This window comes from Vigna unguiculata, chromosome 2, assembly GCF_037176805.1.
Source record: "Vigna unguiculata cultivar grain cowpea cultivar isolate G323 ecotype 2 chromosome 2, ASM3717680v1, whole genome shotgun sequence".
In the NCBI taxonomy this organism is placed as follows: domain Eukaryota; kingdom Viridiplantae; phylum Streptophyta; class Magnoliopsida; order Fabales; family Fabaceae; genus Vigna; species Vigna unguiculata.
The window spans coordinates 27745495-27817583 of NC_140793.1; the positions used below are offsets into that span (position 1 = coordinate 27745495).

Sequence of the window (72089 nt, forward strand, 5' to 3'; positions counted from 1 at the left end):
ACAACTCCAAATTTTTTTCTACACCTCCAAAAAAAGTTTAAATCATAAAAATATCACTTTGACTATTTAAGTGAAGCATCGCACATCACATTCCCAAAATTATTTTTAGATGTTGAAATTATAATGAATTTTAAATTATAACAGAATACAAAAATACATTTTAAAAATCAGATTGAATACACCTTTGTCCAATTTTGATTTTCCTTCATCTTGTCAAGCTAAGATTCATGTAGTAGAGTCCAATCTTGATGAATCTTGATGAACTTCAAATAGATATTCAAAAACTGCTCCAAGAAAATATTTATCACTCTTTCCTCTTTCTTTTGGATGAAAAAATTGTCTTTTCTAAGAGAAGTAGTGATCTGTTTATATGAATCAACTGCTGTTTAGAAGTACTAGTTGACTAGGTTATTGGACTAGTTAATTAGATTATGAAAGAATTTAAGTTCATGTTTCAAAAATAATCTAGTTGACTAGATTAGTATTCTAGTCGACTATCGAGACAATAAAACAACACTTTTAACTATCACACACATACCAGACATAACCTAATGATCTAATCAATTAAGTGTGAGACATTTAACACATACATCATGTTCACACACATATATGTCTTGTTTGAATTCCAACTTTTATATTATCATTCTTCCTGTGGATATCATAAAAAAAACACATAAGTTCACTTCGAAAAATAGGAACAACAAAAATTATCAAATCAATTTTTTATGTTTATATTAGTTTTCTTGTACTACTTCCTTGTATGACAGATTTTGATGAATACTAAAAAAGCAACATGATTATCTTTAAAATAATTCAATCTATCAAATTTTTTTAATAAAATTATTATTAACAGGTTGGTTTATTCATAAATAAATAGTACTCTTTTCAATATTTTATATTTTCTCTTGAAATTACTAAATCTAATTACAATATATAGATTAAGTTCTTAATTAAGAAAAGTCAATTTGAATAGTCAACTAAATAATCTTTGGGTATAAAGTAAATAAAGTTCACTTTGATCCATTCTTCTGGAGACCAAGAATGCATTAAGAGGTTTAATTCATGATGTTTTGTTAGAACAAAACATCTTCAATTATAGTAGGAAAATTAGTTTTTCGTCAGCAATAAGGAAGTTATTACGATAGTAATAACCTAATTTAGAGTTGGCATATGAATGAAGAGCCGATTTCACTGCTCCATCGTCTATTTCTTCTAACACGATACTTCTATGTGATATGTGAATGTTATCATACGTTGTGATTCTATTTATAGTACTATTGACATAATCTTTAAATATATTAGAGGAGGAATACCTGAAGAAGTAACAACTGTAGGAAAAAAGTTAGTAAAGATTAATGAAAATTTTTTTTAGACATGGTAAGAGTAGGAACTATGACCCCATTTTCATATTATTTTAGATAATTGTTAGCTTTAATTATCATTAACCTTTGATAAGTTTAATAATTACATATTTAATTTTTACATGTCTTCATGGTGATTCATGATAATATGGTTTTTAATTTGAGGTAAATTGAATTATTTTATTGGGTGTGTTATGCATATTAATTACAGATTATTTATTTAAAATATATTTGAGCAAATTTGTATGAGATGAAAAAAGATATACAGTAGAGAAATTATTAGTTTGTATAATGTTAAATTGGTAAATGCTTCAAAAAATATTAGTGAATTTCCACCATACAAAGTAATAGAAGTTTATAAGAATATTTCACTTTTCAAATAAATAATTAATTAAAAAAGATATTGCAATTTATATATAAATATTATATAGTTTATAAAGAATAACTATTTATACAAACAATTTATTTTTTTCAATTTTAAGAAATTAAAATCTCATTAAACACACTAAAATAATGTTTTATTAATAAATCCCACAATAATGGTAATTAATTTGTCTTTTTTTTACAATAATAATTCTTTTTCTTTTACTTGTCCATAAACTAATTTTTCTTGTGGTGATAGAATTGTCACGGGCACGAGGGATTCTGAAAAAAATAGACATTATACACAATTTTTCGGCTACATGAATACTCATAATAATTAATAACTCTTAATTCTTAATTTATGTTTTAGAATAAAATGTTAAAAAACAGATCTGTCTAATATTCTTAATGTCTAATACTCTTAACCACAAAGAGATCTGAATTGATTAATAAGTTTTTCACTTATTTAATGTGAATCTTGAAGGAGTCTTTAAGGTTTAAAACTCAATTAATCAATTTCGCAGTTCTGGGTTAATGGACTGTTTAAATCAATCAAGAAAGATTAAGAGAGAAAAGAAAGAATGAAGACACACAATTTATACTGGTTCGATTCAAGGCGAATCTACATCCAGTCTTCTCCTAAGTAACACACTTAGGAGGATTCCACTAAAGAGAAAGGATCCAAGAATTACAAGCACACCTATATAATTCTAGAACCTAAAACCCAAGAACTTGATCTACCAATCAAGAACTCCCCCTAGGAGCAATGCATCCACGCAATTGCACCTAGGCCTACACTTCACACAATGAAGCAACTGTAATCAGGAATACAATAAACAGAATCAAGAAACGAATACACCTATGTTGTGCAGATTTGACAATATGCTCCTTGATTCAAGCAAGACCCATCATGGTAGAATCAACTATCAATCTTCTTGGATCTGCACTTGAATGATCTTCCAGAATGATCAATCTCTCTATGACTATCAGAAGGCTCTCTCTCAAAAGGAAAAAATGCGTGATTTTTCAATGCTCTCTTGGCCCAAAACAGATTCTAAAACCAGCTTTTATACAGAGTTTTTTGCTGTCATTAATTGATTAGCAATTTACCTAATCGATTATCGTGAGTATATTTTCACTTCCTTTGTGCCATACTCACAGCTAATCCATTAGTTAAAAAGCTAGTCATGCAAGATTACACCAGCACAAGTGTAATGTCCAAAGCAGCACACAACAAACCTAAAATACATCTGACAAAGAAAAACTATTAGCCTAATGCATACATAACCTAACTGGACCAAATCTATGTTCTATTCTAAACCAGTAGACATCATCAAAATCAGTCTTCATTCATAGGTGAAGTAGCTCTCCCTACCGACATAAAACTAACAATTAATTATCATAAAGGAAACCAATAGAGGATTAACTTTGTTGCCATTGATTATGTCAACATTTTGCAAATGAATATCTCCACCAAAGAGTTGTAAAATATAGATTTGAGAGATAAAGGAAACATAGTAGTAATAATTAATAATATCAAGCTTTTGAGTTCTCCCACCTTTGACATTTTCGTCAAAGGATAAAGGGAAAAATGATATATTAGCTTTCAGCCTACCATTTTTCCACAAGTCTCCCATGTGCATTGACGATGTCCCTCGTATTGCAACAAAAAGTTTTATTATCATTAATGAGAAGGAGTTTTCAATGCTCTTTTTCTACTACTGTTAAGAAAACAATTCAAAGTACAACTTTTCACCCTAAACTTCTGGATCTACAAATTGGGGACCATCAAATTTTAAAATGTTTAAATCATTTTCAAATTCGCCCAAATACAAGTTATTTCATCCCAAAGTCTCCATTTTTATTTCTCATTTCTTTATCAATCCCTTAGAGCTTCCATTTTAATGAGGTTGATGGATCCCTAGGACGCAATTCTTTAATATATCTATTGAAGAAAGTGCAAGCAATCTCACTCACCAGATATTATCACACTTAATAATAAATATATCTCATATATGATACTGATATTTATAATATATATAGTTGCTGGAGGTTGTATATGAATTTCCACTGTTTTCAACAGATTCCTAAAGCATGTTTATATTACAAAAATTATACCCTAATTACCACTTGACAATTAATATATAATAGATAAATTTTTAATGATAAAAATGCATCACAATGAGTTGTGAACAGATACATTATTTTTTTTTTTCAAACTATAAAGGTAATTTTAGACTTGAATGTATCAAATCGTATCGTCTAACTACATCATTAAATAAGTTTGACTAACAAGCTCAAACTTTGAACTAGAAAATATTATTCAATAATTCCCTACAATTTTAGAGCTGGCATGTAAACTCATTCAATAATAACCAGGGATTAGAAAATACATATCATTTGATAATTTTAACGCCTAAAACCAAAATTAAAAACATATCAGGATTAAGTATCTTGCTATGACGAGCTTCATCGCTGGTTCTTCGAACATGCAGATTATATCGTGTTTGCCACATCAATGACAAAGCGATATTTAACATCATTCTTTTCTAGTCTCTCCAATGCAGTGTTCACGTACTCCATTGAAATAACTTCCACATCTGCTGTAATATTGTGCTTTGCTGCAAAATTAATCATCTCTTGAATCTCTTCTCTCCCACCTCCTGCACTACCAGCAATCATCTTTCTCCCTATAATTCAACACATTTTCATAGTGTTACTCGTTTTCATGATATATATCAAACAATTGTGGAAGTGTTACAAATAATTAACTAGACTCACCCAAAAGCAAAGGCATAGCTAAAACCTCAAGAGGATTGGCTGGTCCACCCAACAAAATCAACTTTCCTCTCGTTTTCAATAAACCAATCAGTGGTTGGATCGAGTGATTTGCTGAAACTGTGTCAAAAATGGCATCCATGGTTCCCACTGCATCCTAATCACCCTCCACAGAAATTCATTATTCAGATTTCGATCATGTCATGTCATGCATGCATGCATGCATACATGCATTATATCAGTAGATTGAAGCGAGAAAAATGGTGTGTGTGAGTTACCTGCAACTGTTGTTGGTCTCGACTAACCAAGAATGCATCTGCACCAAACGTCTCCAATGCTTCCTTCTTCTTGCTGGGAGATGTACTTATCACAGTGACACGCAGGCCAAAAGCCTTAGCAAACTTCACCGCCACGTGACCCAGGCCTCCCAGGCCCACCACACCCAAGTGCAACCCGGGCTTAGTAAGCCCGTGATACTTCAACGGGCTGTAAACTGTGATTCCAGCACACAACAAGGGGGCTGTACTAGCCAGCGGCATGGACTTTGGGATTAGCACCGCAAAGTTCTGATCAACCACTAGATTATCAGAGTACCCACCTTGGGTTACTGTTCCATCGTGGTAGCGTGCACTGTAGGTTAAAATCATCTTTGGACAATACACGTAAAAGCCCTCGCCGCACTCCGAACACGAGCCGCACGAACCCACAGAGCCACCCACACCAGCTATGTCTCCAACACTGAATTTCGTGACTTTGCTACCAACTTTTGTCACTTTACCCACAATCTCATGCCTAAAACAACGTATTTTATGAGGAACTAAGCAAAAAGTCACGGTTTTTAACGATTAAAAGGAGATCTTTCAAGTGAAAATAATATACCCAGGAACCATTGGATAGATCGACATCCCAAGGTCGTTCCTTACAAAGTGGAGGTCCGTGTGGCAAATCCCACAGTAGAGTATTTCAAGTGTGATATCATCATCACCGTTTTCCCTGTTAATTTTGTTCAAGAAAACAAAAAATCATTGCTTGCATAATGGGTTTTTCTTTGAAGAGCATGCAATTTCAATTAAGAGATATCATATCATACCTTCTGGTAAAGTGGAATGGGGAGAGAATTCCCGAATCGTCTCTAGCTGCCCACCCATATGCAGCAACTTTTTCGTTTTCACTTCCTGCTAACACGTTCGACATGTTCAAATTTTGTAAGAGAAAAGGGACATATAGAATTGATGAAACGGCAACTTGAGATGAAGAACTAAATGAGGAGCTGAAGATATATATAGTAACGTTTTTAATGCGTGATTATACATAAATCTACGCATATATTATTTACCTTGGATATTTTATTCAGCCGAAATGTGTAGCTATAGCTGACCCACGCAGTGAAGTCACCGAGAAGACTATAACTTAGGACGAACTTGAAAGTTATTTATTTATTTCAATTCCCTGAGCAACAAGTTTTGAAAATTGTCACTAAAATTAATATCTTAGAGAATGAGAATTCAATGGTGGAAAGTGATAGAAATGATTTATTGATGAATGAGATTGTGAAGTTGGTGTTTTGTTATTGGACGAAACGGTCTCATGGAAGGGTAGACGAGGATGACGTAGCTCATTCATTGAGAAAATTCATCTTTCTTGCTAAGTCAGGTAAGGGTCACTCACCACCAACCGGCTGCTGCTACAGTTCATGGAAAAACTAAGAGAAGTGAGATCACACTTTATAATTCTTCAATAAACATTATTGACATTCTTAATATTTTTTTTTTCTGCATTGAACTTTGTCTTTGATCATAATACCTATCATATCATGGTGGGACATGGCGGGGTTTTACATGGTAATTTTCCAACCCTAATGGTGTAATGATTTAGACTTGCCCATTCTTATGCATTGTAATTGTAATTAAAATCTTATTATCTTATGAAAAGTAGATCTTCTAGAATCACTTTTTTAAACTAACTTAAAAGTAGGGTACCTACCTCGGGTTTTTATTTCCCTGTGAGAAAGGAAGTTTAAAAAATAATTTTACATTAAAAATACCAATAAAATAAGGGTGGTAATTAGGGCCTACAAGTCTGCACAAAATACGTGAAACGAGTCTAGAAGTTGAATCCACAAGTCCGTCACAACTCACTCCGCAAGTCTGTATAAAAAAAAACTTGCACTTGTGTATATATTAGTTACTTTTTTTATGAAATCTTGCATTAACGTTCTAAATCTTTGTATAACTGGACAAGACAAGTATTATGTATTTTTAATGTGCTAAAATTTAAAGAATACATTATGTATGTCATAGTATGAATATGATGAAAATGTTAAATTATGAATTTATCATTTAACTCTCCAAAGTCTTTACTTAATTTTGTGAACTTTTTAAAGTTTTCCAATTTTTAAACATTGAAACTTTTATCATAAGAATTAAGAACAAAATAAAGTGGGCAAGACCGCGGGCCTGCAGAACAAATGATGTGCAGGGCGGGTCAGTGATTGCAGCCCGAATAAATTATGCAGGGCGGGGCAGACCAGCCCATAATGTGTGGGCCTTATGCAGGCCAGGCCTAAACAGTCCGGGCCGGACAGACCCACATTGTCATCCCTACATTAAAATCAACACAAAATTTAAATACAATAAATAATAAATAATTTACAAATATTTTCTCTCAACAAAAAAAGTTATGAAATTACACCTTTAATGTTCTGTTCGCTTGAGTGATTCTTGTTGTTCAAACTCATTAGTAATTTTTATCACACATATGTATGTATTTAAAGATATATTTAATAATAGTAATTGTTATAGGGTCTTGCTAACTATTGTACTAAAGATACTAATTAAGGATAATTAATATACATTGAATTCTACAAAAGTACATAGATAAGTGTGATATTAAATAAAGAATAATGCTAATCAGTGCTCTAAGGACACTGGTTAAGAAGAAATTATGTGCTTTGGTACCATCATTTTTACATAAAAAACTGAAAAAAAATTAAGTATAGTAATTAAAATAATATAAATGCACATAATCAATTTTATAAAGACAAAAATACCCTTTTAAATTCTTAGACAATAACTTCCTGGCACAAAACAATGGCTTTGAATTTTTTAAGGTCTCTACTAAAAAGAAAAAAAATTTAATGGAGTCTCAAATTGACACTTTAATTGTTTTTTTTTTGTAACATTTTTAGATCTTTAACACAACTTTTTTTTTTGTTAGTTTTTCTGTTAATTTAAACTTTCTTATGTTGTTTTTATTAAATATTTAGATGTTTAACACTATTTTCTTTTGTTGGTTTTTCTGTTAATTTAAACTTTCTTATATTTAATTTTTAGCAACATTAAAATATAGTTATTTTATTATTTAATTGGTTTTTAACTTTTATTTGTGAACATTAAATAAAATATTAAATACACATGTACAATATTTATGAGTATTTTTGTCCTTCAAATCAAATTAAGTTGCACTAATGCCCTAAGAGCACCGGTTAAGAATAATTAATATACATTAGATCCTATAAAAGTACATAGATAAGTGTGATATTAAATAAAATTTCACCTAATAAATATTAATACAACTTTATTTTCTTTAAAGGACAAAAATGCCTATAAATATTGTACAGGTGTATTTAATATTTTATTTAATGTTCACGAATAAAAATTAAAAACCAATTCAATAATAAAATAATTATATTTTAATGTTGTTAAAAATTAAATATAAGAAAATTTAAATTAACAGAAAAAAATAGTATTAAATATCTATAAAAAAAACATAAGAAAGTTTAATTAGTAGAGACCTTAAAAATTTCAAAGTCCTTGTTTTGTACTAAAAAATTATTGTCTAAAAATTTAAAAATGAATTTTTGTCTTTATAAAATTTATTATGTGTATTTACACTATTTTAATTTCTATACTTAATTTTTCCAGCTTTTTAATATAAAAATGATGACACCAAAATTATTACTTAACTATTATCCTTAGGACAGTGGAGTCCACTGTTATATATTCATTAATTTATTATGCAATTAATACTTTCTTAAGTAGTATAAAATCAATAAATAATTAATATTACACACACATCCATTTTGGTAATATTTTTCTTTTCATGTATGTAAAAGTAGTACTTGTTTTTAATCCTTAAAAAACGTGAGTTTTGGTGTTTAATTCTTATGAAACATTGATATTTAATTATCATCTGTTTAAAATTTTAAATAACAGTCTATAATATTAATTTTAAGATAAATAAACAATATTTATTTTACATAGTTTAAAAACTCTTTAATATCACGTGCTGATATTATTATATAATAAAACTTGTGTATGTTGTTTTGAAAGATTGCTTAGAATTATTGTTTAGAAAACAAAAGTAGCAAGGAAGTATTTATTTGACTAATTTATAAGTTAATTTGACCTTTGCAGGTGCCTTTGACAAGAATACGAAAGTGTTTTATTTTATTTTTAACTTTTAATTTCTACTTTATATTTTTTCATTACTATACTCATATTTTAATACGTGCTTTTGTTATCTTTAATTTTTTTACATATTATTATCTATTTTAATTTTATAAAGATAATTAATTATCATATTATTTTAATTTTTTAAAAACTCTTATACAATTCAGATTAAAAAAACTTAACATTTAAAATTGAAATTAAAAACATCTTATTATATAATATGCTAAAATTACATATTTATTTTAATAAAAAATAAATTGAACAATAACTTTGATTAAAGAATTAAAGAAAATTAAATTTCTAAAAGAAAATAAACTTAATTAATACTTATTTGATAAATTCATTTAAATAAAAAAACATATCTGACAAAAAAAAAATAGACACACACATTTAAATAGAATAACATATCTAAACTAATATTTTATGAATTTTATAACTTTCACTTTTAAAATATTAAATTAATGATATCATAACATTAATTTACATTAAAATCCAGATATTAAAATCATATTTAATCCTTAATAAAACAAAGTGTTCAATTAAAACACTATGATGTTTGGCATAGACACTCTTTGTATTGGTGAATCATGCAAAGAAATGCAAGTAAATCGTGGTTTTGACAAGAACAGCAAAAGAAATCTATGTTGCAGTTCTTATATTGGACAACCTGCTATGTATCAAAGTATCAAAATAGGTTGAAAATCATTTGGAACATTAAAGCAATGCGTCTTCTTCCATTTGTGTCCCAAAACCATATGACATCATCATGGGTCTTAAAAGATAAATATAACGGAGCTTCTTCCTGCACCTCCAAGTTTTCTTTCTGCACGTCCCAAACTTTTCTAAATTCCGATAGTGGTCTCCCTTTGACTTTGACTAGGTAAGTAAAAATATAATTACCCTCCCTCTCTTTAATTTTCTCTGACAAACTCTCACCTTAGCTCTCTCTTATTTATATTAGTTAGAGCTGTCAAAACGGATAATCCGGTCTAACTTGTCTCAACCCATCATAAATTTATCACATAGTGAAATAATTCAATTAGGCTCAGGTCAAAAAAAATTAGAACTTGACCTGATCTACCAAGGGTTGGTTGGTGAACTAAATAGGTTAGCTCACAAACTCACTTAATTAAAATAATATTATTTTTTATATTTTATTTTAGCCAAAACTAAATTATAATTTTAATTAAAATTTAAATAAATTTTTATACAATCAAAATACAAACTAAAATCACAAAAATACAAATAATCCATGTGTTGGCTAAAAAAATAAATTAACCACCTAATCCAAATACAAAGTCCAACTTAACAAAAAAATACTTGTGTAACCTTTTATTTACTGATTAACTCACTAATCTAACTCATCACGGATTCAACTTAAGTGAACTAGATCAGAAATCATTCTATATTAAAAATTTTAAAAAAAATTCAACCTAACCTAAAATCCGTTATGAGTCGGATTATTCAACCCATTTTAACCGCTGTAATCTTACTTGCATCTTTCTCTCCTTATTCCTTCCCTCAAAGGCATCATCCCCTCTCCCCTTACCTTCCTCCACGCACATAAAGCACCGTATTTGAAGAACTAAAACTGGATTTTAAAACCTCGGTTAATAAAGTATCCGATTTCGAAATCTGACCCAATTTTAAAATCCGATTCAAGAAAAAAACAATCGGATTTCGAAATCCGAAAAATTACTTAACCAAATTTAAAAAATTTAAAAAATACTTAATAAAATTTCCAAATCAAATAATGTCAAAATTCGGTAGTATTTCAAAATAATTATATTATTTCATTAAAATAAAATTCATTTTTATGTTAATTCAAATTAATATTTTAAAAATATACTATTAAAATATTTATTAAATTTTAATTTAAAACAAAATTTTAACAAAATTATGTTAATCGAATTTTGAAATCCGATCTCATGTATTAAATTATATTAAAATTTTAAATTAAAGTAATTAAAATATTTACTAAATTTTAATTAATTTTTATTATATTAAAATTAAACAAAATAATAAAATTTTATTTTTATGTCAATTCAAATCAATATTTTATAAAAAAAATTATTGAAATATTTATAAATGTTAATTTAAAACAAAATTTTAATAAAAATTGTTAACCAAATTTTGATATTCAGCTAATTTATATTAAAATTTTAAATTGAACTAATTACAATATTTATTAAACTCTAATTAAATTTTTATTAAATTGAAATTGAACTAAAATAAACTTTAGTTTTATATTAATGCCAATTATTATTTAAAAGAAATTATACGAATTGGAATATTTATTAAATTTTAATTTAAAATAAAGTTTTAACTATTATCCCGATTCGATTAACATATTTTAAATTATATTAAAATTTTAAATTAAACTAACTAAAATATTTATTAAGTTTAATTTAAATTTTTTAAATTAAAATTGAAGTAAATCAAATAAATTTTTTTATTTTAATTCATATTAATATAAAAATATATACTAATTAAAATATTTATTAAATTTTGATTTTAAAAAAAAATCTGATATTTTTAAAAATCTGTTGAATTACAAAATCGCATCTAAAAATTCAGTTGTTTTTAGAATCGAATTTTGAAATCTGATGTTTTCCTAAAGTCGCCTTTGAAAATAAGTTGGAATACGGAAGACTAAATAGGCTTAGTAAACAAAATAGGGTTAGTAAGCAGTAATTACTGCTTATTTAATTAATTTAAAATTTAAAATATAAATTTGGCGGGACAAAAGTGAAATCACAATGAATTTTGGAGGTGTTGAAAAAAAAAAAAAACTTAGGGGTACATGAATAAGCACCCGTATAATGGGATCCAAAATGTTCGGTTTTTTTTCCAAATTGGTGCAATTTTTTTTCCAATTTCTTAAAATGGTGCAGTTTTTTTTTTTTAAATTCCCGACAGAGGTAAGTCGTGAAAAAATGGCACGACTTCATCCTAAAGAAGTCGTGCCAAATTAAGGCGAATTTGATTAAAATAAGCTGAAGTCGTGTCAACATGGAGAGACTTCTGTGTTATGAAGAATTCGTGCCATATTCAAATGACTTTAATTAACATTTAAAGCAAAGTCGTGCCAATATGAAAAGACTTCAATATTAAATTGTTAATAAAGAAGTCGTCCCATATTGGAGAGACTTCAGTGTTGTATTGATGAAGAAGAAGTCGTACCATATTGAAACGACTTTAGTTCGAATAAAAATTAAATATTTTTAGTCATGTTAATTAGTTAAATAATAATGCATATAAGTAATTAAAAATTTTATGATGATTTTGGTTTCTTATAATAGGGCATGAAAGTTATCTATGAGAGTTTGTGCCACAAGGAGGTCTTCTTCGATGTCGTCTAGGTCTTAATTGAGGGCTTTGAACTGGATCGTCATCATCATTATCTTCACCTAGACGACACCGAAGAAGACCTCCTTGTGACACAGGCTCTCATAGATAACTTTCATGTCCTATTATAAGAAACCAAAATCATCATGAAATTTTTAATTACTTATATGCATTATTATTTAACTAATTAATATGACTAAAAAATATTTAATTTTTATTCGAACTAAAGTCGTTCCAATATGGTACGACTTCTTCATTATCAATACAACACTGAAGTCTCTTCAATATGGAAAGACTTCATATGGCACGACTTTGCTTAAAATGTTAATTAAAGTCGTTTGAATATGGCACGACTTCTTCATAACACAGAAGTCTCTCCATGTTGACACGACTTCAGCTTATTTTAATTAAAATCGTCTTATTTTGGCACGACTTCTTCAAGATGAAGTCGTGCCATTTTCTCACGACTTATCTCTGTCGGGAATTAAAAAAAAAAACTGCACCATTTTAGGAAATTGGAAAAAAAATTGCACCAGTTTGGAAAAAAAACCAAAATGTTCACCGAGCATAAGTAATAACAGTAAATGTTAAGTTTTATATTTAACATACTTAAGAAAACAAATCTGTCCAATAATTGTAGATTTTGAAATGGCCACGACATGTAATAATGACAAAAAAGTAGTGTCACTTTCTAAATAGATATTGATACTTTAACTCATTTTTTTTATTCACTAGTTTTATCACCCTTAAATCATTACATCACGTTATTACAAAAAATTAAAATAGATGATCTAAGGGTGATGAAAGTGATGGATTAAAAGTGGGTCAAAAAAAGTAGGTTAAAATATCATTTTCCATTCCAAATTCAGGATTGAAGTAGAAAGGTAGTTAAAGTGGGACAATGATAAGTTGATAATTAAATTTTAACAATATTTTTTATAAGCTGATGTATTATTTTTTTAATTGATTTAGAAATATAAAAAATGAGAAAATAAAAAGTAAAAAATAAAAAATATTTAAAAGATAATACATCAAGTTTTACAAATTATCAAAATTTAATTATTAAAAAATTATTTTCCATAAAAGATCTATTGAAAAATGAGAAGCACTGTCCAACAGTAAGAAAACATATTAAAGGAGGGATCACGTGTTTAGGTTTTTGAGTGACACATTTTCTTTTAGGATTTAAAATTTTAATTAAAATAATAAAAGTAATTTATCATTTTGCATTAACCATACTATATTTTACATTAACCATACTGTTTTATATTAACTACAAATATTTTTTAACATGTTGAGACACTAAACCAAATAACGGATCTGGATAAGAGACTTATCATCAGTTAACGTAAAAATTAGATGATAACAAAATTAAAAAAATATAAAAATTTTAAGTATTAATGAAGTAATTTTTTTTATTAAAAACTAAACTAAATATACGAAAACTTACAAGGAAACTGAAACTTGATTAAATTTTAAGTGATAATATTTAATTTTAAAATAGTAAAACGCAAGAGAAAAGGAAAAGTTTGTCCGAAACGTAAATCAAAATCTTTACTTGTATAAAAATTAAAAGCTTATCTAAAGCAGGATGAGAGCAAGGTGGGAACGAGTTTTGTTATTTCATATTTATTTTTGTATAAAAAATTTATTTTATTCTCATATCCAAATTTAATGGGTATAATCTCATACTCATACTTGTACCCGTTTTATTACTACTTTAATATTAATTTTAATTATTTTAATTACTTTTTATAAATAATAAAAAAATACGATAAATGAAATATAATGTTATCAAATATTCAATATTAGGAGGATGACTGTTATTTGGATATCAAATACATTAAAATTAATTATAATTGTTTACATTTTATATTAGAATAACAAATAAAATTTCATAATAACCAAAATATTTATTAAATTTGTAAACATTAATGAAACCTAGTTGATAAAATTTAAAAATATTTTTAAAAAAATATAAAACGAAAAAATATTCAAATTAAAATATATTTTAAATGTTTGTTTACCTCAATTTTTTAAATTCTAATGAATATCTTTTTTATACACTAATAAAAGTTAAAATACATCACTTGGTCGAAATGACGCAAAGAACAAATAATAAACATAATAATAAAATTTTGACATAGATCTTCTATCTTTTGAATTTCAATATATGTTGGATGGTGATAAAAAAAATATTCATGGCGATTACATTAAATTTTTATATTGTAGTAAATAAAAAATATTTATACAATTATATGAAAAAATTACAGTATGATTGATAATAAGTTAGAAAATAAAAAATAATTAAATAAAATATATCAAAATAGTATTCTACATGATAAAAATAAACAACAAATAAAAATATTAAAAAATTTACAAATATGTGTCTTTCAAATAATTTGAAAGACTATTGAAAGAAATTGCACAAAAAAAAATATATAATTAAGGATATGATAAGATGAAAAATATCTTAGAAATAAGAAATTTTTTCAAATATCAATGTATATACTTAATGGTCGAGAAATAACCAAACTTAACAAAACAAAACAGTTCTTCAAATTAAAAAAATTAATAATAATAAGTATTTTTTTTGTATTACTTAGTAAATGAAATGTTTATGCTATTGAACACTTAAATTGAGAGTATAAAACATTTTCATGTGAAAGAAAAATATACAATAAATAAAAATATTAAAAAATAATAAAAATATTCAAATGTGAGACATAAAAAAATTTTAATTGGCATACATCATTTTAATATAATTTCATAAGAGTTATGATAAGATGAAAAATATATTGGAGATGCGAATAAATTTCATGACAAACCAAATAATTAGAAGAAATAAAAAAATGAAATATATATATATATATATATATATATATATATATATATATATATATAAGATTACTCAATTAATTGTAATAATTTAAACGAGAACGGCAATATGGCGGGAACAAGTATTATGACAGGCATATGTACATCCTCATACCCATTTCTCATACCCAATCGAAAAAGTCGGAGATTCCTCATACCCATATCCATATTCAGTCAATGCAGGGATTTTTCGTCAAAACTGGGACGGACTCGGACAATACCCACATGGACGAGTTTATTTGTCATCTCTAATATAGAGTGTAATATTAATTTAGGTATTTTTAATATTAAATTTATGTTTAAAAATGAAAAAAAAAACGAGAACAGATATTTGGTCATTAAACACATCAAAACAAATATTAATTGTACATTAATTGCATATTAACTGTATATTAATTATTAGACTTATTTCTTAGTTGACAAAGTCCAATATGAGTTACAAAGAATATCCACATGTTGGGGATCGGCATCAGTCGTTAAATATGGGTTCTCATTTTTTGTCTGAGAGGCACTCTTTGAACTAAGCATTAAGAAGTGCAACGTTTTGACTCTCTTATTACTCTCTCTGTTCTGCAATTGAAATGGGTTCAGAAGCAGAGACAGAGCATCCCAACAAGGCATTTGGATGGGCAGCAAGGGACACTTCTGCCATTCTCTCCCCTTTCAATTTCTCCAGAAGGTATGCACCGTTTTTTCATCTTCTCAATTTACTTTTATTCATTCATTTTTCTTTTCTTTTCAAGGACAATTGATCAATAGAATAAACAATAAATTTTTGACTTCATATATGTTTTCTTTGTCTCTAAAGTCTTGATCTCAACATTTTTTTTATAACTTTTAATTTGACTGTTGTTATTTTTTTCCTATGATTTTTTGTACGGTTCTAATTCTCATTACATTTTATTTTATTGATATTGAATTAGTTTATTTTTAATATTTAATAAGGACTAAAATGCAAATGATTTATATATATATATATATATATATATATACTAGAAAATATATTTTTCAGAAATTAGTGGCCCAAAATATGTTTAGGAATCGATATAAAAATTAATTCTTTTTTGTAACAAAAATTAGAAATGATAAGGGGTTGAGGTCAAGTATAAATAGTGCCTACCAACCTAACCCATAACAGAACAATCAATCAACGGGTACCCGTTCTAAAAAAATTCCCGCACATACCTGTTAATATTTAAAAAAAACATATTTTATAAGTCTTTAAAATAAAATTATAAAAAAATATAAAATAAAATATAAATTAATTTAATTTTAATTATATTTAATGTAATATATATATATATATATATATATATTAAATTTTAATTTTAAATAAATTTAGCTTAATAAAAGATAAATTAAATTTTAATTTTAATTAAATTTAACTTATAAAAAATAAATTAAATATTAATTTTGATTTGTTGTAAGTAAAAGATACTTACAAGTAATGATAGTATGATACACTTGTTTATGAACAAATATTAAAATACACACTACCCACTACTAGTGGGTAGAGTATTCTTGTCATCTTTAGTGAAAATCTTGGTAATGTAAACATATTTTATAAGTTTTTAAAATAATGTTACAAAAAAATATAAAATAAAATATAAATTAAATTTTAATTCTAATTTGTTTGTGAGTAAATGATATACTCACAGATAGTATATTATTCGCACCTGACTCGTTTATTAACGAGTATTAAAATTTCTGTTATCAGCTACTCCTGGGTGAGAGTATTGTTGTCGTTTATAATGAAAACCTTGGTAAGTAAAATTAGTGTTAGTAACCAATTCATATATCAATTCATAATTGAAACAATTTACCACTCTACCGATTTAAAGACCAATTATAATTTTTGAAAGTATTTATCAATTTAAAAAAATCAATTGTCATCTTTAAAAACTAGTTTAGTTACCCATAATATATATATATATATATATATATATATATATATATATATATATATATATATATATATATATATCATTGACCAACTCCTTTTCAATTTTTATTCATTTCGATATGAATATGAATTCAACGGATTTTATTGCCTAACATAATAAGTCTACAACAAAATCAAGTATTTGCAAAAAGATTTTATACTTTATACATAAATATTCTTTTTCCTTAACATATAATTCAACAAAAAAGAAATGTAATAAATTCTAACAAAATGTAATTTATATTATTTTATTAGTTCGAAAACTTTCTTATTGGCGAGCCACAAAAATTGCACCTATTAAAGCAACTAAAAGAATTATTGAAATTAGTTCAAATGGAAGAAAAAAATCTGTTGATAAATGAATTCGAATTTGTTGACTAGTACTTATCAAATCTTGCTCTAAAATCTGATTGGGTCTTGTCGTCCAAATAATTCCGTGCCATGATGTCTCTAGAATAGTAGTTATTTGTGAAAGAAAGATACTGGTACAAACCATCAAAGTAATTCCATCCCCAACGGTCCAAACACGAAAATTTTGGTAATAGTCCGAACCATTCATAAACATCACAGCAAATATTATTAAAACATTTATAGCGCCCACGTAAATAAGTAGCTGTGAGGCAGCTACGAAATGGGAGTTTGATAAAATATAGAATAAAGATACACAAACAAGAACTAGTCCCAATGAAAAAGCAGAAAAAATCGGATTCGTAAAGAATACTACTCCTAGACTTCCTAATATGAGACCTGATCCAAGAAAGATTAAAATAAAATCATGTAGCGATTCGGACAAATCCATTATATGTAAAATAAAAGATAAATAGAAATTTCATGACCTTATTGATATGACCAGGAAAAAACTTGTTAAATACGAAAATTATCTGTGCATAGAAATTCACCAAATCCTAAGATAAGATATGTGAATTGTTATTAGGTACAGTTGTTATAGAATCAATGGAATTTCATTCTTTTCTTTATGCCAAAGAGTCATTTCAAAAAAATAGAATATCTTTTTTTTTATTCTATATATAGAGAAATTCAATTATTTTTGTGAAGAATTTTGAAATCATTTTATTTGAATTGTTCGAATTGTATAATCATCAATTACTGATACTGGTAAACGACCCAAAGCAATTAGATTATAATTCAATTCGTGGCGATCATAAGTTGAAAGTTCATATTCTTCGGTCATTGATAAACAATTTGTTGGACAATACTCAATACAGTTACCACAAAATATACAGATTCCAAAATCAATACTGTAATTAAGCAACCGTTTTTTTCGAATATCAGTTTCTAGTTTCCAATCAACAATGGGTAGATCTATAGGACAGACACAAACACATACTTCACAAGCAATGCATTTATCAAATTCAAAATGTATTCGACCGCGAAAACGTTCTGATGAGATTATTTTTTCATAAGGATATTGAATAGTTACGGGTAACCTATTTGCATGAGATAAGGTAATCATGAGACCTTGACCAATATATCTAGCAGCTCGTATTATTTGTTCACTATAATTTATGAATTCAGTTACCATAAGGAACATATCGTGAATAGCTCTGAATATTTTTTTTCTTTCTCTTGTTTAAAACAAGTTCTGAATTTTGAATATAGAAGGTCCACATTTTTTTTACAGTGAAAACAGTTGAGACGACGTTGTTAATAATAGATTACCAAGAGAAATGGGTAAAAGAAACTTCCACCCAAGATTTAATAATTGATCTATTCGTAGCCTAGGCAAAGTCCATCTTGTTGTGATAGAAACGAATATGAATAAATAAGTTTTAACTAGTGTAATAAAGATACCAATTATCGTTACAAAAACTCCGTATGTTTTATTTATTTGAAAAAAATTAGAAACGAAGATGTACGGAATAGAGAAATTTGAACCACCAAAATAAAGAACTGTTACAAATAAGGAAGAAACGAATAGGTTTAAATAGGAAGCAACATAAAATAAACCAAATTTGATACCGGAATATTCGGTTTGATAACCCGCTATTAGTTCTTCTTCCGCTTCTGGTAAATCAAAAGGTAATCTTTCACATTCTGCTAGGGAAGAGATTAGAAAAACGAGGAAACCCATAGGTTGCCGCCACAAATTCCATCCCCAAAAACCATATTTGGATTGTGCATCAACTATATCAACTGTACTTAAACTGTTAGATAATCCTAGTCGGTGATGACATTACTGTTACCATCTCTATTACAGAACCGTACATGAGATTTTCATCTCATACGGCTCCTTTAAAGCCTTAAAAAAATATAAGAACCCGGCCGATTATTTCTCCCTTGATATATCCCTAAGATAGATAAGATTCTATTTTCTCGGACGGTTCTGAATTAGACCCATGGAATTCTGTCTGTTCTAAAAAAAATTTTTAAATGAATACACACTTATTTAAAAAATAAAAACATTTGCACATTTATTGAATTTCTTTAGATAAATAAAAAATACAAAAGGTACTTCTGAATTGATCTCATCCTTTAAAAAATTCAAAATTAAATTTGTTGAGTAATAACTTAATTTCATTTTTGCATAAAATACTCTTTTAAAATTATCAAGAACTCCCACATCATTTTCGATTCCGAAAAATAATTAGATGTTCTTTTTTTAAATTATGATTATCTCCATAAATATGGAGTATATAAGACAAAAAAGAAAAAGGAGATCACTTTTACCTCTTATCTTATTCCTTTTTGTGCAAGCAAAAGGGGACTTCAAAAAATTAAAGGATTATTTCGTTCCTGATAGTTATTTATTCAATCAATGGATGGAAGTATACTCTAGATCGGAATTGGGGGGAGTACTGCCTTATTTTTTCTACCAACTTCAAGTCCCCATTAGTATTCTTTTTATATTATACATAAATTGGATAATTTTAAAAAGAAATATACGTTACTAATCTTTTGTGTATTTTGGTGTTTCTAGCCATCCATTAATTTTTTTTATTATATTAATGCCTTTTTTTAATTTTGTTAATATATGTATGCTAATTCATACAAATGATATTGAAAATTTGAAAAAGGTTGGTCTTTTGCGTCCGCTTCAAGACAGGATTACTAATCAACAAATCTTGGGAAAAACAACCATTTCTATACATAGAATATAATATATAGAATCTAATTCTAGAATTTCATTGATTTTTTCACCTTATTCTTATACATAGAAAATTAGACTCAATATTTTTACTGCAATTTGAAATCATCATACTTTCTCTATAAGTAATAGAGTATTCTATAAATTATATTCAAAAAAAGCTGTTTTATTGCACTCATATAACTATCTGATTCAATTATTCAATCCAAATGCGAAAAGAATATATATATTCTTTATAGATTCTTTTTGTACTTTAAATATAAGGAGAGGCTTATAAGAAATAGTATCAAAAAATTTATGTCTCAACGAAGCACACATAGAGATATCGATAACACACATAGAGTTAATGGTATTTCATAACTAATTGATTGAGCAGCTGCTCGTAGACCACCCAAAAAGGAATATTTATTATTTGACCCATATCCTGACATAAGAAGTCCAATGGGGGCAATACTCGAAATAGCAATCCATAAAAAAACATCAATATTCAGATCAGATAAAACAAAGTTATAGCCAAAAGGAATTACTGAATAGCTTATTATAATGGATATGACTGAGATAGATGGGCCGAAACTAAATAAACGAATATCTCCTCTAGATGGAATAAGATTCTCTTTAAAAAGTAATTTTGTTCCGTCTGCTAGAGCTTGAAGAACTCCAAAAGGACCGGTGTATTCAGGTCCAATACGCTGTTGTATCCTTGCAGATATTTCTCTTTCTAACCATACAATTGCTAGTACACTTATAGTAATTCCTAATATCAAAATAAAAATAGGCACAAATACCCAAAGAATTCCATATATCTCTTTCAAAAATTGCAATCTGAAAAAAAAAATGTATATCTTGTATTTCTGTTAAATCAATTATCATTTCAACGATCAACTTCTCCCATAATAATATCTATGCTACCTAGTATTGTCATAATATCGGCCAATTTCATTCTTTTAACTAATTGAGGAAGAATTTGCAAATTTATAAAACCGGGCGGATGAATTTTCCATCTCCAAGGAAAACCATTTTGGTCCCCTATTAGAAAAATCCCTAATTCTCCCTTGGGGGCTTCAACTCTTACATAAAGTTCTTGTTTTGGCAATTCAAAACTCGGAGACGATTTTTTACTAATAAATCGATACTCAAACTCATTCCATTCTGGCTCTTTTTCTCTATCAAAGCAGCGGATTTCTAAATTTTCATATGGACCGCCGGGAAGTCCTTCCAAAGCCTGTTGAATAATTTTTATGGATTCTATCATTTCACCAATTCGAACTAAATAACGAGCTAATGAATCTCCTTCTTTTTGCCATTGAACTTCCCAATGAAATTCTTCGTAACATTCATAATTATCCACTTTACGTAGATCCCATTGTATTCCGGAAGCCCGAAGCATCGGTCCTGATAAACCCCAATTAATAACTTCTTTTACATCAACAACACCGACGCCCTCAACCCGTTCTAAAAAAATAAGATTTCGCGTAATAAGTTTTTGATATTCAGCAATACTTGTTAAAAAATAATCGCAGAAATCATAACATTTATCTATCCAACCATAAGGTAGATCAGTCACTACCCCTCCGATACGAAAAAAATTATGCATCATTCTCATACCTGTGGCAGCTTCAAATAGATCATATATTAATTCTCTTTCTCTGAAAATATAGAAAAAAGGTGTTTGTGCACCAATATCTGCCATAAAAGGTCCTAGCCATAGTAGGTGAGAAGCTATACGGCTTAACTCCAACATTATTACTCGGATATAACTGACTCTTTTAGGTACTTGAATATTTCCCAATTTAAATAAGACACTGTATGTCTTCTTTTTTTTTTTTCTTACTAAAATTAGTCGGTATTCATGAATTTTATTATAGTGAATTAACCTTTAGTAATATCAAATAAAAATACTAGAGAATCATATCAAGAAGTGTTATAAAGTTTTCAAAACTAAAAAATAAAGAAAATAAACTAAAACAGAATAATGTTATAAAACTAATTTATCTACCCACATATTTCTAAATTTCTATTCCAAGATCCTGGTAAAAAAAAGAAGAACAAATATACCATAAACCCGGTGTCCAATTTTTAGACTAATCGGCAAACGAAATTGGAATCATGATTTTATTTAGATTGCACCTTGAATATCGTAAATGAATTTTTCTACTCTCTTCATGAATATAACAAATATATCATTAGGGATATGATTTTGATAAGTTTAGACTTTTTGGAAGTCCAACCCAATATATAATATAAGTTAAATTGACAAGGGAAAAATATTTAATAATTTTTTATTTCTTGAGTGCCAAAATAAATAATTATGTTGAGTGATAATTTAATTTTTAATCGAGTTTTGAAGAAATGTTGACGTGTATAATTTTGGCAGGGCTACAGGGGAGAAAGATGTTGCAATTAAAGTAATGTACTGTGGAATATGTCACTCAGACTTACATATGTTAAAGAATGAGTGGAGCTGTTCAATCTATCCTATTGTTCCTGGGTACGTATATGTCAACCATATAATGTGCTTTTCTTTTCCTTTTCCACATTCTGATGACTTTTATTATTCCTAGATATTTGTAGGGATTGATTTTAGATAATTTGTGAAAATGATGTGTATTGGGTTAGAGTGATTCGTCATGACTTGTAAGATTGTTTTTTAGTGTATAAAGTCTGAATCCAGAAGAAAATAATGAACTTTTAGGAATTGTTTGTTAAAATATTAATTTATTACTAATATTTACCCTTTAAAATAACTCTATTTATCTGACCTTTCTTAATTTTTTTTATTATTATTGGAAATTTATAAATAATATTTTTAAATGATTAATACTTTTAAGAAATAATTTTTTTTTTTCAATTTTTCAAGTAACTTTTGTAACAAAAAAAAAGTTTTAATACACCTAAAAGCAATATCTTAGATATTACATTAAAAGGATAACCTATCATCCATGATTCAACTAAATCAATTACATATATTAATAATTTCACAACTAAATTATAACAATTTTTGATAATCTGAGATAACATTTTCAAGTGGTTATATAAAAAAAATGAAAAAATAAAAAAATAAGAAATTATTTTAAAAAATATCATATTTCTTTAATAATTGAGTCTTATAACACTACACAATATCTTTTTAAAGCATTTTCCGCTGTTCTAAATGTAAACGAGGGTGAGTTCATCATATACCATGTTAAATTTGATTGTAATTTGTGTAGGCATGAGATTGCTGGTGTGGTGACAGAGGTGGGAAGCAAGGTGCAGAAGTTCAAAGTTGGAGACAGAGTTGGTGTGGGGTGCATGGTTGGATCCTGTTACTCCTGTCAGAACTGTAGTGAAGATCTTGAGAATTACTGCTCCAAAATGATTCTCACATACAGTGCCAAGTATGTTGATGGCACCATAACTTACGGAGGCTACTCTGACTCAATGGTTGCAGATGAACGCTTTGTGGTTCGCATTCCAGATAGCATACCTCTTGATGCTGCTGCACCTCTTCTGTGCGCTGGAATCACAGTGTATAGCCCTTTGAAATATTATGGACTTGACAAGCCTGGACTTCATATCGGTGTGGTTGGTCTTGGTGGACTTGGTCACATGGCTGTCAAGTTTGCCAAAGCTCTTGGACTTAAGGTCACAGTAATTAGTACCTCTCCCAACAAAAAGAAGGAAGCCATTGAACACATGGGAGCTGATTCATTTGTTGTTAGCCGTGAACAAGATGAGATGATGGTAATTATTACTCACAAAATTTATAGTAACAAAAATTAGGGTTTTTTTTTTTCCTTCAAAATACTAGGGTTAGAAAAGTTTTGGGTGACATTTTTAAGAAAATGTTCGTCACTAGTTAGATGTTGTGTGTGTTATAAAGTTGCTTCTTTGTTGCGAAGTAAAAGCATTCACCAACTTCTAATGTTCATGACAAAATGTCTGTGTAGGCTGTAATGGGAACCTTTGATGGAATCATTGACACAGTTTCTGCTGATAATTCTCTCGTGCCTTTGATTGGCCTGTTGAAGGCTCATGGTAAATTAGTCATGGTTGGTGCACCAGAGAAGCCTCTGGAGGTTCCAGCATTTTCCTTACTTACGGGTAAGCATGCATAGAAAATAATATCATCAATTACACACTTCCGGGTTTTGAATCGTGATGTGATTACTATTCTCACCATAACTCTGCACAATTGACAGGGAGGAAGATGGTTGGTGGCAGTGCAATTGGAGGGATGAAAGAGACGCAAGAAATGATCGATTTTGCTGCGAAGCATGATGTGAAACCTGATATCGAAGTTATTGAAATGGATTATGTGAACACCGCAATGGAACGCCTCCTCAAAGCAGATGTGAAGTATCGATTTGTTATTGATATTGGAAACACGTTGAAGCCAAGTTCCTGAATAAAGAATATGCATGGGTGTTTTAGACTTCAGAGACTGAACGTAGGGTATGAGACAAAGATTGAGCATGGGTCTTTTTGTTTTTGTTCTTAGCATTATGTGTGTTTGTCGTGGTGAGTCCTTAGTTTGAGGATTTATCTGTGTGTGTTTGCATTGCACTATACTTTAAAGGTGTGTTTTTATAATGTTCTTACTTTTCAAAGGTGTGTTTTTATACTAAGGAAAATTTTACATGGATATATACCTCTTCTTTTTCCTACCTAGTTTTTAACACCTAATAAAAAAAATAACATTTGTAATTTTCTAATTAATTCATCCTTTTTTTTTTACTTTTTAAAATAAAAGAGGCATTTTATTGATATTGGATAGGTGTTGAGTCAAAAATTAAGTGTTTGTTTATTCTCTGTTGACGGCATTTTTTTTATGGAAGCTAATATTCAGATTATTCAAAAAATCAACTAAGCAAGAAATCAATTAGAAATAATTAAAATGAAAAAAAGAAGAAAGGTAATGTCAAAAAAAGCCAAATATCTAAAAGATATTTTTTTTTATTAAACTTTGAAGTATAACACTACAAGAATGTTCCATTTTAGCGTCTCAAAATGAGCGTCAGATTGCATTACGACGCAAGGAGCGTCGGCTTAAGGGACACAAATCCGACTCAAAAAGGGAAAAAAATTATTTAAAAAAGAAAACATTATCATGGGCTTGAATAATACGATTTTATTTTGTAATTTAAATATAGCATCGGTTTATCCGACGCATACAACAAATAAATTGATTAAAAAAATTTATTAGTACTTTCAACGGGTGGCCAACAAATCGATAGGGTGCTCAAGAGGTGATTGATTTTTTCTTTAAAAAAACAAATTCTTATGAAGTTATCAGGTCAGAAAATTCACAGATTTCACAATTCCCTTTTTCCCCTTTGTGGGAGGTGAGTGTGAGCGAGTCCACGAAGAGAGTGTGGGAGCAACTACGTGCCTTCACGAGTATCAAGAGTGAGCGACTTCTAGATTTTCCTATGATTTCCTTCACCCTTAAGCTCTACGACGATCCTGTCTTCGACTACAAAGAAAATCCCTTTCTCTGCGAACACCTGAGAATGCTGGTGAGTAGCCTTTCTCTACGAACAAAGAAGTCGTTCCGTTCGCGTCAAAGAGGTGATCGAGAGGCACATTTGGGAGGCGATTCAGTGGCAACATCTAGACATTGCGAGGCGAAGGGGGTTTCCGTTCGCAGCTAGTGGATTTGTGAAGCGTCTAGGTAAGTGATTGAAGTCCATTTACTGCATTTTTGATTAAAAGTGATAAACCCTAATAGCTAAAAGTGATAAACCCTAATGGCTAAGTAAATTTTTTGGTACTGATTTCCCAATTAGGTCTAAGCGTTTTTGGTGAGATGAAATCATGAACTGTATATTTTGACAGTCTAATTGTAAATTCAAACACCATATATAGCACGGTTGAGTTTAATTGTAGTATGGCTGATGTATTGTATCATGTTTTGACAGTAATTCCCACAAAGTAATCTGCCTAATTATGCTTTGCATCGTGTTCTGTCAACGGGGTCTGCAACTATGTTTTAGTTCTTGCAGGTGTCTGTGTATGCATTGGTCTATCAACATTTCTCCTTAGATAATGTCCACCAGAGCCATTTACCTAATGTTGTATTATGGCTCTTTATGGAGTTTGAATTTTTTTATAGTTTTTCTATGTTGTTTCTCTATTGTGTCTTCAAAATACATTGATAATCATTAATTTTAAAATTTTAAAATATATTAAAATTATCTTTAAAACATTAAAACAATGTGTTTTTAATGCTCAACAGATAACAATACAAAAAATTCAATAAAAAAACCGGACTCCTCTTTATGTGTATGTTAGTCCTCTCATGAGTGTGTGATGAGGATACTTGACATAGTATAATGTATTATTAGGCCAGAAACTAATTAAGGAAAAGAGGCATATCAATTATCAAAATTCTTGTATCAATGTTATAGCATCTGCAAAGTAATGAGCGATTTCAAATTTTGTTCAATCCTCGTAATATTTACCTAAACAATTAATATTATTTATTATATTATTAAATTTAATATTTAATATAAGAATAAAATTAATAAAAATATTTAATATAATCTTATAACTATAATACTTTTACAAAATTAAAAAAGTTTATTTTTAAAATTTTCATACAAATTCATGTATTTTAAAAATAATTTGTTAAATAAAATGTATTTATTACAAAATCATACACTTTATTCGCGTATATTTTAAATGAAATTTAATTAAATACTAATGAATTTATATTGAATAAAAATATTTGTTAATACTGTAACAATTCATAAAAATAGAAAATTTCTATCTGCAGAACACTATAATATTAAGCATATCTGACTTTATAGATATAAGAGAAATTCATAAACAAATTCATAATGTGTAGTTACATCCGATATTAGTGATATGTTTAGATGAAAAATTTAAAGAAATTGTTTATTTATTTGAAAATTTTGAAATTCTTTAAAAATATAAATCTTTGTACGAGGAAATTAAAAGGAAATAACTAATATTACATGTATATGCAATAGTTTGCATTGTGGTAATTGTTTTTCTTTTCATTTTTATAAAGGAAAATGATATTTTAACCCACTTTTTTTGACCCACTTTTAACCCACCACTTCAATCACCATTAGATCATCTTTTTTTATTCTTTTTGGTGATGTGATATATGATCTAATGGTGATTGAAGTGGTGGGTTAAAAGTGGGTCAAAAAAAGTAGGTTAAAGTATCATTGTCCTTTTATAAATTTAGTATCTTGTTTTAATCCTTAAAAAGTTGTGACTATTAAAATTTTTTATATTATATGAGATTTTTTTAATAAATTTGTTAAAAAAATTTGTAAAAAAAGATTTCTTTTTGTTATTTTTTTAAGAATCTTAATTGATAAATAATTTCTTCATAAGTAATTATTTTTTACAAAATTATAAAATTTGTAAGTATTTTTATAAAATTTAATGTGAAAAGTGTTCAATACAAAATATTTTACAAAAAATTTAGTAGTAATTTTTAGTAAATTTTTTTCTAATAAAATTTATAAATATTTTTTTAAAAAATTAAAATGAAATTAGTAGAAAATATGAATTTTTTTAGGAGATGTGAATTGTGGTTTCTGATTCTTATAAAATATTGATCTTTAATCATCATCTGTTCAAAATTTTAAATAACTTTGTTTAGTCCATGCTTTATATTGTGTTCGCTTTAAGGAGAGTGTATTTGCGAAGATGAAAATTAAAGTTCATATAATGTTTGTTTACGAGATTTTGTGCGGATGACATAACGATGATTACAGAGATCCAAAGGATTAGTAATCTCTCCCGTTATGAGCTGATTGTTAGGATTAAATTGCGCTATTACAAGTTTATCCCCTCCTCTCTCACGTGCATGGATCAAATATGGGGGTGTTGAGATTCGATCCCATTGGCATGGATCGGATATGCGATTTTGAGGATTGGATCCACATAGTGCAGATCCGATCCTGCTTTTCGTGGTTGCTTGGTTTGTAGCAGTTTTTTATTATTTTCTTTTTGCGTAGATTTTTTATTTATTTTCATTTGTAGTGTTTAAAAAAAATTATGAAAATAGATTTACTCACAAAGATCAATTTATAATACTTATTAAACTAAAGGCAAAATGGTAATCTCATTATTACTTCTATTAAAACATATTTTTTAATCTATCACATCAATCAAATTTTTCACAAACTTTCACAAAAATTACTTCTAAATTTACTCGCCATCACTTCTAAATCCTTAAGAAAAAAAACACAAAATTCATTTTTAAATCAACTCAAATCCATCCACTCACTCTCTCCTAATTACTCTCCTCCAAGTGAACACAGCGTTAGAAAACAGTCACGGAGTATTATTTGACTAATTTATGACGGAGTTGGAGAAGAATATTAAAGTAGTTTATTTTAATTTTAACTTACAGTTTCTATTTTATTTATTTTTCTTCCATTACAGTATTTATATTTTAATACATGTTTTTATCATTCTTTGTTTATTTTTATATATTATCATTTATTTTAATTTTATGAAGAGAATTGATTATTATATAATTTTAAACATTTTTAATTACTTAACATTTAAAATTGGAATTAAACTTTTTATTATACAATGTTATGTTAAAATTACATACAACAAAAATTATAAAAAAATATTGTAAGCTTCATAGGGTCTTTCTGTCCAGGTGCAGGTAGTCCGCATTTTCACAGACATGTCTATTTCACCGAGTCTCTCTCCGAGACAGTGTCCAAATCGTTACGTCTTTCGTGCGGGTCGAAACTTACCCGACAAGGAATTTCGCTACCTTAGGACCGTTATAGTTACGATCGCCGTTCACCGAGGCTTCTGTCGTCGGCTCCCCTGTCATCAAGTCACCAACTTCCTTGACCTTCCGGCACTGGGCAGGCGTCAGCCTCCATACATGGTCTTACGACTTTGTGGAGGCCTGTGCTTTTGGTAAATAGTCGCTCGGGCCTGGTCACTGCGACCCCCTTTGTGAGGAGGCATCCATTCTCCCGAAGTTACGGAGCTATTTTGCCGAGTTCCTTAGAGAGAGTTGTCTCCCGTCCCTAGGTATTCTCTAGCTATGATATATGTTATATCGAATACGACACCTATCCGATATATTCATATATTAATTTAAAAAATAAAAATAATAAGATACGTGATATATGTGTATTGAAAAATGTATGTACAATATTTTAAAAAATAAAAAATATATGATTGATGTTTTGTGAATGCAAATTAAAATTATATGTATTAGAGTTGTTAACATAAAAAATTATAAATTATTGTCGTCATAAAAATACTATTATTTTATAGATTAAATACTTCATTGATCAGTATAGCGTTAACAAAATATCCTAAAGTATCGGACACATATACTTGTTAGACATGGATACGTGTTGAACACGGATATATGATCCAAATTAAAATATGAGTATGGTTTAACAAATAAATAGAATTAAATGAAAAAATAAACTTAATTAATCCTTATTGGATAAATTTATTTAAATAAAATGACATATCTAACTAAAAATAATACATATTATATATATATATATATATATATATATATATATATATATATATATATATATATATACTAACAAGGTTAATAAGAATTTTTTTTATTTAAAAAAATACAAAATCATAATTATATAATAATATATTTTTCTAATAAATATAAATTTGATTTATTTAATGAATTAATATATTATGTGCTATCAGCTAATGCAACACCCACCAGAAGGCTGCACTTTCTCTCTTTTCTTTCTTATATTATTCTTCCACAGTCATCACTCCCTCAACTTTCTTCCAACTCATCTTCTTCCTATTTTTCCCTAATTTTTCATCCACAGATACGAATCTTACCTTCCCCTCCTTTCTCATCTCCAGTTCATCCCCAACAGAGCACACCTTCCTTCTTCGTTCTCCCTTCTTCTTCACACACGAAGCTCACCACAGACCCAACCACATGCTTTTCGTTTCCTGCCCTCAATCCCTCGCTCAACAATCTGCAACTTCCGAACGCCGGCGAGATATCAGCGAGATTCCGACGAGTTCCGCCAGACCCTCTGGAACCTTCTCCGTTCGGGTTCGCTGCGGATTCTCCAGCTTCGATAGCGTCAGCGAGGTTCATCACCAGCAACCCGATTCCGTTCTTCGGTAAGTCCGATTCTCTCCCGGCCTTGCTCCCTATTCCCTGTATTATTTTTTTTTCTTTTCTTTTTTCTGGTTTAGTTTCTATAGGATTCACTGCCTTGCTCTCATCTTGCCATTTTACTTGATAATAGTTTGAACTGTGTTTTGAGACTTTGGAGTTTCTGTTTCTGGAAATGCTATTCAAGGCTGTGTCTGATTTTATGTTTTCTTTGAATTTTTTTTAATGTGGATCTATAGCAGTGTGGCGTGAATGTATGAGTGGGGCTCATTTTTTTAAGGCATGATAGATGAGCTACGATGGATCCATACTTCATACTTCAGTGTGCATAATATAATATATTAAATGTACATGTGGATAATGGATACTGTACACGTGTATTCCACAAAGTATTTGATTCTCCCGATATCAATCATATAATTTTAAAATAATTTAATCCATCAACAAAGTATGTAATTTATCATATAATGTATTTATACGAGATGGTAATTTATAAATTTTTATATTAACAACGATTAATATATATAATTTTAATTTTGATTCATAAATAACAACTATATTTATTGTATTTTTAAGAATTATAACACACTTTTTAATATATATATTTTATTATTTTTAAAATAAATATATCAGCACGTCGTGTCATACTTGATAAATATATCGTATCCGTACATAAAGTGATGACTAGAGTATTTTATGTTTTTAATATTATAATACGTCTAATTTCAATTTCGTGGGAGCCATTTTTTTCTTATCTAACATAACTAGGGCTTTCTTCCTGTACCTCACAGTTTCCTTCTGTACCTCAAAGTGATGCCCATTCTAACCCTTCAGATTATATATATTTCACGGATTTTCAAATCTGGTTTCATAATTTTTCAGATTTTGGAATTTTTTGGATATCGGTTCTATATATTTTTTGGATTGTGAAATAGGGTTTTGTATTTTCAGAAACCGGAAAATCCGGTTCTGGAAATCTCCAAATTTTAAAATCTGGTTCTGGATTTTCCCGAATATTGAAATCTGACTTTGGATTTTCTCGAATTTTAAAATTCATTTCTGGATTTTTTCAAATTTTGAAATTTGATTATGTATTATTTCTAGTATTTTGAAATACGATTCTAAATTTTCCTAGAAATCCAAATCCTATTTTAGATTTTTCTAGATTTCGAAATCCATTACAGGATTTTCAGAAACTGGCTTTCATAAACTGGGTTTGGATAATCTGGGTTCAATTATGGATATGTTTTCAGAGGAAGTGAGGAAGTGCCTAAAGGGTTATCTAAGAGAATAAACTGGAGTTCTTAATGAGTCGGAATTCTCTATAAACTTGGTGGCTGAAGTTAGGTTATAATTTTATAATTTATCTCACCTCAGGGCTAACACTCTAAGCAGACTTCTTTCTCCCACCATAATAACCATGCCGAAACTTCATGTGATCGAGATAAAAACTAAAAGCATATCTAAAGTGTAATGTTAATCTACGTACTTAATATTAAATTTGGTTAAAAAATGAAAAAAAAAATGCCAAACATATACTTATCATTAAAAACAATAGAAATATTAATTGTATATTTACTATTTGACTTATTTCTGAATCCAATCTGTGTTTCAGTTAATTGCAGCAGTTGGCATCACTGGTTAAATATGGGTTCTGCTATTGCTGTTACCCTCAATTTTTCTCTCAGAGGCACTCTTTGAACTAAGCATTAAGAAGTGCAACGTTTTGACTCTCTTATTACTCTCTGTTCTGCAATTGAAATGGCTTCAGAAGCAGAGACAGAGCATCCCAACAAGGCATTTGGATGGGCAGCAAGGGACACTTCTGCCATTCTCTCCCCTTTCAACTTCTCCAGAAGGTATGCATCGGGCACCATTCCTTATACATTTTTCATGTTTTCAAATTACTTTTATTCATTCATTTTTCTTTTGTTTTCAAGGATATTTGATCAATGAGATAAAGTATGAATTATTGACTTAAATATGTTTTTCTTTGTCTCTAACATCTAAATCTCAACATTTTTTAATTGAATTTTTTATTTTTTTATTTTTGTAATTTTTAATTTGATTATTGTTATTCTGTTCTTCTCTTGATTTTTTTTACTGTTCTATTTCTCTACATTTTACTGATGTTGAATTAGTTTTCTTTAAATTTTGAACAAGGGCTCAAATGCAAATGATCTACATAGTGGAAAAAATATTTTCCAAAAATTAAAATAAAATAATTAGAGAGGTAGGATTTGAATATATAGAGGAAACGATAACATAACAATAAAAAAATATTCAAGTATGCATTCTAAATAATTTTCCAAACTTGTAACAACTCATTGAGAGCAACGATAATGAACGTGCTAATAACAATCATAAAAAAAATATCAATAGTATTAATCTGAAAAACCATTTCAATATGGAATGACACAAATAAATAGATTAAATTTTATTAATATTAAATATGAGTATAAAAGAGTCAAATTCATATATCCGAAGAAGTGTTATTAGGAATATGATTTTGATAAGTTTGAACTTTTTGGAAGTGTCCAACCTAATATATATACACAAGTTAAATTTGATAACGAAAAAGTATTTAATATCTTTTTATTTTTTGAATGCCAAAATAAATAGGAATCTTCAGTGATAATTTAATTTTTAATTGAGTTTTGAAAAGATGTTGACATGTATAATTTTGACAGGGCAACAGGGGAGAAAGATGTTGCAATTAAAGTAATGTACTGTGGAATATGTCACTCAGACTTACATATGTTAAAGAATGTCTGGGGCTGTTCAATCTATCCTATTGTTCCTGGGTATGTATATGTCAATAATATATAATGTGCTTTTCTTTTCCTTTTCTACATTCTGATGCGATGGATAAGATTTGTTATTCGTACATTAAATCAGTCTATTGATTTGTACTTTTATCGAATTTATTCTATATATTTTTATACAGTCTATTTTTTATATTTTAAGAGAGTTTATTCTATATTTTATACATGCTTTATCATTTCTAGGAAAATCTTTCTCAAATTTTAACATTCTTTTCATTTCCATATTTTTTTCTTTCTCCTTGTACAAATAAGTTTGTGTCTTTAGTATATGAAGGACTGGTTTAAAAGTTTACTTAAATTGAAAATAGTCAGATAATTTCCAAAACCTTGCAGATCCTTCTTTTCACCTGAGATTGAATCTTACAACACTACACAATCATTTTTGAAGTTTCTAAATGTAAGTGAAGGTCAGTTCATGATATAACATGTTAAATTTGATTGGATTGTGTAGGCACGAGGTTTCCGGTGTGGTGACAGAAGTGGGAAGCAAGGTGCAAAAGTTCAAAGTTGGAGACAGAGTTGGTGTGGGGGGCATGGCTGGATCCTGTAACTCATGTCAGAACTGTAGTGAAGGTCTTGAGAATTACTGTCCCAAAATGATTTTCACATACAGTGGGAAGTATGTTGATGGCACCATAACATACGGAGGCTACTCTGACTCAATGGTTGTAGATGAACACTTTGTGGTTCGCATTCCAGATAGCCTACCTCTTGATGCTGCTGCACCTCTCCTGTGTGCTGGAATCTCAGTGTATAGCCCTTTGAAATATTATGGACTTGACAAGCCTGGACTTCATATTGGTGTGGTTGGTCTTGGTGGACTTGGTCACATGGCTGTCAAGTTTGCCAAAGCTCTTGGACTTAAGGTCACCGTAATTAGTACCTCTCCCAACAAAAAGAAGGATGCCATTGAACAAATGGGAGCTGACTCATTTGTTGTTAGCCGTGAACAAGATGAGATGATGGTAATTATTACTCACAAAATTTATAGTAACAAAAATTAGGTTCTTTTTTTTTTTCCTTCAAAATACTAGGGTTAGAAAAGTTCTGGTGACATTTTTAAGAAACTACATGCAAATTGTTTGTCACTAGTTACATGGTGTGTGTGTTATAAAGTTGCTTCTTTGTTGCAAGTAAAAGCATTCACCAACTTCTAATGTTCATGACTAAAACGTCTGTGTAGGCTGTAATGGGAACCTTTGATGGAATCATTGACACAGTTTCTGCTGATCATTCTCTCGTGCCTTTGATTGGCCTGTTGAAGGCTCATGGTAAATTAGTCATGGTTGGTGCACCAGAGAAGCCTCTGGAGGTTCCAGCATTTTCTTTACTTACGGGTAAGCATGCATAGAAAATAATATCATCAATTACACACTTCCGGGTTTTGAATCGTGATGTGATTACTATTCTCACCATAACTCTGCACAATTGACAGGGAGGAAGATGGTTGGTGGCAGTGCAATTGGAGGGATGAAAGAGACGCAAGAAATGATCGATTTTGCTGCGAAGCATGATGTGAAACCTGATATCGAAGTTATTGAAATGGATTATGTGAACACTGCAATGGAACGCCTCCTCAAAGCAGATGTGAAGTATCGATTTGTTATTGATATTGGAAACACGTTGAAGCCAAGTTCCTGAATAAAGAGTATGCATAAGTGTTTTAGATTTCAGAAACTGAACGTAGGGTATGAGAATGAATCTTTTTGTTTTTGTTCTTAGCATTATGTGTGTTTGTCGTATTGAGTTTTTGTTAGGATTTGGTTTTTATTAGTCAATTGAGTTTCTTGTTCGACATGGTTAGAGATTGAAAAACTAGTTTTAGTCTTACACGTTTTTATGGGTTGTTAAACGTGGCTGTGCTGTTAGTTTATCAAACCGGAATTGCCTGTTACTGTTTTTTTCTGTTTTTCTACACGTGACAGTTAGCTTAGTTAACTTTCCTATTGTCTCCTTGTTTCTTGTATATATAGCCTTTGCTAACTCTGTGATCAGTGTTGACTGAATAATACTTACAAAGTGTAAAATTCTATTCTGTTCTCTCTCTGAGTTTATTTGTGGTATACCAATATACTGTTACATTATATTTCTTCATTGCATTTTCTTGTGTCAGCCCATTTCTTTTAATAAATATGTAATATTCTTCTAGCTCTGTACATGGCAACTGAAGCAAACAATTTTTTACAGGCTTCCATTTCAAAATTTGAAGGGGATTATGATCATTGAAGTTCAAACTGAAAAAAGTATTGATCACCCATCAAATTAATTTTCGAGCACCAAATACATCAAATTTTTAAAGATTTTTTTTTTATAATTCTGTATCAGCAAAATGGATTAATAACAACAAAAAATAAGCAACCTATCCATCTCTTAATATCAATATTCTTCGTCATACAAATACAACAAGCAAGAAGACACAGGTATATTAAAAGAAAATACCGGTTTTATTCTCTGATCATAATTTCATGATTCCTATATGCAAAAGCTGATGTTATGATGCATGCTTGTCTGCAAATTACAAGATGAAAGAATCCTAATGCAGATCACTCAACTATACAAGTTCAAGGCACAATGAAGTTTATTTTTTAGTTGTTGGAGGAGTCTCCAATCGAATATAATCATACATAATTCCTTCAAATGGAGTTTTGGCATTTGACTGTGTCAAATAGATGGTGTTTTTTCCTTTTACCAATTGATTACTGTCTACACCTACACTGTACAACTTATACAATCCATGGATGCCGTGCCTCGCTATGGCATTGTCACTGCCAATTAAATCTTGTGATGAGAAGTATGGAGGGTTTGAATTCGGCTTGTTGATCCTAACCTGATCATTTATCTCAAAACATGTTATACATGATACTCATATATAGCAGAAAAAAAGGATCAATCATGAAAAAAGTAAACTGTTGTACCTCCAATTCAGAATTAGTGGCAGATGCCAAGGCCAATTGCAGTGTGTAGTTTGCTCCCTTTATGATATTCTCAAGCTGGAATTGAATCTGCCATGTGGTTGGAACGAATTTGCCCGGTTCTGTGGTCCTATATGCATCAGTGTGTAATTTAGAGGAGAAAACTAAACTGATGATGACAATCATAAAAATTTCTGTATGTTAAACAAAATTTACCTGGTAACTTGAGCATAAAACCAATCCTTCTGATACTCAGAAACACCGACTGTGAAAATGAGATCTTTTTTTGGATATAAATCAGTGTAACGTCCCCACAAGCCGTATTGCCTAAACCTGTCACAGTAGAAATACTTTGAGGAAAACTGAAAATAAAGTGTCAAAATTTGTTGTTGACAATGAGTTTTGGGCTAACCTGTTTTTGCTATCGTTTAGGTACAATTTGTTCACAAGCTTTGGGTAAGGGTCTGGTACATAGAACTCCGCAGCTGACCTATCTGGGATCCCAATTTCCCATAAAGTAGGACCATTTCTTGGAGGACTGTATACAAGTGAACCCAAGTTTATGTTGTCTCCTACATTACATTTTACATACAAGTTATCTTAGGAAACAAGTTATAATTAATCTGGGTATCATGACATCTCAAAAGTTTAAATTTTTAAGTGAAAACTAACTTTTTATTAAGGCAACAAAAGTGAACTCTATTCTAATGCCATGCCATGAATCAATTGCTCCAAAAGTTTAAATCTTTGGATAAAAGCATAACTATTTTTATACTTAACACACTTGAGAGAAGAAGATATTTTACCTGGTTTGATATCAACATTGACTTCATATTTATAATTTCCAATGAAACCAGGGACCCATGCATACAAGTTGTAACTCCCAGGTACAATATTTGTAATTGAGAAGCTTCCATCTTTGTCAGTTTGAGTCCAGAATTGATAACCCTGTGAATATCATACAAAGGGCAAACACATTTTAGCTGAATGCTTCACTAGTCATTCAAAATTCAAGATATTAAAACTCACTACCTTGCTTTCTATTTGCCATGATCCTGCATCTCCAGGTAAAGCTAGACCAACGTAAGAACTTTTAGCTGGTTGAGTGGTCCCTCCCCTAATGAATTAGACAAAGTAATATAAGTTGATTCTATGTAATCAAACAATAAAATGAAGGCAAATAAAGAATTATCATATACCCATCTTTAACTTGAAGTTTTCCTGACACCATTCCCCGTTGACTGGGTGGAAAAAAATCTTTTGATCCAATGAAATCATAAGGCCATTTTTTTTCTTCATTGGATAACTAATTTGCCAAAGAACAACAATATATTGTGTCATAATATAATACTTCACTGGAATAATGTACAATGAATGATCGATCATATGTGAGTGTTAAAGGTAATAATAAGTACCTGTTCTACAGCATCTGCCCACAGAGACTTAAACTGAGTTTTGGTTGTAGCAGAGTTAAGGTAAACAAAAATTGGCCCAAAAACTTTTTTATAAGTCTCCCCTTCATCAAATGCAATGATTACCTTCTTACCAGCATAATGAGTGCTAGTAAACATCTGCACACACAAACAATAAGAAGGTTAGAACAACAACAACAACGAAAGCAGAAGTACAGAAGTATTAATCTGAATGATAATATTCAAATACTGATACATGTTTAACATAGTATTATAATTTTCTGTAACATGTTTAATACCAATTATCTACTTAAGACAAGAGGAAACTCTAATAAGAAATTGTTGATGCATTGAGGGATTCGTTAGGTCTTACGGAAAGAGAAGTTGGGCCAACATGAGAAGTGAGTTCTTGTTTAACGGGCCCACCATTGCGGAACTCATTACTGGGAGTTATCACCCAGAAACCCACTGGTGCTGAATCATCCTCTGTAATCCACCCATGAACAGAGTTATCTTTGTTCTCTGTCGAGTATTGGTATTTATCATCAACCTAAAACCCAACAAATTTTTCGATTCAGACACATTACAATCAACAAAAATAAAATAGAAAGATTCAATGTCAATTCAACCAGAGGCATAACCAATAAAGAATCACCTCTCCTCGAATTTGTGGGTCAGTTTCATGGGTTAAGAGAACAGCTTCAGGATACGCCAGGACCTGGCCCGTTCTTCTGTCTTCTGCAGTTGGCATCTTCCTTTGCCTTGTATCAGATATGGCCATATAGTGGAACCTGCATCATTTTTCTTTACTCTTCCACTTTTAAAATGATATTAACCTCAAACTAATCAACATTGTTTTTTACGAGTCAATGAAAATTACCAACATTAATTTTTTCAAAATCAAAGGCAAATTATGTTTTTTAACTTGTCTCACAGCAACAATTTTCTAGTTACCTGTCTTCGTCGAGTTTGTAAACAATTCTAATTTGATCAACCGTGACTGCAGGAAGTCCTGGTGGACGAGTAAATATTGCGTATGAATAAAACCCAGAATCGCCTCTTCGCAATATATACCTGCACCAAAATACGTTTATGTCAGACAATGTTGAGGTGCTAATTCTGCATCTGTTTCAAAGTGTACGAAATCATTTGAGTTTGAAATCCACACCTTAAGTCTATGTTTATGGGTACACTTGAGCCTTTCATGGAAGCACTCCATGATTTTAAAAAGGAAATCTCCACCACAGTATCACTTGCTTCAATGACTGAGAATTTTGTCCCATGGATTCTGCAGCACAGTATCAATCATTAATTTGTCTCTTTAACTGAAACAGAGCATAATGCATGGCTGCATGCATAACGAAGGTTGATCAAATTTGTCTATAGAAGTTTAAATTAATCGATATTTTCTAAAATAATGCAAATACTGTACCTCTCAAAGATCCCAGGTTGTCCTGCTTCGTTCCAAACAACGTCTAAGTACCTATAAATATGAGGTTATTTGTTATGAAAAACTAGCCATGACTTAATGTGGATCGAATTAACCTTTTTTCCATGATATACATTGTAAGAAAATCGAACATAACTTCAATGTAATTTATTTAGCGTGAATAAGTGTAAGATATATACATACCCTCTATCAAATTGTTCGTTTTTATTATCAAGTATATTCTGAGTTCCGTCATAATATAGTCCAATAATATAGCCTTCGGGATTTGACAAATTCAGGGAAACTATGCCGTTTCCGATCACTACCTGAAAATCATCTCAAGACTTTAAACTGTTAAAACCTAAGTATTTGACAACAAAATCAAAACCAATAAATGGTTATTTCTTTCTTTCTTTTTTTCAATATCCTGAATGAATTCTATCATTAAAAAGAACATTTATCACCTGGTCTTCATTTTTATTCAGCTTGACAGCAGCAGTAGTAGTCTTCAAACCCCTTCTGCAAGTGGGAGTATCGAAGGGAAAGAAGAAAGTTAAAAATCAGAGAGAATAAAAAAGTATAATAATTACACAAAAATAATAGATTTATAGATTATATATGACATGATAAGGAAAAAGATTAAAAAAAAATGTAATAGATGTAAACAAAATTAATTTGTCCATATAAACAAAAGTTGAGACCGAAATGAATGAATGCATAGTTGTACAATATTTTCTGATTTTTTATTAGAAAAAGATAAAATAATGAGTAACTTGAAAAAGAAAAATAGATATAAAAAGGTTATATGTAATAAGCAACGTAATAATAATAATAATACAAATTGATATTTAGTTATACAAAACGGTTGTTTTTAGCTTTTCCCAAAAGCTGTATGTTGTGCTTAATTATGATTGTAATTCATGAAAAAGAACGTTTTTGGAAACCTAGCTATTGGAATTGGAAACAAAACACAATCCCTTTCATCATTGATTTAAAAAGAAAACGAATAAAATATGTTGCTCATTGGTTGAAACAACAAAAAGAGAATGGGGAAAAAGAACATTTGAACTCACCTCAAAATGTTTTCATTTAGCTTCCTTGCCCGAAAAACTAAAGTGGAGCTATGATTTTTCAGATAAGAATAATAACTTCTTGTTTATATTCGTTTTAAAATAATATCTTCATTTTTATTTAATCTTTCTTTTTTTAATCAAACTAAAAAAACATAAAACTCACTTATTTTCCATTTTTAAGAAACTCCCCCTCTCATATTCCTTATACTTCCAAACAGAATGAAATTCAGAGAAAGTAACTTCGCATATTTGCGAGGAAAGAATAATAAAAACTCTTACACTCCCTTTTGTCTTTATAATAACAAAACAAAAGTAAACATAATATAATGAGTTTAAAATTAATACGCTATGATATAAAATATACTGCTAATAATAAAAAAATATATTATATATATAATCGTTAAAAAAATTCTCAGAAAAAAATCAATATATTTACATATATGAATTAAATAGTTGAAATGTTAATTATTTGTGTCACATTACATTATATTCTTGAAGGAAGAGAAAGATGGCATTTAATGTCAAGGGCAGTTACTATTGGACATTTTGCCAACTTAAGTTGTTCAATTTTGAAAAACGATTTACTTTCACCTACCTATGCGCATCAATTAATGTAAAACTACCCCAGTCCCCACACAAGTATATTTATTCAGTTATATGAAGTAAAGGTAAAAATAATTCATTTTAATATATATAATTAACATGGCCTTATTTAAATCTACTTATTTTTAAGGATTTTTTTTTCTTAATATTTATATTTAAGTATAGGATTAAAATAATAAGGTTTATTGCTTGAGAAAGAGAGGAGGAGAGAGAGAGAGTTAAAAGGTGACAGGAAAAGTAATAATTTAAAGAAAAATGATTTTTTAATAATTATTACAACTTTATCATGATATTTTCTACATGACTTTTTATTTTTTATTTTTTTTCATTTCTTTATATTAAAAAAATTTAAAATATGTTACAAAAATTTAGTTATCAAAAATCATTATCCTAATTCAAAGGGTACCGTTACCGTGTCTATTTTATATGGAACTTGATAGCTTACATTCTATATCTAGTATAAAATGTAGATGAAAAGAGAGAGAGAAATAGAATATATGAGAAATAAAGTAATATAAAACCCAGTGAAAAATCTATGAAGTTGCAGATATATAAACATGCAAAGTAACACGTATACATATATATAAATATGAAAAATGACAGACTTCAATTTTAGGTGTATGAACCTTAAATTGTTATGTTTTGAAAGGAAGATTGGGTTGAATCTGAAGTAGACCATAAGCCTATACTATTATGATCAAGAAAGAGTCTTCTTGAATAATGCATTTGGTGAGACTTAAAAGACGTTATAGTGAATTGCATTTTCATCAAATTTTGCGTCATTAAATGCATGGAACGGGAGAAGACGTGGATTCAAAACTCTTTTTCATGGCTAACTTCAAAAATCTCATTTTTCTACCATAAAGTAAAGGATGAAAGTGAAAAGCACCATGTCACAGAAACCATATATAGTTATACAGTTCTGAAAACAGACAGAAAAACATGACTGCTGCTAAGTACATAGTTTTTCATGATGTCTTTTTCTGACTGCGTTTTCTCATCTTATGATTTCCTTTTTCGTTTTTCAGTCACACGAAGATAAGCATAGAGAAAAAGCAACATTGCTGATTATAATGAAGAAAAACAAAGAGTATAGGGAGAACCTAAACGAGACACTCTGAGAAGTGTCAGAGCAGAAAGCGAAAAAGATTAAGCTGAGAAGCAAAGCCTTTCTAAACCACCATTGGAGCGGAACTTGTTTCCTCGTATTAGTTTCCATCATCATCTCTTACCAGTATCAACCTGCAAGTAACTTGAAGCTTCATTTCTGGTTATAAAGGTCAGAAGAATATGTCAAAGAATGCCAAAATGAGCTTCATTATGCTGTTGGTGGCAAAAAAAGAAAACTCAGAACGCTGTTCCATAGTATTCAAATTCTGAAGAACACACACAAACCTTGACTTTCACCGTTGTTTTCTTTTTTTTGCAAAAACCGATAATAGAGTTGCAGAAAACCGTATACGTAGAGGAGATGAATATTTGATGATAGATATTTTTCTTTGGAATTGTTTTTCTATATTAAATCTCTTTGGAACCTTAATATGCACCTTCAGAATACGTGTGGGAAGTGAATGACCTTATATATGTATACAAGTGCTCCTTTTATGTACGTGAACTTTTAAGAAATAATTATGGGGTACTTAACATTGAATTTAACATTTTGAAAAAAGTAATTTTTTTTTTTGTATATCGTACTATAAAAATACATTTAAAATTAAAATAAAAAATGTGTGTGGAAAGACACATAATTAACTAAAAGAGTTACGTGAAGAAACTTGCAAAATTCAGCTAAATTCAATGTTCTTATAATGAAATCCTAGAGTAACAACTTTTTTAAATACTGAATAACACTTGACAACTACTAATTCAATTAACAAAATTGACTTAACTTTTTACCATTAATAATAGGAGTTTTTGTTAAGAGTTTTCGTGTCCTTATATGCCAGAATGACGACGCACGTAGAATTAAAGTAGTGGCATGATATGAATTTGTCAATAGATATAATTAAACACCGAAATTTTTGTAGCTTAATTATATTCCAACATGTAAAGCGAGGGGCGTTTGGTACATACCTAATCCTTAGTATTAGAAAATAATGAAAATTTAGTCATAATTAGTATTAAATGATCCACTTCTTGTTATTGAAGCCTACACAATATGCCATTAAGGGACATATTAAAAAAAAAGACCTACATTAGAAAAATACATCTGGATTTAAATTTCAATCCCCTAAGTGAATAGGCAAGAAAAACCTGCAAACCTGCCACCGATTCTCAAAATCAAAACCTACTTTTAATCAAGAAACAAATTTAGTTTCCAACAAAATTTATCACTTTTGTGTAATTTCTCCAAAAAAAAAAATAAGAATGGAAAAATGGTAAAAAAATCTCAAAACTAAATAAAATTTGCTTGAATAAGGAAATCGTATTTTACAAACACAATTTCAACTTCCCATTTTCTTATAATACAAAAGTCTTGTGTTTATGATACATAAGTTTGTTTTATATAATTTTTTTTATTCTCAAATTGTGTTTATTTCTATCATATATTAAATTAAGGATTAAATATATTTTTTAGTGTCTAAATTTTGACGTTGAAGATGAAATTTGTTCTTATTCAAAATTTTGATATATTTTAGTCTCTAAATCTTAAAAGTAATGGATATAGTCATTTTAATTTAATTATATTAAATTTTTTTAACATGTTCATTTATGTTAAAAAACTTAATATAATTGGATTAAAAAGATTATATTTCTTTATTTTTAAAATTTGACGGCTAAAATGCATCAAAATTCAAACACAAACAAATTTTAATTTTATAAATTCAAAGATTAAAAACATATTTAATCACCGAATATAGCAAAACTTATAAACGCGACCACTAAATGATTTCTACTGTTTTACTCTCTATGAAGATGACCAATAGATCAAAGTGAGACACAAACCAATAATGCTATTATTTCCTTTTGATATATATCGGCATATTTGGCATTTGAAAGCGGTAGGTAAACTAGTAACAATCAGTTAAGTTTTATGATTATTTTAAAATCAATATTAGTTCTTATACATTTTACAATTATTGATTATAAATTTATTTAAAATTATTTTCATTGGATTAGATACGAATAAGACAGTGTCAAATTTAATTTTTAACTTAAAAGATTAATTAAATAAAAATGCATTTTAAAATACAAAACATAAGAAACAAGAAATGGACAGAATTGATGAGGTAGTGTAAAAGTGACATGTGTTGTTAGTTAGGAAAGGTCAAGGAATCATAGTAGAAGAGATAGAGGACAAGTGCTGAGGTCTACAAAAGAATCAACAATTGAAAATTATCACACGTCAAAATATTTCGACTTTTCAAAGATTAGGCAATGCCAAATATGAACAAGGAGCATAGTGGACTAAATTTTAAGTGCATTGAAAAAATATCTCATATATTAAGAAAATTAATTAACTGTATTAAGAATTTACAAGTTTTTTTTTTTTAATTGTGCTTTTCATGAAAAGAATGCATTATTATGATGGTATAGTAAAAAATTAAAAATTAATTAAAGTTCAAATATTTTAGAAATAAAAATGGTTAAAAATGTGATTTTTGTTTTACTTATTAGGAAGGTACACTTGGGGGAAATATACACCTAGTGAGGAAAGTTTGTGGGTGGGTCTTCATTTGTTAAAATACTTAAGAATTTATTTTATAGAGTAAAGGAAGGTACACTCGGGGAATCTCCTAGTGAAGGAAGTTTCTGAGCGAGTTCATTTCTTATTTATTAAAATACTTTCTTGTTGGGTGAGATAACATCCTTATCTATTATGACTTTTTTTTTTCTTATATAAAAATGTAATATTTTTCTATTAAATTTGTAGTGTATCACGCTTTAAATAAAATAAAAAAAGACATGTTCTAACATTTCGTCCTGAAAACAAAAAATTTTAACATTTTCAACCATATGTTAAAAATGTCACAAATGATTTTTCGATATTTGATTTCTAGAAATTCCACTTACACACTACTTTTAATACGTAATTTTAAAAGTAAAGCATTAAATAAAAAAGCCCTCTTGTGCCTTCACTCTCAAAGGACCCTTTTGCCGTAATGGGAAATTACTTAAATTTTTTAGTTCAGAAAGGTGTGATCATAATCCAAAATACTTAAATATAAAAACACTATATATAAACTTTTAGGTCTATGAAGCTTTTATAAATTTGAGTATTTTTAATTAAGTTTAAAAAATTGTTTATTTTGAATATTTAAAATCTTTATATCTTTTAATTAAATTTTTATTATTATTCTTTTTGTAATTTAGTAGAATTACTCATTATCTTATCTATTTATACTTATGTATTAAAAATTTTAGATTTTAAAATTAATAAAAAATTATATTATAATTAATATAAAATGATAAATAAATTTTATTATTTTTGTTAAAATTATGCTAAATGAGAATAGTAAAAGTCAGTATCATCTTACATTAATTACAATATTATTTTATAATAAAAAAGTTATATTTTTAAATAAATCCCATAAATTAATATATTTTTTAGACCATGTTCTTATGTGAGTGATTATTGTGTAGAGATGATAGGAAGCGATGAACCTGAAGAATATTTGTGTTCTTTTCCTTAGATTTGAAAGCGTATCACATCGACGATTTGAGAGATTTGTGGTTGCATCTCATCCTTTTGACATGCAAAGATTAGAGAGTGATTGAGCTGATTTTACAGTATTGCCCTCATTATTGACGGTGCTGCGAAGTCGAGTCTTAACATTGTGGATCTGCATCTCTTTTTGGAATCGGATCTATTTTTGTGGATAACCACATCTATTTTTGCAATGCTTCAATTGAACCTATCAACTTTTTGTTGGATCCGGTTCCAACTCTCTTGAGCCTTCCTTTTAACCAGTTCTATTTTTTGTAGAATCTATTCCATTCCATTCACTTTTTTTTTGTGTCATTCCAACTCTGTCAAGCCACGCATTCCAACTATGTTTTCAATTGATAAATATTTATAATATTTGTATTTATGATAGTAATATATGAAAAACTAATTACAACTTATATAAACATCATTTTATTTACTTTTTTAACACCAAGGATAATTAGGTCATTCTACATTTTCATCTATTAAATTTAATTTTTTTAGTCACATCAATCAAATCCTTTACAAAAATTACTCTAAAATTCACTCTATTATCACTCTCAAATCCACAAAAAAAAATAACATAAATATCACCTTATAATCAACCCAAATCAATCATCTCCCTCTTTCTCAAATCATCACTCACATAAGAGCACACCCTTAATAAAGTTATCATTAGTTACAATCTCTTTTAATTATATTTTTAAAGATTTTATGATTTTTTAAAATAAAATTTAAATAAAATTATATATATATATATATAACTTTAATTTAATCTAAGAAAATATAAATTAAATTTTAACTTAATAAAACTTAAATCAGTAGAATATCCGCACCCGACCTGTTTATAAAGGGATATTAAAATACCCGCTACCCATGAGTAACAAATACCGGCGTGTGTCAATATCTGTTGCAGATTTTATCCGTGAATATGAGTATTTTTGTCATCCCTACAAATGATAGAGAATACCATTATCTGCTCATGGGTAGACATGTCAAAGTGAGCCAACCCGACTCACACAGGTTGGCTCATCACGAGTCGGGTTGAAAATGAGTGAACCTAACCAGACTCACTTTATGGTGAGCCAGAAATTTTGTAACCCGGCTCAACCCACTACGAGTTGGTGGATTAAGTGGGTTGGCTCACCAACCCACATAAAAAAATTATTTATGTATTTATTTTTAAGTATTCAAATATTTAAATAATTTTTCAAACAATCCATGAGATGACAATCACAATAAAATCAAGAACAAATGTTTTCATCATGCTCACCACCAATATATGATGAATTATTTCCAAGAAAATGTCCATATAGTCCAAGAAAACATGACTAACATTACACATTTTTTGTCATATTATTCAACAAAATATAAATAAATAAAAAAAACTACACATTTTTGTCATACAAATATAGAAAAATTTGTTTATAAAACGATTGTTTGACTAATTTACTATAAAGATTATAATTAAAGATGAAAGTATTCACGTATATAACTTGACAATCGAATTGATTAAACATTCAAACTATTCAAATATTATTGAGCAACATTCTAACATTTAAAAATATGAAATTATGAACTTATATAATTAGAAGTAGTAAATAATTATTAAAAAAATAAAAGAACATTGTAAAAAAATGTTGATGGGTTAAGTGGGTCAACCCACCCTCAATCCAGCTCGAACTCGTTTAATCTATGGGTTAAGTGAGTCGGGTTGAGTTCAATCCATTTTTAAAAAAGTTAAATTTTTCTCAACCCAACCCAATTTAAATCCGTGATGAAATAAATTGATTCACGGGTTGAAACCAATTTTAACATCTCTACTCATGGGTGTCCTAGTGTTGGGTTATGTTTCATATGGTTATAGGTTATGTTTATAGACATGGTTATGGTCATTAGGAGATTGTGGTTCTATATGGTTATATGACATTAGTCTTACACATATAAGACCTTAGACACCACTTTTACACCAAAACCTTAAGGCAATGTTGTTATGGGTCTTTATTCTTATATAGTGTTTAACTTTGTCTTTTCTATCCAATGTGGGACTTTTTGACTCACACTTGGACTATTCCCAACACCTAGACACTTCCTATCCTGCTAATCGATTACCATTGTGTAGCTGAACGGTCGAGAACCTTTGCACCCATTCGATTGTGTTCCTAGCCGTTCATCTTGTTGTGGTGTCATGACCGGTAGTAGCCGATCTGTCTTATTGGACTGAAAAATCATCCAACTTCGTAAGTTGGGTAGATTACATTAAAAAAAAAACCATAAACATGATTGAGAGACATTGTTGGACTGATATTAAACATCTCTTAATCAAAGTCTATTGAAAAAAATTATAAATAAGAGTAAAAAAAATATAGTTATTGGTACATTTACTACATATTTAAGTTTGAGTTAATCTGTTTAACTATTTGATTTTGAACTTACTTTGAGCGTCCTATTATGTTTAATAGGTACACCATATTGGTCTTAGACGAATAAAGTACTTTAATTGGGAGGGAAGGTCACGTAAGAAAATAGATAAAATGTGCATGAGAACGCTTATTCGAAACAGTAATATTTTATTAAAAGGTGTCATAATATTATTTTTCATAATTATGGTATATTTAATTAAACGTTTTTATTATTTTACGAAATTTTAGGTACCATATTTTCCCTAACTTTCCCAAATTAACTAAAACATCATGGTTCAGTATCTTTCATTTAAAATAAATACGAACTCACAGAAAAGAAATTGAACACCTCCACTAATAGAATCATACTCTTCAAGCACCAAATACATCAAAATTTAGTGAATTTTTCTTATTATTTTGTATTAGCTCAATGGAAAAATAATAACAGAAAATGGACAACCTATCCATCTCTTAATATCAATATTCTTCATAATAAAAATACAAGAAGCAAGAAGGCACATGTATATTAAATGGAAAAACTGGTTTTATTAATCTTTGATCATAATTTCATGATTCCTATATGATAGCAAAAGCAGACGTTATGATGCATACTTATCTGCAAATTACAAGATGATAGAATCCTAATGCAGATTGCTCAACTACAAGTTCAAGGTACAATGAAGTTTATTTTTTAGTTGTTGGAGGACTCTCCAATCGAATATAATCATACATAATTCCTTCAAATAGAGATTTGGCATTTGACTGTGTCAAGTAGATGGTGTTTTTTCCTTTTACCAATTGATTACTATCTACACCTACACTATACAACTCATACAATCCATGGATGCCGTGCCTCGCTATGGCATTGTCACTGCCAATTAACTCTTGTGATGAGAAGTATGGAGGGTTTGAATTCGGCTTGTTGATCCTAACCTGATCATTTATCTCAAAACATGTTATAAACGATACTCATATATAGCAGAAAAAAAAGGATCAATCATGGAAAAAGTAAATTGTTGTACCTCCAATCTAGAATTAGTGGCAGCTGCCAAGGCCAATTGCAGTGTGTAGTTTCCTCCCTCTATGATATTCTCAAGCTGGAACTGAATCTGCCATGTGGTTGGAACGAATTTGCCCGGTTCTGTGCTCCTGCATGCATCAGTGTGTAATTTAGAGGAGAAAACTAAACTGATGATGACAATCATAAAAATTTCTGTATGTTACTCAAAATTTACCTGGTAACTTGAGCATAAAACCAATCCTTATGATAGTCAGAAACACCGACTGTAAAAATGAGATCTTCTTTTGGATACAAATCAGCGTAACGTCCCCACAAACCGTATTGCCTAAACCTGTCACAGTAGAAATACTTTGGTAAAAACTGAAAATAGAGTGTGCATATTAGTATATACAAGTTAAAATTTGTTGTTGGCAATGAGTTTTTGGCTTACCCATTTTTGTTATCGTTTAGGTACAATTTGTTCTCAAGATCTGGGTAAGGGTCTGGTACATGGAACTCTGCAGCTGACCTATCCGGGATCCCAATTTCCCATAAAGTAGGACCATTTCTTGGAGGATTGTATACAAGAGAACCCAAGTTGATGTTGCCTCCTACACCACATTTTATATACAAGTTATTATCTTAGGAACCAAGTTATAATTATTTTTGGTATTTACTAACATCTCAAAAGCGTAAATTACTATGTAACTTATACTGAAAACTAACTTTTTTTCATTAAGGCTACAAAAGTGAACTATATTCTAATGCCATGCCATGAATCAATTGCTCCAAAAGTTTAAATCTTTGGATAAAAGCATAACTATTTTTATACTTAACACACTTGAGAGAAGAAGTTTACCTGGTTTGATATCAACATTGACTTCATATTTATAATTTCCAATGAAACCAGGGACCCATGCATACAAGTTGTAACTCCCAGGTACAATATTTGTAATTGAGAAGCTTCCATCTTTGTCGGTTTGAGTCCAGAATTGATAACCCTTTGAATATCGGTCAAACACATTTTAGCTGAATGCTTCACTAGTCATTCAAAATTCAACATATTAAAACTCACTACCTTGCTTTCTATTTGCCATGATCCTGCATCTCCAGGTAAAGCTAGACCAATGTAAGAACTTTCAGCTGGTTGAGCCATTCCCCTGATGAATTATATAAAGCAATTACCTATATAATTTGATCCTATGAAAACAAAGAATAAAATGAAGATAAATAAGGGATTGGCACATACCCATCATTAACTTGAAGCTTTCCTGACACCTTTCCCCGTTGTTGGGGTGGAAAGAAATCTTTTGATCCAATGAAATCATAAGGCCATTTTTTTTCTTCATTGGATAACTAATTTACCAAAGAACAACAATATATCGTGTCATAATATAATACTTCACTCGAATAATGTGCAACGAATAATCGTATGTGAGTGTTAAAGGTAATAATAAGTACCTGTGTTACAGCATCTGACCACAGAGACTTAAACTGAGTTTTGGTTGGCACAGAGTTAAGGTAAACAAAAATTGGCCCAAAAACCTTCGTATAAGTCTCCCCTTCATCAAATGCAGTGATTGCCTTCTTGCCAGCATAATGAGTGCTGGTAAACATCTGCACACAGAAAAAATAAAAAACTTAGTAGAACAAGAACAACAACGAAAACAGAACTAAAGAAGTATTAATCTGAATGAAAATATTCAAACATGTTTAACATAGTCTTATAATTTTCTGTAACATGTTTAATACCAATTATCTACTTAATACAAGAGTAAACTCTAATAAGAAATTGTTGATGCATTGAGGGATTTGTCAGGTCTTACGGAAAGAGAAGTTGAGCCAACATGAGAAGTGAGTTCTTGTTTAACGGGCCCACCATTGCGGAACTCATTACTGGGAGTTATCACCCAGAAACCCACCGGTGCTGAATCATCCTCTGTAATCCACCCATGAACAGAGTTATCTTTGTTCTCTGCCGAGTATTGGTATTTATCATCAACCTAAAACCCAACAAACACGCGTTCGATTCATACACATTATGAGCAACAAAAAGAAAAATAGAAAAAATCAATGTCAATTCAACCAGATGCATAACCAATAACGAATCACCTCTCCTCGAATTTGTGGGTCAGTTGCATGGGTTAAGAGAACAGCTTCAGGATACGCCAGCGCCTGGCCTGTTTTTCTGTCTTCTGCAGTTGGCATATTCCTTTGCCTTGTATCAGATAAGGCCATATAGTGGAACCTGCATCATTGGTTTGGTTGGTAATAAGTTAACCATTGTTTTTTACCCTTCCACTTCTAAAATGATACTAACTTCAACAAACTAGTCAAACATTGTTTTCTACGAGTCAATGAAAATTACTAACGTTAATTTTTTCAAAATCAAAGGCAAATTATGTTTTTTAACTTGTCTGACGTTAACAGTTTTGTAGTTACCTGTCTTCGTCGAGTTTGTAAACAGTTCTAATTTGATAAACCGTGACTGCAGGTAATCCTGGTGGACGATTAAATATTGCGTATGTATAAAACCCAGAATCGCCTCTTCGCAATATATACCTGCACCAAAATACGTTTATGTCAGACAATGTTGAGAAGCTAATTCTGCATTTGATTCAAAGTGTTTGAAAAATTTAGGTTTAAAATCCACACCTTAAGTCTATGTTTATGGGGACACTTGAGCCTTTCATGGAAGCACTCCATGTTTTTAGAAAGGAAACCTCCACCACAGTATCACTTGCTTCTATGACTGAGAACTTTGTCCCATGGATTCTGCAGCACAGTATCAATCATTAATTTGTCTCTTTAACTGCAACAGAGCATAATGCATGGCTGCATGCATACGTTACTCTATTATTGGTTTTGCTATCTAGTGACTGAGTGAGAACTAATGACACGAATGACTGAATTTAAATTCGATATTCTCTTTTATTATTAATATATCATATCATTAAGAAGATACAACAATCTTTTCTAAAACAATACAAACAGTGTACCTCTCAAAGATCCCAGATTTTCCTCCTTCGTTCCAAACAACGTCAAAGTACCTATAAAAAAGAAAAGTAAGGTTATTTATATATGAAAAACTAGCCATGACTTAATGTGGATCAAATTAACCTTTTTTCCATGATATACTTTGTAAGAAAATGGAACATAACTTCAATGTAATTTATTTAGCGTGAATAAGTGTAAGATATGTACATACCCTCTATCAAATTGATGGTTTTTTTGATCAAGTATATTTTGAGTTCCGTCATAGTATAGTCCAATAATATAGCCTCCGGGATTTGACAAATTCAGGGAAACTATGCCGTTTTCAATCACTACCTGAAAATCATCTCAAGACTTTAAACTGTTAAACCTAAGTATTTGACAACAAAATCAAAACAATTAATGGTTATTTCTTTATTTATTTTTTTCAATATGAACGAATTCTATCATTAAAAAGAACATTTATCACCTGGTCTTCATTTTTATTCAGCTTGACAGCAGCAGCAGTAGTCCTCAAACCCTTTCTGCAAGTAGGAAAAGCAGTTAAAAATCAAGTCAAGTCATTTCAAAGTGCGACGTTTTCATTTGACTGTATTCAAAAATAAAAAAGGGAACATAAGGACAATACTTGAGACTGAACTGAAATATTTTCCACAATTTTTTTATTAGAAAAAGATAAAACACCGAGTAACTTAAAAAAAGAAAAATAGGTATAAAAAGGTTATATTAAATATTAAATATTCAATTTATATTTAATTTATAATTAAATATTATAATTTATAATTGAATTTAAAAAATAATTAATAATAATGTCAATTTTACAAATGAAATAGTTCTATTTTAACAAAATTTGGGACTAAATTAAACAAAAATAATGAATATAAAGACTGAATTGAACAAAAATAACGAATATCGGGATTAAATTGAACAAAAATAAATAATACAACCACAAACTGATATGTGACATTAGTATTGACACGTGACACAATTGTGACTTGACACGTGGACAATTTTTTTGAAATCAAAAAATTAAAAATTAAAAAAACTAGGAAGTGACACGTGGCATGTACGATTCAAAAACGTTAACTATTTAAACACCATTAGTGAAAATGACCAAATTGATCACAATTTGACGAAAATATGGACCTAATTGAACACAAAACGAAAATATGGACCAAATTGAATAAAAACAATAAAAATAGTACACGTGACATTAGTATCGGGATATCGAATATAGAGACTGAATTGTAAAAAAATAACGAATATCGGGATTAAATTGAAAAAAAATAATACAACCACAAATTGATATGTGACATTAGTATTGACACGTGGACAATTTTTTTGAAATTAAAAAATTAAAAAAAATTAAAAAAAAATTAAAAAATTAGGAACTGACATGTGGCATGTACGATTCAAAAACGTTAACTATTTAAACACTATTAGTGAAAATGACCAAATTGACCATAATTTGACGAAAATGTGAACCTAATTGAACACAAAACGAAAATAGAGACCAAATTGAATAAAAACAACAAAAATAGGAACCAAATGTATATTTAAGCCTATATAATAAACAATGTAAGAGATGCATATATAGTAATAATAATAATAATAATACAATTTAATATTTAGTACTACAAAACGGTTTGTTGTTTCTCCTTTCCCAGCTATATGTTGTGCTTAATTATAAATTGTAATTCATGAAGAACGTTTTTGGAAACCTAGCTATTGGAATTGGAAACAAAACAATATCGCTTTCATCACTTGATTTAAAAAGAAAACGAAGAGAAAGACAAATACAATATGTTTCTCGTCAGTTAAAACATCAAAAAGAGAGAAATGGGGGAAGAAGAACATTTGAACTCACCTCAAAATGTTTTCATTTTGCTTGCTTGAAAAACTGAGGTAGAGATATGATTTTTCAAATAGGAATAATAATTTCTTGCTTATCTTTGTTTTAAATATGGGACTTGCTGACTGGTGTCCTAAGAACATTAATTAAGGATAGTTAATACGTATTGAAATTTACAACAATTCATAGTTAATTGTAATATTAAATAAAATTTGACCTAATCACAATTAATACAATTTTATTTTATTTATTTTATTTAAAAGACAAGAAAACTCATAAATATTGTACAGTTGTTATAATATTTTATTTAATGTTTACCTATAAAAATTAAACAATAATTAAATAATAAAATAACTATATTATAATGTTATTAACAATTAAAATATAATTAAACATAAAAAAGTTTAAATTAATAAAAAACCAATAAAAATAGTATTAAATATTCAAAAAATTTACAAAAAGTAAAAATGAAAATATCAATTTGAGATTTAATTGAGTCTCCAAAATGGTTATTTTTATTCCTTAAATAAAAATATAGTTTTGTCTTTATAAAATCAGTTTAATACTTTTTATATTATTTTAATTAATAAAATTAATTATTTTAGCTTTCAATGTAAAAATGACAAAATCAATACACATTTATTATTCATTAACTGGTGAGGGCACTTGTTAACATTATCCTTTATTTTTTTTATCTTCTTTACTCTTTGGTAATTTCTTGTAGGAGAATGTTATCCCGTGTCCTAAGGACACTAATTAAGAAATAATAAATGTGCATTAATTTTATAATTTTTATATTAAAAATTAGAATAATTAATTCTATTAATTAAAATAATATAAATGTATATAACTGATTTTATAAAGACAAAAATATCTTTTAAAATCTCTAAGCAATAAAAATAACCATTTTGGAAACTCTATTAAATCTTAAATTAATACTTTAATTTTTTATTTTTTGTATACTTTTTAAATGTTTAATACTATTTTTTGTTGGTTTTTTTGTTAATTTAAACTTTTTATGTTTAATTATATTTTAATTTTTAATAACATTAAAATATAGTTTTTATTATTTAATTATTTTTTAACTTTTATCGATAAATATTAAATAAAATATTATAACTACTATATAATACTTATGGATATTATTATCTTCTAAATAAAATAAAATTATATTAATTGCTTTTATGTCATTTAATATTATAATTAAATATGAACTTTTAAAAATTTCGATGTGTATTAATTATCTTTAATTAATAAGTATCTTTGAACATTTAGTTTGCAATACCCAAAAATAAATAAACATTATAGTCTGTGCATATAATCAGCTCGAAGAAATGTTTTATAAACATCTCACATATATATATATATATATATATATATATATATATATATATATATATATATATTAATTAGTTAGTGTCTTGTAAGTTTTTCTTCCATGCTAAAATTTTTTCAAGTTAAATAGTTTTGATATTGTTAGTTTTTTTTTTTTAATTTATGTATACCATTGTTTTATATATTATTTATATAGAAAAAAATTTGATTTAGGTTTTGCTCCTCTTTATTATTTGTTAATTTTTATATCTTTTCAACAATTTTTGAATATCTTCGTGTGGATATAAATTTTGTATTGAGTAAAAATGAAAAAAATTGAATAAGAAAGAAAATTTATAATTTTATTATGTTTTAAAAAAATTTATTGGAAGTGTATTAGATCTCTTATGTGGTGGACTTACGTATTATTTGTATTGTGTTCGTCCCCGTAAACTTTTCTCGAAAGCTTTTTTTGTTCTTATGATTTTTTTATTATTGAGTCACACAGAGATAAACATAGAGCAAAAACATTGGTAACTATAATGGGGAAAAAGTAGAGTAAGGAAGAACCTAAACGAGACACTCTGAGAAGTGGCAGAGCAGGCACCAAAAAAGATTAAGCTGAGAAGCAAAGCCATTCTAAACCACCATTGGAAGGGAACTTGCTTCCTTATATAAGTTTCCACCATCATCTCTTACCGATATCAACCTGCAAGTAACTTCAAGCTTCATTTCTGGTTATAAAAGATCACAACAATATTTCAAAGAATACTAAAATGAGTTTTAGCAACATGCCAAACTAACTTATAACGACAAAAGAAAAAAGATAAAGCTAATATTCAAATTCTGAAGAACACACAGAAACCTTGACTTTCACCGTTTTTTTTTCTTCAAAAACCGATAATAGAGTTGCAGAAAACCATATACGTACAGGAGGTGAAAAAATTTTGATGATAGATATTTTTCTTTGTAATTGTTTTTCTATAATAAATCTCTTTCGGAACCTTAAATATGCAACTTCAAACAACGTGTGGGAAGTGAATTACCTTATCTATGTAAATACAAAGTCAAATTTTCCTTTTAGGGTGGTGATAGACAAACATCTCTTATTTTAATAAACATTAATTCTACATTAATTATATCATATTTTTATTTTAAAATATAAATTTACTTGACAAGAGTCAACTACAAAATTTAAAAGTATTACTTTTCTCATATAGAAATTTAATTGAGAGGTCCACGTGAACTTTTTAGGAAAAATTTAACCTTCTCTATTTCTATAACACAAAAGTTGTTACTTTACAATATTACTTCGTGTTATATAATTTTCTTTTTTATATTCTGAAGTTGTGTTTATGTCTACCATATATTAAATTATAATGTCATAAACTCAACCACAGAATGATTCCTATTTTCTGAATTACATTTATGACCATGTGTATAAAGGAGGTTTGTATTACTCTTTAGGAAGATGACCAATAGATCAAAGTGTGAACAACTAATAATATTGCTATTATTTCCTTTTCCATGTATATTGCCATATTTGGCATTTGAAAGCGTTACTTTTTATACATTTTACAATTATTGATTATAATTGTAAGAAGTGTATTTTGACTTCTTTTTTTCAAAAAGTAGGCAATGCCAAGTGAAATGCACTTAATAATATTTTTTCTTAATAATGAACTTAATCTTTTTTTCTTAATAATGCACTTAAAGTTTTCATTATTAAGTACATTAAGAAAAAATATTAAATGTATTAAGAAAATTAATTATTATTAAAAATTTATTAATATCTTAATGTTTTCTAAATGGTGCTTTTAATGAAGACAACACATTACTATGATAGTGTAATTAATAAAAATTTAAACACTAATTAAATTTAAAATATTTTTAGAATAAAAATCATTAAAAAGGTGACTTTTCTTTTACTAGGTACACTTACTTTGTGTTTGGATGAAGCATTTCAACAATGCTGAGAATTTGAAATGCCTTGTATTTGAATTGCTTGCAATTAAATTCCCTTCATTTTCTAAATAACTTGTTTGGATAAATAAATTAAAATACCTTACATTTCAATTTCTTGTTTGAATAAAATAATTGAATTTCTTGTGAGATAAAATTTCATTTTTATAATATTTATTTTAGGCTTAATTATGTTTTGAGTTCATGATAAATTTGAAAACGGGTCGGTCAGGCTTGTCAAGTCAACAGGTCGATCGAGTCGTTGGGCCTGCCCGACACGTTTGCGTCGTCTGGCCCGCCAAACCCATGTGGGTCGCCAGGCTCGCCCGTCTTGCTTGGGCCATCCGCTGACCTGTCATGGTTGTCAGGTTTGTCGGGTCTGTTTGGGATTGAATCCAGAGTGTGAGGTTGAGTGAGAAAATTTTCAAATTCTACCTTTTTTTAGGGCATTTGAATTTCTTCTAATTTAGTTTATTGAAATACTTCAAAAAAATGCATGCATTTTAATTGTTTTTTAATTTCTCTATCCAAACAAAGCATTTCATTGTAAAGAATTTCAAATTCTTTAAATAAATGAATTACTCTCTTAAATTGTCTTATCCAAACACATCATAATGTGAGGGAATACATTTGTGGGTGGGTGGGTCTTCATTTGGTAAAATATTTCTTAAAAAATTGTTATAGACTAAAGGAAGGTTCATTCGTGGGGAAATACATTCCTTGTGAGAGAAGTTTCGGTGTGGGTTCATTTGTTAAAACACTTTTTTTATTGGATGAGATAACATTGTCTATTATTTTTTTTCTTTTATAGAAAACATTTTTGTATAAATTAATAATGTATTATGCTTTAAGAAAAAACCCATGTCGTAACAGTGGTCCAGACAAAAAAATTGTAATATTTTCAACCATGTTGAGAAAATGTTAAAAATATCAGTAATGATTTTTCGAAATCAAATTTTACTTTCAGAAATTCCATGTAGATAGGTATCATTTATTTGTAATCATAATTTTAAAAGCAAAGCATTTTAATAAAAAGCCCTCTTGTGTCTTCACTCTCAAAGGACCCTTTTGCCGTCAACTGAAATTACTAGAATTTTAAATTCAGATGGAAGGTGTGAAATATGATATGGACATAGTGTAAAATATTTACCTATAAAAACATAACATGTAATTTTTTAGATTTTATAAAGTTATAATTCTTTTTTTTTTAATTTGAATATTTTTAATCAGATTTTAATAAAAAAATTATATTTTATAATTAAGTTTTTATTTTTTTTTTCATAATGAGATGAAGTAATAATGTTTTTATTCGGTCAAGAGATAACAAAAATATTTGTATTTGCAGATAAAATTCGCGACAGATAGTTAGTATTTACGAGTATTTATTATTTGTGAAAAACAGATATTTTAATACTCGTTTATAAACAGGTTGAGTGCAGATATCATATTACTCGAACTCATTTAAGAATATTATATTTTATTAAGCTAAATTTAATTAAAATTATATTTAAAAATTTTATATAACATATATCTTTTTTAAATACTTAGAGATATATAAATATTCATTCGTAGCTATAAGTTTTAAAAGATTTAACATATATTTTTTAAATAAGTATTCAATGAATAAACTAATGAGTAATATTGTAATTTTTTTTTTCTTTTGTAAGTTGGATAACAAACAAACACTATTGGTGATCGTCGTGACCCATTGTTATCCTTTCTATGTATACGTGTATAAAAAATTATGAAATTTTGGAGTTAATATAAAATAATGTTATAATTAATATAAAACGATAAAATAGTTTCTGTTATATTTTACATTATTTATAATATCGGTTTATATTATATTAATAAAAAAATCTCACATTTTTAATATTTGAAGACAAATAAGCTACATTATATTATAAAATAAAATAACAATCACATCATTTAATTAAACAAAAAATTAATTGATAATCATTTAATTAAAAATATTAAAAAAAATTAGACGTAAATTTAAAAAAAAAATCAATTAAAAATATTTAAATTTATTTAAAATTTAAAAGCTAATTAATCTTAATCTTTACCTCTAATAAGAAAGGAAAAATTGGAGAAAAATAAGTAGACAGTAAAAGAGAACTGAGTAGATAATGCGTACCTGATCTGTATATATTATCCTCTTTTTTGTATTATCTTCTTGTCAATGACCTTTAGCAATAAGACAGTGGTGGCACTAAAATCAGGAAAGAAAATTATTATAATTCCCCACAATTACGAAAATAAAATAAAGTTACAAAGTTATAATTTTTTTCATTATTTGTTTTCTAATAACTTATATTAAAAACTTTAATGTACTGTATACGTACCTGCATGATTATTTCAATTATGTTGATTTCTTGAATTTTTAGATTCATATATAAATATTTTGTAAAAGGATGGGAGCACGGTAATTTTTATTAATAATAATTTTGCTGATTAAAAGGATTTTGAGCATTTAAAAGCTTTTTCATGCATGCAATACATTGTCATATTAACAATTTAAGTAAAGCAACTAGATACAAAAGAAAAAATATACTATAAAAAGGTTGAAATTTATTCTATAAAATTTGAGGAGGCTTTGTAAATATATAGATCTTAAATGAGTTAAAAGACATAAAAAACTGTACTACAAGATTTTTTTTTATTAGCAATTTATATGTACGTATTTAAAATAAAACAGTGAAACATTTGGATGTTTTAACCCTTATAAAGAAAGAAGAAAAATAGAACAAAAATGGTACACGTAATCAAGAAAATGAGATAGAATAAAAATAGGTTGAAAACATTCTGTACAATATATTTTTATATATATAAAAAAGATATCTCTCAATTGTATGTGTATGTGTGCATATATTCTCATATAAATATTATGAAAAATAAAAGAAAAAGAAGCAGATATCATATTAGAAAATTATATGAACCTGTGACTATCAGGATTTACAGAGAAGGGCAGAAAGAAGTTGATGTGCTTTTCTTAAAACAATGAGAGCTGCATGTGTATATATATAGCCTTTATTCAACCTGTACTAATTATTAAAATCATACTGGTACTAAATAATTTAGTAAATTCATTCTTTAAAATTAATCACAGTTTATTAACTTTACTTTAACTTAATTGAATTCAGAAAAAAACTATTACACATAAAATTCAAATTATCATTTAATTATTCATATCAACCTCTCCTGTGAATTAAAAACAATTTTTAATTAATTGAGTTGCATAAGGAAAGCGTTTTGTACAACTATTATATATTAATAAATTAGGTTTGGTATATTTTGTTCTAAAACAAGTTACTTGATAAATTATGGTTGTGATATTTATCATTCTACATAAGGAGTACTATATTTGTTACTCTTAATTAATTGGAGAAAACTAAAAGTCATTAATTAATTTATTTAATATTAGTATTTAGTATATTCAGTTAATGATAAATACATATATATTTATTAATAATAATATTATCCCTTATTAACTCTATGGCTTCTTAAATTTTATAATTTAAATTGTGATTTAATTAGTAATTTGTTATTTATAATTAAATTTTGTTATTCATTTGAATTTTTATATTTTTTATTCAAGTCACTATTTAAAAAAATAATTAATGTGGCTCCCTATATTCAATTGAAGTTAACATCAGTTTTAATATGTCACAAGTTAAAATTTAGGTTACTTTTTTCATCTTGAAACACTTTTAATTTTTTTTTCTATTTATTTAATTTTATCTTCTATCCAACCTTCTCCACCTCCTTTCAACTCCCTCCATACAATCCTTACAAGTTGTTTAATTTAACTTTGCATTTGAAAAGTGGTGCAAAGTAGTGTGAGGTGGATGGTGATAAGAAATGGAGGGAGATAAAAGAAAAAAAAAACAAAGAATTTCAAAATAAAAAATAATATATATTTTGATACATAACATTTTTCAAGTCAATTTGATGAAAGGATCTCATTGAATTAAAAAATAATAATAATAAAGACGCGTTTAAATAAAAGGTTTAATCATGTCTTTAGTCCTTATTTTCGTAGCGAAATCTCAATTTAGTCCCTCTATTTTTTTTTCATCTCAATTTGGTTCATGTTTTGAGAAATTTGATCTCAATATAGTCCTTTTCATTAGTGATACAATAACAACATTAAATGGGGTGTCACGTGTCAGTTCCTCGATTTTTTGAATTTTCTTTTATTTATTATTATTTTTTTAAAAAAATTGCCATGTGTCAAGTGGTCGTCATGCTACGTGGCAGTGACATAGTGATGTGGCAGTGATAATGCCAGGTGTTATTTTCTCAGTCTTAATTTGGTCCCTGTATGCTAATTTTTGTTTCAATTTAGTCCCTATATTTGTAAAAGTAGTGCAATTTTGTCCCTCTCCAAATTGAAACAAAAATTAATTTTTATATAAATGTTATACAAATATTTTTCTTAAATTTGATATTTTTATTCAAATTGATATTTTTATTATATATTTTTAACATAGCTAAGTTTATTTAAATTTGTGTTTCACATTCAACTTTACTTAAAATTGTTTTCAAATTTTAAATTTATATGTTTTTTATTGTTACATGAACTAGTTAATTTATGAATTTTTTTTTTCTGGTAACATTATTTTCTATTAACAACTTTAAAATAATTTAAAATAAACTAATTTTAGTTTATTTATTTTTTCTTTGTTATAAATTTTTTTGAAGAAACTCAGCCAAATCTCAGGTTAATTATATCAGAATTACCTCTCCCTTAAATTGTGAGTCAGATGGATGATTTAAGAGAACAGCTTCAGGATATTCCAAGGGTGTACCCAGTTCTCTGTCGCTCTGAGAAGGCATGTTCCTTTGTCTAGTATCGGATATGGCGAGGTAATGAAACCTAGATCATTGGTTGTATATTAGTTAAGCTCACGTTTCGTTTAGTTTTTTTTTTTCTCAGATCTATTAACATTTTTTTCAATCACCTGGCTTTGTTGAGTTTGAAAACAATCCTAGCTTGATAAACCTCCGCCGCAGGTAATCCTGGTGTTCTTTCAAATATTACGTATGAATAAAAACCAGAATCGCCTCTTCGCAATATATACCTACACGAAAATATATTTATAAAGAAAAAAAATGTTAGTGGGATACCTCTGCAATTGTATTCAAACTCACGAATGATTAAGGTTTTCGGAATACACCTGTGGTCTATATTTATGGGGACACTTGAGCCTTTCATGGAAGCTGTCCATGTTCTTGAAAATGAGACCTCCACTATGTTCTCGTTTGCTACGATGACTGAGAAATTTGTCCCAACAACTCTGCAGAACAGTTTCAATCGTAAGTCTGTTTTTTCAATATCACTTGATGCAAAAATGAATGCATCGTTTTACTACTGGTGTTCTTCCCGTAGACGAAAAAGAAAAGGTAAATTAAAAGTAAAAAAAAAAATGTAGTAAAAACAGACAGCAGTAGAAAGAAAATTCGAATAAAGAGGAAATAAGAAAAAAAATGAGAGTAAGTTAAAATAATTCAAACATATGTACCTCTGATACTTCCCAGCTTTTCCCTTTTCGTTCCAAACGACGTCCAGGTATCTATAAGCCAAGGCCAGATTTTTGCAGATAAAATTTTCATTACTTGATTACTGTTATGAAGAAAATATTCGTATTCGATGTAATAATTTATTAAGCAGGTGATAGGAATATATATACACACCCTCTATCATTTTCTTTATTTTTAGACTCAAGTAGATTGGTAATTCCAGTATATATTCCAATGATGTGCCCTTTGGGTTTTGACAAGTTGAAAGAAACGATGCCGTTGCCAATCACCACCTGAAAATTAAGGAGTATAGGATGAACAAAATGGCTTCAACTAAAATACAATTCACTTGAACCACAAGCTGAATTGTACAATAATTGAAGCAAAACAAACAGTACTATTCTCATGTTACTTTTTTAAAGAGGGATACGAGAGAAGAACAAACACTAATGAAACACGAGTCCAATCATATAAAGTAGTGACACCATTTTTTATCCAAAATAAAAAACAATAGATTTATTAGTTTTTATCATTATATAGTATTCTACTTTCTCATTTCTAACCAATGTGAGACTTAGACTCACACTTGAATTTCTAACCTCCGAATCTAACAACATATTTTAAATTGATTGAATCAAACTACAGAGTAAGTTGCCTTGAATTGTATTAAACTGTTTATTTTTCAGTATCTGAACGAATTTTACGATTTAAAGAATAAAATAATGTATCACCTGGTGAGGATTTTCGGTATTCAGCTTCACCGGAGGACGTGAAGGCCTCGCTGCTAGGTTGTTGAAGACGGTTGAAGGTCTTTGCAAGTGGAAGCAAAGAGTTGAAAATAAAATAACACAAGGTCAACGAATGTCAATTAAATCAAAAAAATAAATATGATACTACAGCTAGAGAGTGAACTTACATATAGTTGCCAATATTTCTACAGTTGTTTTATCAAAATTTAAAATAAAATGAGTGACGTATAGTCTCATTACATTACTAAACCATATACCATCCACGTTGTCGTTTATAAGCAGCAAAAAATTAATTCACATATCTTATAAAATAAAAAGCAGTTAAAATATTTATACATATAAAACAATTATAAAACAGAGTTCTAATATTATACATTTAAATTCATACAATATTATCGAGGATGTTACAATATTGGACAGTGGCAACTTGAAGTTCACGGTGGAATTTTGAGAGTATGATTATGGCAATTAATGTGAAGATCATACACCCGTTAACTGGAAAAACAGTTTACCGAAAAAAAGAAAGAAAAACAGAAAAGCAATTTAAAGATGAAAAATAATTTTTTAACAACTAAATTTTAACAATTTTTTCTTATAATTTTAGATCTCATTATCTATATAATTTTTTTTTTTAATATTTCAAAATTACTTCAAAAATTATTGTCTCTATGTTGTAAAATAAAATTGATAGTCATTATTCTTTAAAGATATGGAAACCTAAGTAAGACTCACTCAGAAGAGGCAGTGAGCAAGAGTAAACTGAGGTGGAGAACCAGTTTAAAGCAGCAGTAGGTGGAAAATTGTTTCCTCACATGATATGTCACCTTCATCTTTTACTATGATCAACCTGCAATTATCTTATAACAAATTAATCATGGATACAATGTATTTTTTTAACAGGTTGAATTGTAAATAGGTTATGATATATGTTCTTAATAGTAGATAAAGATGGATGTTGATGGATCATACACTCAAAATAATATATTCAAATTAAATGTAATTTTATAGCATCTGATCTTTATAAAAATTAAATCCATTGTTTACAACTATTTTCATAAAAGTAATACATATGTTTTGCTAGCACAAGAATAATGAGAAAAAATTATGTTTTTTAATAAAAGTGTTTAGGAAGTCAAGAATTACAAAAGACTAAATAAAGTAAAAGAAAAACAACACATGTTTCTTGGTGTTATTTCGATTGCAAGAAAAATAATTACCCATATAACAAGTATTGGTCAGTGGAGACACAAAAAATGTCACTATGTAATTAATTGGAATATTAAAAAATATATAAATCTCAACATTCCCAATAAGATGTCAAGATTCCAATAATAAATCAACACAAAGTATTCCTTATAATATATTAATATTGTCTTGCAACCAACAAATCTATAAAAAATCAGCAACATCTTACATTAAAACCAAAAAAAAAAATCCACTAATAAATATTTGTCTAAGGGTCTTTGTCGGAACTGAGGGGTGCTTTGATCCCCAAAATTTTCTTTCAATTATAAAAGTTAATATATAATTCAAAATATTTTCTTAATTTTAATATATTTTATATATTTGACATCTACAAATTTTTAAATATCTGATAGTAGTTGTACCAACTACATAATTCGAGAACTTTTCAAAGAATTAACATTATGATATTTCTAAAATAAGAATTTAGAATGAAGTCCAATTGTTGTGGAATGTATTGCAATTACAATTCATTCATTTGTCAAATTAATTTCTAATGTCTTGTATTGTATGTTTCTTACATGAATCAAAATTTGTTAAGTGTTTTAAATATTGGAAAAAGGTTATAAGGTGTATTTAGATAATAAACCTTGTGTAATTAGAAGTGTAAGAGTCTTCCTAACGAGTGTTCTAATAGTACTCGTTAAAAATAGTTAATACACATAAAAATTTATAAAAGTTTATAAATAATTGTAATATTAAATGAAATTTGACCTAATAACAATTAATATGATTTTTTTTAATTTATTTAAGGATAATGATAATATAATTCATGTTTTATTTACTTTCATCATTTACTTCCTGACGTGACATATGACTTAGTGTGAGTCATGAATTAATGTATCATTATTTTTTTCTTTGACAGGATCTACAAGTATTGTATAATAGTTTTAATATTTTATTTAATGTACACCGATAAAAATTTAAAAATAATTAAATAATGAAATAATTATATTTTAATGTTATTAAAAATTAAAATATAATTAAACATAAAAAAATAATATTAAACATCTAAAAAGTTTACAAAAAAAATTAATTAAAATATCAATTTGATATTTAATTGAATTTCCAAAATTTTTATTTTATTGCTTAAAAATTTGAAAGTTATTTTTGTCTTTATAAAATCAGTTATATATATATATATATATATATATTCTACCTTGCATTATAAAAATGACGTATTTATTATTTCTTAATCCGTACCTATATCCAAAGTGTAAATATATTTGAAAGATTCAAAATTCTTATGAAAGACAAAAACGTTCTATTAGATTTGATGAAACAATAGTTGACTACAAGATATAAAAGAAAGATCAAAGATGTCTAAAAAGAGGAAATATATAAAAATATATTAAAAGAAAGATAATCAAATTTAAAATTTAAAATTCAAATAAATAAAAATTAAGACATTTTTTTTTTCGATAATTTATACTTAGTATCTTATATTTAAACTAGTCTTTAAGAAATTTTACATTTTTTTATAATGTCGCTAACATAAAATAAAAATATATTTATTTATTATTTATATTTAAGAAATTAACATACTGTAAATATTTAATACCATAATACATTTTACTCTATATATTAAATACATAAATAAAATAAAAGTTTTTCCATGTAATATATAACTTTCTAAAATATATTTTCAAAACATAAAATTCAACCACATCTTCCAAGTGTGGGTTATACTCCCAAGTCATTTGTCGCGATGCCCTTTCAATAATAATTTTATATTTATAAAACGGATTTATTTGGCTGGCAATAGTTAATTTATGATATTTGAATTTTCCATCCAAAACTTCTGTTGAAATAAAAGGATGGAGGGGGAGAAACTATGTTATCAACATTCATATATATATATATATATATATATATATATATATATATATATATATATATATATATATATATATATATATATATATATATATATATATATATATATATATATATATATATATATATATATATATATATATATATATATATAACAGCTAAAACAGTGAAAATGTGGATCACTCTTACGAAAACAAATATTTGAAACTTCACAACTTAATTTATTATATTCCTCACTACACAATACTCTGTGAGTCAACTTGAGGAGAACCACAAAATTTAACACAATATACCTTAAAAAAAAAAAAAAAAAAAAAAAAAAAAACTACCTGAGAAATCAAAAGAGCAGATATAAAATAAATGTTTAATTCAAAATGTTCCTTCATATTATTTTTTTCTGCATATTGTCATCTGAATATAAATAAGAGGAAAAAAAAAGAAAGAAACAGAGATAATAGAGAACTATACTGACCTGTGCCTGATAGAGGATTAATGGAGCACGGTTTGGAAGAAAAGAAGAGCTCAAATGTTTTTGGGAAATTGAGAATATATAAAGGCATTATTCAACTAAAACTAAATATTAATTATGGTAATCAAATTCATTCAAATATCTAATTTAGTAAAAAATTATTATTGATTCTTCTATAAATATATACAAGTTGGAAAATGCTATGGCTCTTAATTATATTTTACCTGAAATCATAAAATTTCAGAGTAATATTTGACCATACGGATTTCAAAACAACATTTAATTATATGTACTGATATGACTATATATTTTCCTTCACCTATTCATGCACCTCCCCCGTTCATTTTTTAGAATAAAATAAATTTAATATTCTCTCACTTAATTATTAAAAAATAGATTAATCGAAAACAATGAGGTATATATAACAAAAAGGTTAAAAAAAATGGAAATGGAAAAATGTGTATTTAAATAACTTGTAACGTATATTCACTTATTTGATTGTGTAATAGTGCATGTCTCAATATCACGATTACGAACAAACCACATATTAACTTATTTGTTTGAATGTATATTTGAGTAAATTTTAAAGTTAAATCTACCATGCTCTTAATAATGAATATAAAAGAAAAGGATATACACGCCAGAGTTTAAATATTAAAAAAACTATATAAATACCCGCCATAAAGAAAGAGATAAAAAAACAAATAATTAAATTATATAACATAATGATTTGAATAACATTGAAATAAAGATATATGGCAAAAAAACAAAATCAACCTATAGTAAGAGGAAAAAAAAATATTAAAATTCATAATTTTCAAACTTTTATTTTAATTTTTGTAGGGTGGAGTCCATGTTAAAGAAATCGTTAACAAATCATCTATTTACCAAATCGTTACACATTCTCTTTTTACCATCTATCCACGCGTAAAAAAAAGTTATTTATTATTATTTATTACATATAAAAAGTAACTTATTATTACATATAAAAAAGTAAATTATTATTACATATAAAAATTGTTGAAATTTAAAATATAGTCTTATAAGTGATTCTCCTTTTTCTTATGTACATTTTGGTTCCTATTTTATCTTTAAATAATGTTTTTTAAATTAATTTTTCCAATGTTACCTTAAATGATTTTTTTTAATTTAACCAACTTTTTCAAATTTAATCATTTTTTAAAACTAAAATAACTATCTATAATAAAATTTATCTAAAAAAAATACTATCTATAATAAAATTATTGAAAAATTTAATTATATTTTATTATAAAAATAAGTAAAAGTATATCATAATTATTGTGATTGCATTTTCATGATAACTGCAATTCAAAATAGTGATTGCACCTTCTGTTATTTAGAATTATCAAATGTAAAATCATCTGCAAAAACTTCCACTAAATATTGATTTTATGAATATATAATTCATTGTGTTAAACTCATAATCATTTGTCTAAAGCTGAACGAAATGTAGATTTTATTTAGTACGAATATAATCGATTGTTTGCTGATAATGAATTATTTGATTAAAATTTATTTTTCATAACTCCATAAATAATTAATTATAAATAGTAACACTACAAAAATAAATAAATTACATAATTAACCAACTTTAATAACAAAAAATAATCATAGTGACCAATTTAGATGCCAGTTTATAAATTAAATATTATTAGTAACTAAAATAGTTTCGTTTCTATTATGAATAAAAATTTGTGATTGGTCTCTAACTTGGTAATTAAAATAATTTCTATTAAGAATTAGTTCTTAAATTGATTACTAACATTAGTTATTAAGGTTTTTGTCTTTAATTAGTCATTTATATTGTGTTTGGATCCGCATGAGTACTGTTGATGTGGATGAAAAGTGAATTGAAAACACGTTTGGATCTGCTTATTTGGGTTGATTTGTGAGTGTGAATTTGCAGGTGAGTTATAAAATTTGGCATTCTCTAAAATGAAGAGATATGCAGAGAAAGCCAGATCATTGTATTAAAATTACTTTATTGTCTCTCTCTTTTAACAATTTAATTTACTTATATTTATTATATTTATTAGTTTCTTTTTTCCCGTGAACATATGCAGGAAACATTCATGAGTGCACACCTTGCAAAGGTTCCTACATGTTACATGCATATAATAATTAGTATTATATAATAAAATATATATATGTATATATATATATAATAATTATATGTTAATTATATGGATATTGATAATACTATATATATTATATATATATATATATATATAATTATAATTATTATAATAATTAGTATTCTATAATAATAATAATTAATATTATTATTCAAATAAATATCTTTTGTAAATGAATTAATTATATAAAATAAAATAAATTTAAATAAATGTTGAGATATAAATTAAATAGTCTATATTTTAAATTATTTTAAGTTATCATTGAGAATAATAATAATTTATTTTAAGTTATTAATGATATCAATAAATTATATTTTTCTAATTTTAAATAACATTTTTAATTTTATTTTAATGTCATTTCTTCTATTTACATTGAAGGGTAAAATGGTAATCATATAATTTACTCTATTAAAAATTATAATTTATTAAATTTTATCAATCGCATCATTCACAAACTTTCATAAACTTTTCACTCATGTCTACTCAAATTATATCATCTTTTCCTTAATCCAAGCAATTCCATATTTGCCTACAAATCAACTTAAATCAACGTAAATTCATTCTCTCGAATCCACACTCCAATTCAAACATAGCATTAGAGACCAATTCTTTTTGTAACCAAAAGTTTGGTAACTAATGTTAGTGACCAATCTAGAGATCAATTTATATTAGGAATTATTTTTTTGTTACTAATTTAGAGACCAATTATTTATAATAAAAATTATTTTAGTTACCGATAATCTTTAGTTTATAAATTTTGACTAATTATTTTTTTTCAATAAAATTGGTCATTATTTAGATATTTTCTTGCAATGTAAATAATTGATTAGATTAACTAAACAAAATAAATCCTTTTACACAAATAATTAATTGCGTAGAATAAATATTTGATTAAATTCTTTTAAGGTGCTTTCTAGAATTATACAAGAGTATAATAATTATATATATATATATATATATATATATATATATATATATATATATATATATATATATATATATATATATATATATATATATATATATATCGATATTTTAGAGATAAAAAATAATTAGTCATTATAATAACTAATCTAATATTAATTTATAAACTAAAAATTATTATTATCCAAAATAATTTTTAATATGAATAAAAAATTATAATTAATTTGTAAATTAGTAAGTAAATACATCTCCAACATATCATATTAGTTACCCATATTTTAGAAACAAAAGAAAGTTTAAATTACTAAGAAATCAATTTAGAGAATATTTTATAACATATAAATTGATGTAGATTATTAACGTAAGGTTCCGCCTAATCTTTGCTAATCCCAATAAATAATAAAATAAAAAATTAGTATAGCTTTAGCCGGTTAGATAATAAGTACTAAAAATAAATACAATTAGTATAAACTAACCTGCATTAATCTTACTAATGTTTATTTTAGTTAACGTGATGCTAGTTTGACATTAATATAAATTGTCTATTAAAAATGGTTAAAAATCGTTAATATTATCATAAAGTTGGCTAAACGGACTTTAAACAAATTTTGCCTATTATAACGTCGAGCTTAATTCGACATTAACATAAATATTTATGTATTAAAAAAATAAAAAAATATTAATATCAACTTAAAATTTACTAAACTTACTTTATTTATAGATAAATCATTTAAAAATAATTTTATATTTTTTAATATTTTTAAATTAACTTTTTTCACGTTAAAGTCCTTTTAATAAGCTAATAATATTGCAAATTGATCGGAGGTATTTAGAAGTTGATTTGATTTTTTTCTTAATGAAAGAAAAAAGTTCTCACTTTATTTTTTTTTCAACTAAAATTTATATACGAATTTATTTATTAATAGTGTATGGTCGCTGGCCTGTTTTGACATGTTTACGATATACTAATGAAAAAAGTTTTTTTAACAAAATTTGACGACTATTTAACAATTCTTAAAAATGTAAAATAATCTTAATAAAAATTAATTTTTATATGTTTAGAAAAAAGAAAAAATGAAGAGTAACGAGGAATAATATTAAACAATAGTAAGGAAAGGTGTGATGTCAAAATACTCGTATCCTAGACTAATGTATTAATAATATGAATGCAAGATAAACTTTTGTCCTAGAGCAGACGAGATGTTATCATTTATTATTTATGATGTAATGTAGTTATTAATATTCTACTGTGACAATTCTTAGTATTGAAATAATTTTTAACCCACAAAATTTTCAGCTTACATTAATGTTACTGATATGATATAACAAAATTGCAATTGAAAAATTACTTGAAAGAATAAGTGTATTAAAAGAACATAGTGGATAATTTTGTAAATTATTCTTTCAACTGTCGTAATTGTTTAAATAGCATTAACTATTATTTTTAGTCATTTAAATTTTAAAAATTAAACAGTTTAGTTTTTTACTGAAAGTATAGTTCAATAATTTGTATTTTGTTCAGTTAATTGATTTAAAATACCATAATTAATCTATGTTATTTCCCCTTTTTCTTCATAAATGGATCATGTTGCGTCGTCCTGTGCATGAAATGATAAATCATATATATTAAATATCTAATTAACTCCATATATTGATTGAAGTTTTGAACATGCAGTACAACATACGTAAGACAATACCAACGTAAAATCAGCTTGCTATCGAAGAGAACAACACCAACGATTAAACAAGTGAGAAATACACGTTATTAACGGAAGAAACCAATCAACCAAACCATCAAACATTGAATTAAAACTTCGACACAATCTACGAATGAAAACGGTCGATTTCCTTCAACTGTGACAGTGACTGCATCTACAAGGCTGCTTCGAAACCCCAGGTAAGAACGTCATGTGTTTCAACCAAATCGCCGGTGGCGGCAGAGAAACCAACTCTGATCCATTCCGGCAAAAAGTTTCTGAGATCAACAATAGTAGAGACAGTGGCATTCCTATTGTCCCCAGGGTAAACCACAAACACACTCAAACGCTTGGACTCAGAGTTATAGTTTATGCTCGCATGTGCCACAGCATTATCCGGTTCAAGTTCACTTGGCCATTCCACACTTGCCACTGACTTAATCGAGTCAACGTCAATTCCAATGTGAGGAGACTGAGAAGGTGCATTGGGGTCCCAATCATTGGTATAGCTATCAAACTCGATCGCCACTATTTGGTTTTTGGAAGCATCCAATGCAGTTTCCGGGTTGAAAAGTCCAAGGTACCCTCCGCTTGAGTTTCTAGGTAAGTGAAGGTCTGCTGGTGCAAGAAAGAAGGCAAAACCATCAGCATGAAGGGTTGAGCCATTAGGGTTCACGACAAAGCTGAAGCCAGAGGTGAAATCCGCGAGGTTTCCATTGTTTTTGTC

The 72089-nt window shown here is 27.9% G+C and overlaps 6 protein-coding genes across 6 annotated transcripts in view; 2 read left to right on the plus strand and 4 right to left on the minus strand.

The window, feature by feature from the left end:
- Positions 1-4043: 4043 nt before the first annotated feature.
- On the minus strand, positions 4044-5777 carry LOC114173306 (putative mannitol dehydrogenase). The gene is made up of 5 exons (XM_028057600.2): positions 5593-5777; positions 5382-5495; positions 4781-5294; positions 4506-4659; positions 4044-4414 (listed from the first exon to the last, which is right to left on the minus strand). Exons 1-5 carry the CDS (start codon positions 5694-5696, stop codon positions 4221-4223), a joined length of 1080 nt encoding a protein of 359 aa, XP_027913401.1. The 5' UTR covers positions 5697-5777; the 3' UTR covers positions 4044-4220.
- Positions 5778-15658: 9881 nt separating this feature from the next.
- Positions 15659-24815, plus strand: LOC114173305 (putative mannitol dehydrogenase). Its single transcript, XM_028057599.2, has 5 exons — positions 15659-15857; positions 22601-22714; positions 23436-23949; positions 24156-24309; positions 24408-24815. Exons 1-5 carry the CDS (start codon positions 15760-15762, stop codon positions 24611-24613), a joined length of 1086 nt encoding a protein of 361 aa, XP_027913400.2. The 5' UTR covers positions 15659-15759; the 3' UTR covers positions 24614-24815.
- A 5114-nt stretch (positions 24816-29929) lies between these two features.
- LOC114173304 (putative mannitol dehydrogenase) lies at positions 29930-35205 on the plus strand. The gene is made up of 6 exons (XM_028057598.2): positions 29930-30345; positions 31956-32199; positions 33031-33144; positions 33617-34130; positions 34349-34502; positions 34601-35205. The coding sequence occupies exons 2-6, from the start codon at positions 32102-32104 to the stop codon at positions 34804-34806; spliced, it is 1086 nt and encodes a 361-aa protein (XP_027913399.2). The 5' UTR covers positions 29930-30345; positions 31956-32101; the 3' UTR covers positions 34807-35205.
- Positions 35206-35590: 385 nt separating this feature from the next.
- On the minus strand, positions 35591-42144 carry LOC114168587 (uncharacterized). The gene is made up of 17 exons (XM_028053477.2): positions 41990-42144; positions 41698-41861; positions 39383-39437; positions 39123-39244; positions 38922-38972; positions 38658-38777; positions 38444-38563; positions 38145-38280; positions 37863-38039; positions 37493-37648; positions 37277-37383; positions 37110-37194; positions 36884-37025; positions 36490-36649; positions 36294-36410; positions 36081-36207; positions 35591-35992 (listed from the first exon to the last, which is right to left on the minus strand). Exons 2-17 carry the CDS (start codon positions 41817-41819, stop codon positions 35744-35746), a joined length of 2046 nt encoding a protein of 681 aa, XP_027909278.2. The 5' UTR covers positions 41820-41861; positions 41990-42144; the 3' UTR covers positions 35591-35743.
- Positions 42145-48225: 6081 nt separating this feature from the next.
- Positions 48226-55506, minus strand: LOC114174584 (uncharacterized). The gene is made up of 16 exons (XM_085669899.1): positions 55375-55506; positions 52108-52162; positions 51853-51974; positions 51644-51694; positions 51300-51419; positions 51087-51206; positions 50757-50892; positions 50471-50647; positions 50106-50261; positions 49894-50000; positions 49723-49804; positions 49504-49645; positions 49096-49255; positions 48880-48996; positions 48667-48793; positions 48226-48577 (listed from the first exon to the last, which is right to left on the minus strand). The coding sequence occupies exons 1-16, from the start codon at positions 55494-55496 to the stop codon at positions 48329-48331; spliced, it is 2043 nt and encodes a 680-aa protein (XP_085526025.1). The 5' UTR covers positions 55497-55506; the 3' UTR covers positions 48226-48328.
- Positions 55507-71431: 15925 nt separating this feature from the next.
- Positions 71432-72089, minus strand: part of LOC114166153 (lectin 9-like) — a 952-nt gene continuing 294 nt past the window's right edge. The window contains exon 1 of the mRNA XM_028050827.2: positions 71432-72089. This exon is cut by the window's right edge and continues 294 nt beyond it. Within this exon, the coding sequence (XP_027906628.2) occupies positions 71538-72089 (552 nt within the window). The 3' untranslated portion in view covers positions 71432-71537.

What these genes read in the sequence shown, in the direction of transcription:
- LOC114173306 (XM_028057600.2), bottom strand. Translation starts at nt 5,696, where the DNA reads ATGTCGAACGTGTTAGCAGGAAGTGAAAACGAAAAAGTTGCTGCATAT. An exon ending in CCATTCCACTTTACCAGAAG is followed by an intron (nt 5,496 to 5,592) that starts GTATGATATGAT and finishes CAAAATTAACAG; the next exon opens with GGAAAACGGTGATGATGATA. An exon ending in ATCTATCCAATGGTTCCTGG is followed by an intron (nt 5,295 to 5,381) that starts GTATATTATTTT and finishes ACGTTGTTTTAG; the next exon opens with GCATGAGATTGTGGGTAAAG.
- LOC114173305 (XM_028057599.2), top strand. Translation starts at nt 15,760, where the DNA reads ATGGGTTCAGAAGCAGAGACAGAGCATCCCAACAAGGCATTTGGATGG. An exon ending in CCTTTCAATTTCTCCAGAAG is followed by an intron (nt 15,858 to 22,600) that starts GTATGCACCGTT and finishes TAATTTTGGCAG; the next exon opens with GGCTACAGGGGAGAAAGATG. An exon ending in AGCATTTTCCTTACTTACGG is followed by an intron (nt 24,310 to 24,407) that starts GTAAGCATGCAT and finishes CACAATTGACAG; the next exon opens with GGAGGAAGATGGTTGGTGGC.
- LOC114173304 (XM_028057598.2), top strand. Translation starts at nt 32,102, where the DNA reads ATGGCTTCAGAAGCAGAGACAGAGCATCCCAACAAGGCATTTGGATGG. An exon ending in CCTTTCAACTTCTCCAGAAG is followed by an intron (nt 32,200 to 33,030) that starts GTATGCATCGGG and finishes TAATTTTGACAG; the next exon opens with GGCAACAGGGGAGAAAGATG. An exon ending in GTGAACAAGATGAGATGATG is followed by an intron (nt 34,131 to 34,348) that starts GTAATTATTACT and finishes ACGTCTGTGTAG; the next exon opens with GCTGTAATGGGAACCTTTGA.
- LOC114168587 (XM_028053477.2), bottom strand. Translation starts at nt 41,819, where the DNA reads ATGATGATGGAAACTAATACGAGGAAACAAGTTCCGCTCCAATGGTGG. An exon ending in CAATGTTGATATCAAACCAG is followed by an intron (nt 36,650 to 36,883) that starts GTAAAATATCTT and finishes AATGTAATGTAG; the next exon opens with GAGACAACATAAACTTGGGT. An exon ending in TTTTATGCTCAAGTTACCAG is followed by an intron (nt 36,208 to 36,293) that starts GTAAATTTTGTT and finishes TGATGCATATAG; the next exon opens with GACCACAGAACCGGGCAAAT.
- LOC114174584 (XM_085669899.1), bottom strand. Translation starts at nt 55,496, where the DNA reads ATGATGGTGGAAACTTATATAAGGAAGCAAGTTCCCTTCCAATGGTGG. An exon ending in GGTCAGATGCTGTAACACAG is followed by an intron (nt 50,001 to 50,105) that starts GTACTTATTATT and finishes TTGGTAAATTAG; the next exon opens with TTATCCAATGAAGAAAAAAA. An exon ending in CTAAACGATAACAAAAATGG is followed by an intron (nt 48,997 to 49,095) that starts GTAAGCCAAAAA and finishes CTACTGTGACAG; the next exon opens with GTTTAGGCAATACGGTTTGT.